Source organism: Mytilus californianus, unplaced genomic scaffold (assembly GCF_021869535.1).
Source record: "Mytilus californianus isolate M0D057914Y unplaced genomic scaffold, xbMytCali1.0.p SCAF_7, whole genome shotgun sequence".
Taxonomy (NCBI): Eukaryota; Metazoa; Mollusca; class Bivalvia; order Mytilida; family Mytilidae; genus Mytilus; species Mytilus californianus.
In genome coordinates this window covers 26,288,284-26,360,372 of record NW_026262723.1, presented here as the reverse complement: position 1 = coordinate 26,360,372, position 72,089 = coordinate 26,288,284, and the positions used below count along the sequence as shown (strand labels likewise).

The window sequence follows — 72,089 nt, the reverse complement described above, 5'->3', positions numbered from 1 at the left end:
TCCTTAGTGAAAGGATATCAACATAATATTTATACATAAAATCTGTTAAAAGAAATGGCGGCATCTTTTATTTCCGCCAATAACATTTCATGTTTCAAATACATGAGACGAGTATCTAACTTTATTTCTAAATTTGCTTTTATCTATTAATTCTGTAGTGTCTACCGCAGATATATATTTTTTTAGAAGCCAAAACATTTACTATAGTATTGAGAATTCATTCTCGCTCATGACATTTGTCCAAAATTTAATACATTGATTAACTTTATGATTTTTCTTTGTTTTAGACAATGGTCTAAACGGTTTCAGTCTCGACCGTACAAACGATCTGTCTATCAGCTATACGTAAGGCTTCAAGTCTAACAGCAATATTCTCTGCTTCATTAATTGAAGTTGGTCCAACCTCTCTCAGTCGGAGGCGTATATCAGTCTCGGGAATTGCATCGATAAAATAATCCAGAGACAAGTTGTCCATAACTAGAGCAGTAGTATCCGGGTAAGCCCTACGTGTAAGTTTCTTTATAGCTTGTGCAAATTCTGGCAGTGTTTCATTTTTCAATCTAACCCTTGTTTGCAACTCAGCCCTAAAAACTTCTGATCTATTTATAGAACCGAATCGACTTTTCATAGCATTTACCAAACACTCAAAATCGTGCCGTTCCCTATCTGTGATTTCATTTAATATAGCCTGAGCACTTCCAGATAAACTACTAGCCAAAAGTAAGGCCTTAGTCTTGAGGTCCCAATCATTTAGTTCTGCCAATAAATTAAATTGGGTCAAATACTCCTCCAAATCATCCGAGCCGTCATATATTTGTGGTTTTATTTTGCAAGAGATTTCAGGTTTTGACCGTCGGATATCTGGAATATGACTGTTATTTTTATCAGTTCTGTCATGCCTGATTATATGTTCCAGACTATTTGCTGGAGTTTCGATTCCCCGACCTAAAATTGGGGTGGACCTACTTTCCATAGCTTGCCCTTCAAATTTGACAAACATCTGATTCATATCCTTTGAAAAATCGGAAAAACATTGGTCCATCCGAAGTTTCATTCCTGCACGTGCCTCTGCCAGCATTCTCTCCGTTGTGCTAAAAATTTCAGAACTTTGTTTCTCTAATAAACTTTCATGCATAATTGCATCTGCTTCATCGCCAATCTCATTGAGATGTGGGCCAAACGTAACAACGTTTGAATCAACCATTTTTATTATTATTCTTGGTTTTATAGTTAATTTGTTTTAGTGTACAAACTCTAACAGACTCTATTAATGAATCCCACCGCTGCCACCAAATATTACGCTGCCTCCCTGGTAATAGAGTCGGCCACCAGAGATCACAGGTTACATAGAAAAGGGATTTCTTAACTGGTATGATTTATTACTGTAAAATGTAGGGCCGACGTCTAATTGGAATACCGTCGAACCAACCCACTTTACAGCTTCGTTTAACCTTTGTTCTACATGTCTATTTATTGTATATATGATTGAGAAATAAAAGAAATAGCATATATAACAGTTTTGATTATTTATTTGACAATTATAAACGCGGATAATCTGGCTGGACAGGCTCTGTCATTGGTCTGGTTGGGTCCCAGGTTATGCTTGGTCTATCTTATTTAATCTATATATATATATTAATCATATATATACAACAATCCAGAGTCACCACTCTGTTAACTACAACTAATTCAGTTCAAAACTACAGAGGTAGCGTATAGCTAGAACAGGCTTCCATAGGTGCTTCAATAAAAGAACACTTGTAAAAGTATGTAGCCTTAAATCAACAACATCTATTTTAAATAACTACTTGAAATATTGGTACAATTTACACCCTAAATTGTCACCAAGTATTTACACCCAAATAAGTCACCGACTATTTACACCTAGAAAATTCACCGACCATTTGCACCTAGCAAAGTCACCCAACCATTTGCACCTAGCGAAGTCACCGACTATTTACACATAAAAAAAATCACCCAACAGTTTGCAACTAGAAAGTCGCCGATTATTTCAAGTTTGGCGCTTCATAACTTTCATTTTCAAACCACAAACAATCACTGCTCTCCGTAGTTGATCATTTCAGTTTTATTTGACTGTCAGTCAATCACGGACGCTTTTACATGTCTTGGGCCAATCAGCAGCCATCTCTCTGTTTAGGGAAATTCCCGAAATGGCAAATCAAAATGTAAACATTGGAAGTTTTATGTAAATAAAGATGTTTTCCAGCTTAATATCAATAAGAACCAACATATTTATTCATCGTGAAAGTTATTACACATACAGGATAACTTAGGAACAAGTGAAACAGGTTAATATCTCAAATAAAACAACAGAAATAAAGGTACCGGCACTCCGGGATCAAACTTGCAAATTTGTCACCGCGAGTAAATTCCAATCATAACATCATTTGAAACACAATAGAATGAAATCTTGATGATCAATATTAGTACAATCAGCATATTAAATAGACTCATTTGCATAGCATATCATCTCACAGACATCTCCGTATTATTATTTGTACCTAATAACAGAGCATATTCAAAAAGAGGGGTGGACGGCATTACAATATCTTATGACAGGTCTTAGGATAGCTTCGTGAAACCGGCCCCTGGTATCTACGATGAATTTATTTACAACCGTTTGTAATGAATACCAAAGTGGTGTATCTGGTTTTAAGGAGAAAAAATACTTTCCGTTCAAATTCATCTCAAATAAAAACAAAGTTATCTTTTACCTCTAAGTACATGAAATAGTGGAAAAGAATCAAAAACATGAAATGTAAAAATATAAGACAAAAGAAACAATTTTAGATTTACCATATCGCAATATCATGTTTTAGATGACGCTGATTAAAATCAAATAAGAGGCACATAAGCACCGGGTTGTAGGACAAGGGAGGCGTCTTTATATATAGACGGCCCAAGTTCAAATAAATATTAATATGTAAAAATTGAGACGTGGTATATGATTGTAAAGAGCCACTGTTTTTTTTTTCAAACTCCTGCATATGATTTAAGGGTGTTTGCTACTCCGTTTTAAAATAACAAGCTTTTTAGAAGACTTTGATGAATTTATAGTATATAAACAAAGGAATTAAAAAAGCAGAAAAAATGAAGGGTTCGTGTGCTTGTTTTCGAGATATAAACCATTTAATAATTGGATTCTGAATATCTGGCAAAAATTCAACAACAAGAGGAGATAACATCTTTAAACACTTCTGTTATATCTAACGACTGAAAAATGCATTTCCAGCTTCATATTAAATAACAGTAATGATACGTATGTTATACATATGACCAATTCACATGTGACCACCAATAGTTACATTTTAATTAATAATATTGAATTGTCGGACTACTTTATAAACGCTTAACTAATTTTATGAAAAACTTTGTTAAACATACTTACCTCTTTCAGTGTTTGAAATATTAAGTTTTGTCATCAGGAATCCATAGTTCTTTTCCATAATCATTTCATAATTATCTGGAATAAATGTTTTGATTCTAGAATTGGTGATTCATTAGAATATCGCTAGACAAAAAGACAGGGGAGAATATACCAAAGAGGAGGGCAAAAACAATAAGCAGAATACAGAAAGACAAAACCCCTATCAATACAGACGTCTCCCTAAATAAGGAAAAAAAAACCAAACAGATTATCTTATTACGAGATAATTACGAGATAATTATCGCGTAATTACGAGAAAACTATCGCGTAATTACGAGATAATCATTTTTTTACTCGTAATTACGAGATAATTATTTTTTAACTCGTAATTACGAAATAATTATCGCGTAATTACGAGAAAACTATCTCGTAATTACGAGATAATCATCGCGTAATTACGAGAAAACTATCGCATAATTACGAGATAAGAAGTTTTTTGATCTCGTAATTACGAGATAATTATCGCGTTATTACAAGATAATTATCGCGTAATTACGAGAAAACTATCGCGTAATTACGAAATAAAATAAACTGCTTCGCTGAGCGCAGCTGGATACGCCCGCAGAGGTCCAACCCTGAACAGTTGGAGCAAAAATGGACACAATATTCAAGCTTGATACAGGTCTGAATTTTGGATTGTAATTAAATGTTTGACATATTATAGGTTTCTGAATAAATGTAGTCAAAGAACATGAAATTGGTTATATGAATTGAATTTATATTCAATTAAAGATTTCTTGCTGTTGTGCAATACACTGTGCTGTTGCGCAATACTTAGTAAATCTGTTGTCAGACTATAAACAAATAAAGTTCAGTTAATTCTCAATGTCATATTAGAAATTTATAAAAATGTAAAGGGAGCTTACATCAATAGGTATAAACTATTCACCAAAGTTTCATGAGAATTGCTGACAGCATTTTTGAGGTATTGTCCGAAAACTGGAAAATGACCCCTTTTTAATGAATAAAACCCAATAACTCAGAAATGATCAATGAAAAATTTATAAAATCCAAACAGAGCTTTTATCAATAGATATAAACAATTCACCAAAGTTTTATAAGAACTGCTGAAAGCATTTTTTATTTTTGTCCGAAAACTGGAAAATCCCCCTCTTTTATGAATAAAACCCCATAACTCGGAAACGTAAAATCTAAAATTTATAAAAAAACGAAAGGAAGCTCACGTCAATAGACATAAACAATTCACCAAATTTTTATGCAAATTAGTTAAAGCGTTTTTGAGTTAATGTCAGACATGTTGACGACGGACGGACAGACGGACAGACGGACAACGGTATACCATAATACGTCCTGTAAACGGGCGTATAAAAATGATTATCTCGTAATTACGAGATAAAAAAATTATTATCTCGTAATTACGCTATAGTTTTCTCGTAATTACGCGATGATTATCTCGTAATTACGAGATAAATAATTTGATTAGCTCGAAATTACGCGATAGTTTTCTCGTAATTACGCGATGATTATCTCGTTATTACGATATAAAAAAATGATTTTCTTGTAATTACGCGATAGTTTTCTCGTAATTACGCGATAGTTATCTCGTAATTACGCGATGATATCTCGTTATTACGCGATAGTTTTCTAGTAATTACGCGATAAATATCTCGTAATTACGAGATAAAAAATGGTTATCTCGTAATTACGAGATAAAAAGGGATTATCTCGTAATTACGCGACAGTTTTCTCGTAATAATGCGATAATTATCTCGTAATTACGCGATAGTTTTCTCGTAATTACGAGATATTTATCTCGTTATTACGCGATAAATATTTTTTTTTGTGACCCTAATAGGCTTTCGTTTGTATATGATTGTCAACGTAAACTGTTTATTTTTTCAAACTCCTGCATATGATTTAACTACTTTTGTAATGTCTTATCTAATTGGCTGAAAAATTAATTTCCGGTTTAATATTGATTTACAGTAACTATACGGAAATATTAGATGTAGACCATTTAACACGAGGCCTTCATAAGTAACATTTGGATTAATTATGTTGAATTGTCGGACTATTTTATAAACGCTTTATCCAATTTTATGAAAAACGTTATAAAGCATACTTACCTCTTTCAGTGTTCGAAATGTTTAGTTTTTCTATCAGGATTGCATATTTGTTTTCCATTACCACTTCAAGTTTAGCTAATTAAAAATGAAAGTTTGATTTTTAAATTGGTTATTCGAATATGCCTAGACAATAAGGAGAGGATATCACTACAAGTATAATGAGGACAATCAAAAATCATAAGCCGAATCAGATAGACAGCACCCCCTTTAAAACAGACCACCACGAAAAAATAAATTAAAACAAAAGACATCATTTCGGCAAGACGCAGTTTTCAACAACAGACACTTCTATAATTTCGCATCTAATGACTGAAAAATGTATTTTCTGTTTCATATTAATTTTACAATAAAAATACGGAAATATTAGATGTAAACCAATGAATACGGGACCAACAATTGTTACATTTTTTGTAATTATGTTTAATTGCCGTACTCATTTATAAACAGGTTATGCTTGGTCTATCTTATTTAATCTATATATATATATTAATCATATATACAACAATCCAGAGTCACCACTCTGTTAACTACAACTAATTCAGTTCAAAACTACAGAGGTAGCGTATAGCTAGAACAGGCTTACAAAGGTGCTTCAATAAAAGAACACTTTTAAAAGTATGTAGCCTTAAATCAACAACATCTATTTTAAATAACTACTTGAAATATTGGTACAATTTACACCCTAAATTGTCACCAAGTATTTACACCCAAATAAGTCACCGACTACTTACACCTAGAAAATTCACCGACCATTTGCACCTAGCAAAGTCACCCAACCATTTGCACCTAGCGAAGTCACCGACTATTTACACATAGAAAAAAAATCACCCAACAGTTTGCAACTAGAAAGTCGCCGATTATTTCAAGTTTGGCGCTTCATAACTTTCATTTTCAAACCACAAACAATCACTGCTCTCCGTAGTTGATCATTTCAGTTTTATTTGACTGTCAGCCAATCACGGACGCTTTTACATGTCTTGGGCCAATCAGCAGCCATCTCTCTGTTTAGGGAAATTCCCGAAATGGCAAATCAAAATGTAAACATTGGAAGTTTTATGTAAATAAAGATGTTTTCCAGCTTAATATCAATAAGAACCAACATATTTATTCATCGTGAAAGTTATTACACATACAGGATAACTTAGGAACAAGTGAAACAGGTTAATATCTCAAATAAAACAACAGAAATAAAGGTACCGGCACTCCGGGATCAAACTTGCAAATTTGTCACCGCGAGTAAATTCCAATCATAACATCATTTGAAACACAATAGAATTAAATCTTGATGATCAATATTAGTACAATCAGCATATTAAATAGACTCATTTGCATAGCATATCATCTCACAGACATCTCCGTATTATTATTTGTACTTAATAACAGAGCATATTCAAAAAGAGGTGTGGACGGCATTACAATATCTTATGACAGGTCTTAGGATAGCTTCGTGAAACCGGCCCCTGGTATCTACGATGAATTTATTTACAGCCGTTTGTAATGAATACCAAAGTGGTGTATCTGGTTTTAAGGAGAAAAAATACTTTCCGTTCAAATTCATCTCAAATAAAAACAAAGTTATCTTTTACCTCTAAGTACATGAAATAGTGGAAAAGAATCAAAAACATGAAATGTAAAAATATAAGACAAAAGAAACAATTTTAGATTTACCATATCGCAATATCATGTTTTAGATGACGCTGATTAAAATCAAATAAAAGGCACATAAGCACCGGGTTGTAGGACAAGGGAGGCGTCTTCATATATAGACGGCCCAAGTTCAAATAAATATTAATATGTAAAAATTGAGACGTGGTATATGATTGTCAAGAGCCACTGTTTTTTTTTCAAACTCCTGCATATGATTTAAGGGTGTTTGCTACTCCGTTTTAAAATAACAAGCTTTTTAGAAGACTTTGATGAATTTATAGTATATAAACAAAGGAATTAAAAAAGCAGAAAAAATGAAGGGTTCGTGTGCTTGTTTTCGAGATATAAACCATTTAATAATTGGATTGAAATGATTCTCTCTCATCTAACGTTCGTACCTTTTTTCTTTCAAAAACTATGAAAAAAAAACAAAGATTTTATTAGATTTTCAAATATGGCATTTTAAACTATATGTAATGAAATTATGAAAAGAAAAGTAAAGGTTAGCGGGCAAAATTTTCTAAAGGCACTACATGGATAAAACCAGAGGATTCCGAATATCTGGCAAAAATTCAACAACAAGAGGAGATAACATCTTTAAACACTTCTGTTATATCTAACGACTGAAAAATGCATTTCCAGCTTCATATTAAATAACAGTAATGATACGTATGTTATACATATGACCAATTCAGATGTGACCACCAATAGTTACATTCTAATTAATAATATTGAATTGTCGGACTACTTTATAAACGCTAAACTAATTTTATGAAAAACTTTGTTAAACATACTTACCTCTTTCAGTGTTTGAAATGTTAAGTTTTGTCATCAGGAATCCATAGTTCTTTTCCATAATCATTTCATAATTATCTGGAATAAATGTTTTGACTCTAGTATTGGTGATTCATTAGAATATCGCTAGACAAAAAGACAGGGGAGAATATACCAAAGAGGAAGGCAAAAACAATAAGCAGAATACAGAAAGACAAAACCCCTATCAATACAGACGTCTCCCTAAATAAGGAAAAAAAAAACCAAACAAATTATCTTATTACGAGATAATTACGAGATAATTATCGCGTAATTACGAGAAAACTATCGCGTAATTACGAGATAATCATTTTTTTACTCGTAATTACGAGATAATTATTTTTTAACTCGTAATTACGAGATAATTATCGCGTAATTACGAGAAAACTATCTCGTAATTACGAGATAATCATCGCGTAATTACGAGAAAACTATCGCATAATTACGAGATAAGAAGTTTTTTGATCTCGTAATTACGAGATAATTATCGCGTTATTACAAGATAATTATCGCGTAATTACGAGAAAACTATCGCGTAATTACGAAATAAAATAAACTGCTTCGCTGAGCGCAGCTGGATACGCCCGCAGAGGTCCAACCCTGAACAGTTGGGGCAAAAATAGACACAATATTCAAGCTTGATACAGGTCTGAATTTTGGATTGTAATTAAATGTTTGACATATTATAGGTTTCTGAATAAATGTAGTCAAAGAACATGAAATTGGTTATATGAATTGAATTTATATTCAATTAAAGATTTCTTGCTGTTGTGCAATACACTGTGCTGTTGCGCAATACTTAGTAAATCTGTTGTCAGACTATAAACAAATAAAGTTCAGTTAATTCTCAATGTCATATTAGAAATTTATAAAAATGTGAAGGGAGCTTACATCAATAGGTATAAACTATTCACCAAAGTTTCATGAGAATTGCTGACAGCAGTTTTGAGTTATTGTCCGAAAACTGGAAAATGACCCCTTTTTAATGAATAAAACCCAATAACTCAGAAATGATCAATGAAAAATTTATAAAATCCAAACAGAGCTTTTATCAATAGATATAAACAATTCACCAAAGTTTTATAAGAACTGCTGAAAGCATTTTTTATTTTTGTCCGAAAACTGGAAAATCCCCCTTTTTTATGAATAAAACCCCATACCTCGGAAACGTAAAATCTAAAATTTATAAAAAAACGAAAGGAAGCTCACGTCAATAGACATAAACAATTCACCAAATTTTTATGCAAATTAGTTAAAGCGTTTTTGAGTTAATGTCCGACATGTTGACGACGGACGGACAGACGGACAGACGGACAACGGTATACCATAATACGTCCTGTAAACGGGCGTATAAAAATGATTATCTCGTAATTACGAGATAAAAAAAAAATTTATCTCGTAATTACGCGATAGTTTTCTCGTAATTACGCGATGATTATCTCGTAATTACGAGGTAAATAATTTGATTAGCTCGAAATTACGCGATAGTTTTTTCGTAATTACGCGATGATTATCTCGTTATTACGATATAAAAAAATGATTTTCTTGTAATTACGCGATAGTTTTCTCGTAATTACGCGATAATTATCTCGTAATTACGAGATAAAAAAACTTCTTATCTCGTAATAATGCGATAGTTATCTCGTAATGACGCGATGATGATCTCGTTATTACGCGATAGTTTTCTAGTAATTACGCGATAAATGTCTCGTAATTACGAGATAAAAAAGGATTATCTCGTAATTACGCGACAGTTTTCTCGTAATAATGCGATAATTATCTCGTAATTACGCGATAGTTTTCTCGTAATTACGAGATATTTATCTCGTTATTACGCGATAAATATTTTTTTTTGTGACCCTAATAGGCTTTCGTATGTATATGATTGTCAACGTAAACTGTTTATTTTTTCAAACTCCTGCATATGATTTAACTACTTTTGTAATGTCTTATCTAATTGGCTGAAAAAATAATTTCCGGTTTAATATTGATTTACAGTAACTATACGGAAATATTAGATGTAGACCATTTAACACGAGGCCTTCATAAGTAACATTTGGATTAATTATGTTGAATTGTCGGACTATTTTATAAACGCTTTATCCAATTTTATGAAAAACGTTATAAAGCATACTTACCTCTTTCAGTGTTCGAAATGTTTAGTTTTTCTATCAGGATTGCATATTTGTTTTCCATTACCACTTCAAGTTTAGCTAATTAAAAATGAAAGTTTGATTTTTAAATTGGTTATTCGAATATGCCTAGACAATAAGGAGAGGATATCACTACAAGTATAATGAGGACAATCAAAAATCATAAGCCGAATCAGATAGACAGCACCCCCTTTAAAACAGACCACCACGAAAAAATAAACTAAAACAAAAAACATCATTTCGGCAAGACGCAGTTTTCAACAACAGACACTTCTATAATTTCGCATCTAATGACTGAAAAATGTATTTTCTGTTTCTTATTAATTTTAAAATAAAAATACGGAAATATTTCTCGTAATAATGCGATAATTATCTCGTAATTACGCGATAGTTTTCTCGTAATTACGAGATATTTATCTCGTTATTACGCGATAAATATTTTTTTTTGTGACCCTAATAGGCTTTCGTATGTATATGATTGTCAACGTAAACTGTTTATTTTTTCAAACTCCTGCATATGATTTAACTACTTTTGTAATGTCTTATCTAATTGGCTGAAAAATGAATTTCCGGTTTAATATTGATTTACAGTAACTATACGGAAATATTAGATGTAGACCATTTAACACGAGGCCTTCATAAGTAACATTTGGATTAATTATGTTGAATTGTCGGACTATTTTATAAACGCTTTATCCAATTTTATGAAAAACGTTATAAAGCATACTTACCTCTTTCAGTGTTCGAAATGTTTAGTTTTTCTATCAGGATTGCATATTTGTTTTCCATTACCACTTCAAGTTTAGCTAATTAAAAATGAAAGTTTGATTTTTGAATTGGTTATTCGAATATGCCTAGACAATAAGGAGAGGATATCACTACAAGTATAATGAGGACAATCAAAAATCATAAGCCGAATCAGATAGACAGCACCCCCTTTAAAACAGACCACCACGAAAAAATAAATTAAAACAAAAGACATCATTTCGGCAAGACGCAGTTTTCAACAACAGACACTTCTATAATTTCGCATCTAATGACTGAAAAATGTATTTTCTGTTTCATATTAATTTTAAAATAAAAATACAGAAATATTAGATGTAAACCAATGAATACGGGACCAACAATTGTTACATTTTTTGTAATTATGTTTAATTGCCGTACTCATTCATAAACGCTATCCCCAATTCTATGCAAATAAATATTAAACATACTAATCTCTTTCAGTGTTCGAAGCATGAATCTGCGAAACGGAAATGTTTTGTTTCGTCATCAGGAATGCATATATTTTATTCCATTATCACTTCAAGTTTAGCTAAAAAAATTGCGTGACTTTAGCATTGGTGATCCAAGTATGTCATTGAAGAAAAGATTCTGGAGGATATACCTAGGGAGAGGGGGGCAACCAAAATTATAAGCCGAAGAAAGACAGCCTTTGTCATTGCTTAAGGAAAGAAAGACGAGGAGACAAACAATAGTACACGAAACTCAACACAGAAAAATAAAGATTCAGCAACAAAAAACCACACCGTTATATCGTTTTTATTTTGAAAAGCGTTTACTGATTTATTAGAATCACAACCATTATATATATTAATCCTCGAAAAAATATATAAAGAAACATCTAAAGAACAACATACGATTTTCAACAATAGGCAAATTCGTTAATATGAAATATTTCTGTTTTTTTAGTACCAAATAACGGTTTCAAAGAAGACATTCCTTATTGTAGGACTCAACTTGATATAGTTACTGTGTCCAGTGTCCTCCCATGCTCACCTGCTTAGAATGTCCATATGAAAATAAAACATTTTAATATTATATTATAAAATGATGAATTTAAATATCTTTTAGGTGAAAATATCTATTACTAGTAAGCTTTTAATGTATTGTTTCATCAGCATGAACATGCACAAAGACAACAACTGCATTTATTTTGACTTACCAAACAACGAGAAATAACAAACAGTTAAGACTGTCAAAGCTGACATTAAAGACACTATAAGTATCAACATAAATATTTTGGTCCATTGTGTCCATGAAATATTAACTTCATGGACAATCTTATTGTCCTTCTGGTCCGTACATTTGTCTTTGTAGTCCCTCGTCATGTCTTCGTAGGTATGCTGGTCTTCAGCTCTATTCAGTTGTTCATACGGTTCTAACTCTATTCGAGAGGAAGCCATCTTCTTTGTTTATGATTTAAATTTAAACGCTTATCTATGATATCTAAACTAATAATTGACAACTGTATCTCCAATTTTCTATGAATAAACAGTACAAACAACATGAAAAAGTGAGTATTATATGTCCACCAATGAACACGTGACCATCAATAGGTACGAATGGATAAATAATGTTAAATTGTTAAAAAGTCACGATAATTTTATCATTTCTGTCTAATTTCAAAATGTTCATGCGATTATACTGTTTTACGTTAAACTAATTAATTAAGAAGTTATTTAATTGATTTTTATATTCATACTATGTCTAACATGTCTAACAAGGCCTTGCGGCATTTTAAGATTTTTTAGGATAAGATTTGTAAGGTACACTTACGCCGATATCTGGATATGTCAGTAACATAATAAAACTGTTCAACATTTGTGTCCATGAGATTATATTTCCATTGATAACTAGTATTTTTATAGTATATTCATACTACCAAACCGAGTGTAGATGCTCGTACTAATGTTTAGGCCAGTTTAGTCGGCATGATTATAACGTTATGCAAAGTATGCTGGTTTTATATATTCCAGTAGACGACATAATTATTTTAGTTGTATTTTTACTTTTACGTCCTAACCTCAGTATTAAGTTTAAGAACTGTAGACGGTTACTGAAAAAAAAATCAAATTAGCCTTAAAGGAGTTTGTTTGGTAAGGGCACTATTTGAACACGAATATTAAGTTCATTGTTTCAAGATAAAAAAGTATCTCATGTTGATAAATAAACATGTATGAAAGTGAAAAATATATTTTTTTGTAGAGCTTTTCTCATAAAGTGTTAAAATTTACACCCTAAATAGACAAAAAATGAGATATTTTGTGAAAGTTTACCATAAAAGCCGGTTTATAAAAACACTAAAACGTTTTTCAATGGTCTTTAAACGCACACAAAACGACTTACACCATAATTTACAATATAACTTGCAAGACTGCTAAGTATGTCTACCTCATTTATATGCGGTAAGCAAAAAAGCTATTTCAAAACGTACGAATGACCATTGGTATAACTTATTACAATGACTGTACGCCAGACCTTTCTCTCAGTCAATATTTGAGATATTCCCTTTACAATAAGGCAAATTTCAGACGACTGACTACCACCTTCATTGCCCTCAATCGGGCTTTTTTAGGAAAAGTAAAGGATAAGACATTTAAATCAACACGATGGCATCAGACGATATGATAAAGTAAATTATAGATCTTTGCATGATTTGAAAGTGCAACTCTCTCAGGCAATGTTGCCCTTAGATGGATTTGGTTTTTTGTGCCCTTTTTGGTCATATAGCTCTTCAATCCTTTCGGGTCTTATACATCTTTGGTTTTCAAATATTCGGCTTTGAGCGTTCCTGATGAAGGTAAATCCAGAAAATCGTATTGAAATTCATAACGTGTTGTTTTTATGTTTTGAGTTTGTGATTGTGTTATCTAGTCCATTGATTTATTTATTTAACATTGAGTGGTTTCTTAAGGATGTTCACTTCTCTTGTTTTTGACTTTTAAAAAGCCATTTTTGAAAATCTAAGAAAACTTTGTTATATTTTCATAGTTTTTGAACGAAAAAAGGTGCCAATGTTAAATGTATGAAAAATCTAGAGAAAATCATTTCCGCCAAATTTTTAATTGATTATATCTCAGAAACAAGGACACGGACCTGTCATTTTTTTCTACTTTTTAAGTTCTGTTATTTATATACAATCAATTTATAACAGTCTTCTAAAAAGCTTGTTATTTTTAAACAGAAGAGCGAAGATCCTTAATTAGATAAAGTTTTCCTCCCACCATTTGTTAATATGGTTAAGGACTGTGGTAGATAAACATTTACCATCAAATATGCAATTTCATTTTAGAAAACCTTTCAATCTGACTTTTTGTAATATAAACTATGTATTTTTCTATGAAAGGTATTATACAGTATATTTTTGTCTTTTTGTACAATGATATGTGCAAAACAATGACCATTTATTAATTTGTTATCCTATATTTTGTTTAAAATTGTTACATTTAGAGTATATGCCCATTGAGGGTCCCTGATATGTCAATAGAAACTTTCATCTAAGAATTTGGATGTTGGTTTTATATTTGTACGATTTTCAAGATTGCATAGGGCATAGGAGTCTTTAGTGATTCTGATCAATTATACGACTAAATATACATACTCATACATACGACAAACGATAGAAATGTCATCGACGCAAACAAATAATGTACATCTAAAATAATAATTCACTATTGATCATTTATGTTTTCCATTAATTATGGTTGATTTTAAAACTTACAACACGAAGAAAAAAGAAAATAGGGTAACACTTTTACCGTCTTTAATAGACATGGCAAGTTACTGATAAAAAGTACAAAACACTTGTCTACAGTGCACACGGAAAAAATAAACAAATCTGAAACTTAAATCGAAAGTAAAATCTATTTATAACAACATGAACAAGTTTACTTAGAAATGTAAGCATTACATTATACAAATTAGTAAATTAGTAAAACTGATTTTCTTCGTTCTGCAAAGTATTTCACACTTCTGTATTAACATCCTAGGAGACGTCAGATTTATTTCACTTGCATTGTTGATATTTCATCCAAGCCCCAGTATTGATTGTAAAACTGCCTATAACGTCTCCAAAAATAACTTTTAACATTCTGTCATTGTATTGAAACTTCCTATGATCAATAAAAAGGATCTATAGTAACTACATGATAATTTCAAAGTTCAATGATTAGTATTTTAACCTCTTTTACAATTATGTGTGTGCAAATACAACTCATTTTAGATAATTTGTTATGATATAGTTATTGTGAAACTGTTATATTTTGAGTATATGGCCATTAAAGGACCTTGATTGTTCAATTAAAATCTTAAATCTTGAGACTATATTTGTATGTCGTTCACGATTGAAGATTGCATCTGTTAGGACAGTAGGCTTCGGCGATTTTTTTATTTTCCTTTCACGTAGCTTGATTTAATCACTTACAACACGAGGAAAAAAGGAAATTTAAACTTACGAACGTTTGATGGTTACAAATGGTTAACGGACTGAGTAAAGAATATATATTACTCATCTACGGACAGCTTACCTGCAATGTTTTGAAAATATATAGTTGATAAATACTAACGCTCCTTTTTCAAACTTCTGAAGCTTAGAGAAAAATTCCATCGTTAATGTCCAACCAATTAATTATTTTCCTATTTTTTCTTCAACAAAACGATGAAAATTCGAAGAAGTCTGCTGTCACCTTTCAGTTTGGTTAAGAGATTGCACATTTGACTCTTTGCTTAACCGTTGACCTTTGTGTAATGCTAAACCGTTTTGCTAGAATACTAAATAATATTTGCTAAAAACAATATGAATACATGACAATTCAAAACTTCTATGAAATTTGCATCCATCTTTTTCATTGAAATTACTCTCAACGGACAAGTAGTCTACTCGATCAACGGTTATTACGTCAATGTATATTCATACAAACATAGATCAACCGAATGATTCCTAGATAAACAGAATGATACCATTGCAAAATCTGATATAAAACTCAATGAAGATAGTCTAGAGTTTGAAGCGTGCTTAAAACGTTCAAACGTGGTCGTTTGATTACTTTTTCTGAGTATGTTAACCGTCTCGGTGATCTCGTAGTAGCGTGCTTGCCTCAAGTGAACGTGGTTGTGGATTCGTTTCTTGATTGGGTCAAACTAAAGACTTGAAAATTGGTATTTGCTCTTTCTCTGCTCAGCACGCGACATTGTGAAGTTAGAGCAAAAACTGGTCAGCTCAGAGTCAGAATAATGTGTCCAGGTAGGGTGACATGTCTTCATGCGGACTGTTACCTTGAGAAAAAAGTAAAATTACAAAAATACCGAACTCCAAGGAAAATTCAAAGTGGAAAGTCCCTTATCAAACGGCAAAATCAAAAGCTCAAACAAATCAAACGAATGGAAAACAACTGTCATATTCATGACTTGTTTCAGACATTTCCTTATGAGAACATGGTGGATTAAACCTGGATTTATAGCTAGCTAAACATCTCACGTGTACGACAATCATATAGAATTCCATTATATTAACAACAATGTGTAAGCAAAACAAACAGACATAATAGGTAAAAATGTCAAAAAGTATGGTACAACAGTCAACATTGTGTTATAATCTTAATCACTATAAAAACAAATAACTATTTAAACATAGAATTACAAAATGGCATATACATTGTAGACACTCTATAGACAAAGTACATAAGCATAAATGAAAGACAAAAATACAAAAAATTACCATAGCACAATAACACAATGGCGGAATGTATAAATACCTAGCCACGCCAAAAGTATCTATCAAAAATGGACTAAACAGTAAAGGTTAAGAATATACAAAGACAAATAAGACCACTATAAAACGTGATTAAGATGATATACACAGCCAGTGCTTAGAATCTATACTTCAAGACCACCGTGTATTATTTGTAAAGTTGATACAGAATATTTATCAACAAGGTCTTGGCATCTTCCGATGAACTTTTTTTAGAAAAAGGACGAGACGTTCTTTGATATATCCTGGTTCATCAACTCTCTGCTCAGACACTGGTGACGTTTTATAAAGTCTAAGCAGCTCTTCAATACCGAATGAGATGGGAAAAATATATCCCATGTGCAGGTCGAGTTGGTATATTGCTACTAAGGTGGGGGAAATTTATAATTTTAAAATTAAAATCGTCTCGTTTGTCATAGATTCTGGTACTGAGATGACCGCTTATGTCAAATTTGAGGAATAAGTCTAAACATGAGATGGCGGAAGCCGTGTCTGTTGTTTCTTAAATTTCTAGTTCTGGAGGATATATCAATGGAACCCAATCAGAAAAGTTTGGATTGTTAATGGAAAGAACATCATCAATATATCTGAATGTGAAAATAATTGATCTGGCTTCTTTAATCATCTTGTTTTTGATAGGTGTCTGAAGGAACTCCGACTCATATGAAAATAAGAAGAGGTCGGCAAGGAGAGGCGCATATTTCGTTCTCACGTTTAAACTCAGATGCAGCGTATCGGTCTAATACAAAGCAGGGTATATATTCAAAATACATTATCATGCTCTTGTCCTGAAAATGCATTTAGTTACGGGACGTTATACAGCCATCCATCAAACTATGTTTTGTTTTGTCATAAAGAATTAAAATGTTTGTTTTAAAGTTTTGTTAACTTATTTTTTTTCCCGATAATCATTAATTTGATAAAATAAAAAAAAATGCTTTTCTACATAAATGAATAAACATAAATTGCCAATATATTTGACATAGGTCCTAATTCAATTGCAATTTCTTTTGGTGTTTAATAAGACATTTGAAAGAAAAAGTATTTGTTATAAAATGGCAAAATTTTAGGACTGTGGACAGCGGCCATTGTATATTGATAACTCCTGTGTTCAAAGATGCATAAACTTGTACCGGTACAGGTTGTAGATAGTCATTTAAACTCAATTTTACAATAAAACGGAAAAAACATCAAATCAGACAGTAATGAGGACATTGCAACCCATTGTGAAATTATAAAAAGCTAGGACAGACTTTTGTTTTGATGATTAATTTCAGATATCATCTTAAATCCTCTGAGATTGTTTGAAAATATACATGAACAAATAGATTTATATCTGATTAATTTTACTGATCGAAGAAATACGGCTTTATAATCTTTACATAGGTGATAGACCTATAGAAAACAGTATTTTTGGTATATATCAAAATGCAGAAAGGAAATCGCCCACTTTAATGGAAGTGAAACACGTGTTATAATTATGTTTTCTTCCTTTCGTATATATGAAATAGAGATGGAAAACTACTGATAAAAAGTGTAAAACACTTGTCTCTACAGCACACGGAAAAAAAACAACTGTCCTTAAACTTAAATCGAAGGCGAACTCTATTTTTTACAACTTTTTCCTTGAAATAAATGAAAAACCTTAATATTTAATTGTTTTGATATAAACAAAAGATGATAGACAAAATTAATGTAATTCTAGGAACTAAATTTTCCAAGTATTAAAAATATATTTTGTTCATCTTAATTTAAAAAAAAATATTCCTTTTGTTTTCAATGTATGTATTAGAACACCGAATATTCGAATAAAAAAATTGTATAAGACACAACGATGTTTTTAAAAAACATTTTTCAGTCTTATACCGGTAACAGTAGATATGGTAAGTAAATGTTGCTTCCTTTTGCTTTTACCTTAGTTTTATATGTGGATACAGCTTTACAGACAAGAACATACAAGTCAAGTACAATTTCTATTGCACTTTGGTCACTACTTTAGAATATTTAAGATATTTGAGATATTTTAAAATTTCTTACCGGTACCTTTTCTTGTTATCTTTTGACATTAAAACCATCTTAAACGTAGCAAGATTTAAAACACTAAATTGGATTGAAAGTTGACCTATAGCCAGTGCATAATAAAGCTCACTTAGATGATCACTAACCTGTTATGTTTTGAAGGTATACGCGACTGCATTGTTTACTTTTATACTGAGTTTCTAAAATAGAAAGATACATTTAGACATCATTATTCACAAGCACTGGGTCGATACATCTGCTTGTGTACTGTAAGACCCCGAGGGTAATACATACTCAATAATCAGTATTTTGGTTCTGACATGATCTATCAATGATATTCTAAAATTCCCTATGATAAATCTAGAAATTATTCAGAAAAATGTTTCAGAACTTGGAATATATTGCCTTACAAGATTTTGTATAACTAATCCGACCTTAAAGTGATAAAAATTACCTTTCATGTTCAAAAATGAGCAGTTGGTCATATATTGATATATTGTTTTCGCTTGGTTTGATATTTTCTGTTATGATACGCTAGTTTTACCTTCAATATATCTCATCAAAGGAGCGCATGATGATACGTAAAATTTTTCACATTTTAAAAGAGGCGCTATTAAAATATATTAGACATTCTCTATCTTATGAAATATTTGTGAAAATCTGTCAAATCTTATCTTGTTAACCTTTTTCTTCATTGATAATAATAAAAAAAAAATGAACTCGCCCAGAAGCCAGTTGATAAGTCTATTACATCACTATACGCTTGTGTGTAAAAAGAACGGAAATGTCCCTGACTGTTTTTAGATGATAAGGTTTTCATAATAAATATATTTTTAGGCTGTGTTTTGTTGATTAGCAGCTTTCAACAAGGTTACATTGTGACATATAAAATTGAAGACCGTTGTTTGAATAATCTTTATATAGTGAATAAATGAGGATTTATTTTTAGATTATTTAGTATATAATCAATACGGATATACTATTCTAAAATATACGTCATTGATAGACGAAAGATAGAAAAAGGAAATCAAATCTATACTTTTTAGTCGAATAACAAAAGTAATTTAATAATTTTTGAAATAAAGTTTTACTTCAGAGTTGCCATTCCTGTTAAGGATCTAATAGTTTATTGTTAGGGCAATGCCCTACAATATGTTAAAGATACAATGACACTAAAGAACACAGAAACGACAATTATACATACTAAGAACGGTAACTCTAGATACATTCAAGATCATAAAAAAAGAAATTATATAAAATATCCAAGCAACTTACTTTGGTATGAAAATAAACATGTGGCATGTTTGCTAGTGTGACAACTATCTGGCAGTGTCCAAAAGCATGGGATTTAAGCAACAGAAAGTGTGTAATAATAAATCAAATTTGTTTCAACACAAATTAAAGTTATCATTATCTGTACCAAAGTCCTTATCCGGTAACTGATCAAAATGCAATAATACAACAATCCGTAACATCTTGGGTAAGCAAATCATTATGTAAAGTAATCAATTCTACACTGTTCGATTGATAGATAATATTGAGCTTAATAATAGCAACTAAACTTAACGGAGTTAACACCGTAAGAACTTCATACTTGATGATCTCTTATATATATTTAGAAAACAATGGAAGATATCAATTATAATGAAACTGAGTTAAATTATAATAAGTACATACCCGAATATATTTTTAAACTTGTGATACTTTATCGTTTTTCAGTTTAATATATGAGTATACGCGTATATCAACAGTTTTTTTTTTATCATAGGCTTGTCACTCACCTTAACCAACTTGAAGAGAACAAACGACTTTTTTCTAAAAATATAATACATCAACAGATCATTGATTTTATCAAATAATCCAGCAGAATGACCGATCAAACATTTATTATTATTTTGATAACAAAGAACCACCTATTATGTCGTATACGTATATATCAGAAACCAAGTAGAGGTTCAATTTGTATGTGTACATCAGTTACAAGGTATAAAAAACAACGCTTCTTCAACATGATACTGTGAAATATCAAAGTTTAAATATGATCTCTTTGGCATAATATTTTAGGAAATCTCAAAATCGTTTAGGACCAAGATGATAAAGACTTTCTGGAAAATGACAAATATATATCGTCTTGCGTCTAAATACCTTAAAAAATATATATCGCTAAGTGTTGAAAGATAATCCTCTATCCTTTATTGTAAAATAACCAATGTTTAAACAGGAATAATCTGACAAAACATACCTTGATTCCTATTGGAATAAATGTCTGACTATTGTGGATAATCACATATTACATTTAGAAAAGTATTAAGATTAAACAGAATGGTTGGTTATACACACATTTAGAGGAATTTTTGTTTGCACCGGTCATAAAAGTAACACAATATATTGTAGTGATATGCCGTTAATACTACATGGAAGTTGTTAACATAAACTTATAATTACTTCTACAGTCAAGGCCGGGCTCTTTACACAGATTCATATAGTTAACAATCATACAATTGCTGATCAAACAGATATGTTGTTATTCAATTAAATGGTACTTGGACAGATGATTGTAGACTTATTTGCTGCAACTCATATAAAATGTTCTTCTGCAATGACAAAGGGTAATTATCTCGATACAATTTCATAAACTATGGTGAGATGATTACATTTGTATTCTTCTTGATAACAACTATGTACGTATCGGCAATAAAATTTCATGGGATGTTGGTTGCATGAATATGATCACCATGTGTGCCTCTTTAATAGCAGACTTGTTCTTGTATTTCCATCTATAACTTGTATGGCCTAACTAAGAAAAGATCCGCCTTACTTACATCTATAATGACTGATAAATTCAACACTTACCGCTACATCGATTTTGTTTACTTAGCCAATGAAGATTTCTATAATTAAACAACTGCACAATTTAAGCAAGCACAACTAAGACATGAATAGAAATAAAAGTCATATAAACAAAAATATTTTTTTCCAGATTAAGATATTAAAGTCTCACACTAGAAACTAAAACAAGAGCAAAACAATACGGCAAAAAGAACGATTTGACAATTGTTTTTCATTCGCTTGAGCTTTTGATTTTGCCATTTGAATTGATAAGGAATTTCCGTTTTGAGTTTTCCTTGGAGTTCGGTATTTTTATTATTTTACTTTTCCCTATTGTTACTTCATCTTTTTGGACAGTGATGTTCCTTTAGCCCGTAGTTTTAGTTCACAATGCCCGTGTCTGTAGTAACAGTTTTCAATGATGGACAAAAATGTGTGTGATGTATGTAAAAAAGTATTATCTGCGATGCTTTCAGTAGTACCCTTTTCCTTGAAACTGAAACGTTTTTCTAATATTCTATGGAAAATGCTTCTTTTTTACGTTTGTAAATACCTTAGAGTTTACGGTTTTAATGAACAGTCCTGAATTAGTCTTACAGCTGTAACCCGCAAGTTTACTTTCAATGTCAGCACTTTTATTTCGGAGATATTTTATTACGGAAAAGTAGATATTGCATGTTGGTTAGATGTTATTTATAGAACAGACACATACATATCCTCTATGAAGTAGAACCATATAAATGATGGCACGTAGAAAGAACCCTTCAAAGTCAGTGGATAGCTCCGTACGTTCTGCTTTGATATAGTGTGGCTAAAATGTAAAACTAAATACGAAGTTCTCAAAGGTACTAGTGCGGTGCGAACTTTTGATAAATGCCGAGGACTTCAATAGGACCTTTAGATTTGTAGAAACAAATATTAAATCACATGTTTTTTGAGTAGTGATTTTATGTTTTGTCAGACATGGCGATATCTTAAAGTGAGAAACATATCCATGTATTTACTAACATTCAAACTTTTATTTATAAAATGAATCTCGACAAAGCTTTCAAATGCAACAGACAGGTATGACAAATACTCTGACGCACGGATCGATAGCGGTAAACCATTTATTTTTCTCATGAAACAAAAATATTACAATCTGATTGATCAATTACCTGGCTGTGAATAGCACATCTCCCCAGCTAAACCAATAACATGCGGGGATATAAAACAACCGTATTTTTAAAGAGCTCACAAATGACCATGCAGCTGCGTGATGAGTAAAAACGTCATTTACGGCAACGAGGTTACAAAAAGCAACACTATTGTGCATTTACATCGGCAATGTCAAAATGTATTTTATTTTTAATTGTAAACCTCAATATGTAAAAAATAGACCGTAGAAGTTTTTAAGTAAGATTTTTTCAATTTTACACAACGGTATACAAATGAGTTATAGACCATTTTATCAATAACTATGTCCCATTTTCAAACACTGTTGACAATTCCGTACACTCTGGACTACAGACATATTACAGATAGTATTTGTTGTAAACCAAATAAGGTGAAACAAGTTATTTTTATTATCTTTAACAGAAGAGAGTCCAACGATGAAAATAGAAAAAAGGGTTAAATCCAGAGCAGAATATAAAAAACAAAAGAAGAACAAAAACTAACCCACACACCTTTTTACAAGAGACTACAATTATCAGCCAAGCGATTCTAACTTAAAAAAAGGAATACAAAGAGATGCTGCCGGAAACTTATGATAATCTACAATTCCTTTCACCTGCATACGGGATATACATTTCTCAACTCATTCGGTATTCAAGAGTTTGCAGTTGCTACTCAGACTTTATAAAACATCACCAGTGTCTGAGCAGAAAGTTGATGAATCAGGGTTATGTCAAAGAACATCTCATTCTTCTTCTAAAAAAGGTTCATCAGAAGATACCAAGACATTGTTGATAAATATTCCGTATCAACTTCACAAATAATACATGTTGATCTTGAAGTATAGATTTCTAGGTACTGATGTTGTTTATCATCTTACTTCCGTATTATAGTGTACTTTTTTATTTGTCTTTGTAAATTATTACCTTAACTGTTTAGTCCATTTTTGGTAATATCCCTTTGGCGTGGCTCGGTACTTATACATCCCGTTATTAGGTTATTGTGATATGGTAAACTGTTGTACTCTTGTATTTCATTTGTTCTTATGTGCTTTGTCTGTACGCATTTTTGTATTTCTTTGTTGATATATTTGTTTCTTTTAATAATGATTAAGATTATAACACAATGTTGACTGCTGTACCCCTATTTTTGACATTTTGACCTAATTTGTCTGTTTGTTTTGTTCACACAATGTTGTCAATATAATGGAATTGTATGCGACTGTCATACAAATGAGAGGTTTAACCAGCTATAAAAGCAGGTTTGATCCACCATTTTCTACAAGGAAATGCCTGTACCAAGTCAGAATTGACAGTTGTTTTCCATTCATTTGATGTGTTTGAGCTTTTGATTTTGCCATTTATTAAGGAACTTTCCGTTTTGAATTTTCCTTGGAGTTCGGTATTTTTGTTATAATATTTTTTAGAGAGTTGTTAAAATGGTTCTGTATGTACAGACAGTGAAGGATAAGACTTCGGATATTTTCTCCTCATTTCTTCTCATTTTCCCTTCAAATTTAGATGACTCCCAGGGTTGACCGAGGTAAAGTGATATGGTAATACTGAACTTTCGCGTACCCGTAATAAAACCATTAGAAATTGGAATGTCCGTTTGATTGTGCATAATGTATAAATTTGCAGCCATTTCTGATCGGAATGGAGACTTCAAATTAAGACCAGGCCCTCATGTGAACTATCCTTTACTCTCTTTATCAGTTAAACATGTTGTTGTCCTGTTTTAATTCTTATCAACCGTTCTGTTCGAACGCTTAGTTTCTCTGTAGACTTTCATATTGATCACGTGATTTTGGTGTTTTTACTTTCCATAACTAGATGTACAATTGGTCAGTTTTTGTACAAGTTCATCAGAATTTAATATAATTTTTTAATTAAATATACTCTACATGCACGACAAATGCTTTTTGAGTGTCTCGGTCCGCTCCTTTCTACGCTCTACGATTCATGAGCTACCTATAAGGTTACAATAATCCTAATCGGAGGTGTTAGTCAATTTCCGCAAATATATAATATATTTCTGACATATATAGATACTATACTTACTATGTAATTGAAAAACGTAATAACTGTAAGATGTGCTAATATATTTATACAAAAAAGAATGAATATGATTGAATATAAAGTTTTTAAATTACCCATAAAAGTATTACCTAATGTTTCTCAAATTTGGTTTACAATAAAAATGTTGTAAATTGTCTAGATCTGTTTATTAAGATCAAATTGTTAAGTTCGCAGGTTCACCTACTCTGGATTTTACTTTTTCTATTTTTAACTTAGGATTGTCTACTTGTAAAGATAATAAAACAACGTGTTTCACCTTGATGGTGAAATACACATCACTTTTATATGGAGGTATGTTCACACTTTATCAAACAATTCAGTGTATTCGATGGATAACAATCTTTCGGTAAGTAAGTTAAGAAATAAAATTGATTTCATCTATAGTTGGCAAGCATCTACGGAATGTTGGTGGGATTATACAAGTTTTGGGCATATTAAACAAAGAACAGTTGAAAGGGTTAATTTAAAAATTGTCGTCCAGTGGAAACATTGAAAACTGAGGAGAAATATCTTGTGTGATATATCATACTCAGTCTGTCTTTTAATCATTCAACAATTAAAATTATTATCTTCAAAATTGTTTTTTTAATCAAACTATTATGGACACAATTAAATTGTAGGTTCTCATTGGCGTAAGAGTTAAGTGGGATTTAGGCGCAAACGTTTGAACGAGGCTAGATGAAACAAGGGATAAAAATTATTTCGTCTAATACATGTAATAGTCTAGTAGTTAATCAGTGTCCTTTATTATTTTCATTATTTATTTGCCATTATTTTCTTTCAACCAAAACGTGATGGGAGATGACAACTTTTGAACGTCATTTCGGACACTATCTTGGTAAAAGGATGTCGAAACACGAAGTCTTGTTGATGTTTCTATTTCTGCTCTTATTTTTGTTATTGCTGTGTAGGTGGTTATGGGAAGCTACATTTATTGTTGTGTAAAACCGACAATTAGAGTCTAAAATAAATGAAACGCACGTCTGGCGTGCCCAATTAGACGCCTGGTATATTTGATAATGTCCACACACAAAGCCAAAAGCATCTGACTTAAACGGAAACAAACCGGTCATGTTTCTTATTTCTTAATTTTTATTCTTAATTACGAATAAGCCTTTAAAACATTTCTATTAATACGGGGATAAAAAAGGGTCCAGTTACAAGAGACGCAAACCGCAAATAAAAGTGTCTCACTTTACCATTTTGAAATGTATTTTTCAAATATTCCAATGACCTTTATCTAACTATTTTTCTAATTACTTGTACTTTGCAGAATGAGTTTTAAATAACGAAATGTTACTAATATTATTTCAGCATCGGTAATTATACAAATTATTTAGTTGTATATATTTGTTATTACCATAAATACTCGTGGCACTAATCATGAAGGTTGGTAATGTATGCTCTATGGGTATTTAATTGGACAACTAAATAACCCTTAAAATAACGATGATAAAAATTGCCAACGGCCGAGGGTTCATATTTTATCAAATACAGACATAAACTAGACCAATATTTGTTGAAATACTCAGAAAATGTATTCAACCATTGGATTCAATAATCACAGATTACTGCTATATTACATCTTGGTGACGTATTTAATAATTTAAGAATAAACTCTTAGTAGTTGCCATGTTGTAACATGAAGATCATTGATGTCTTGTAATTTATTTACATTTCTTTTTGTTTTGTTTTACTTAAGTAATACAACTTTTATAAACTTATAAAATATACTTGGGGAGGGTTGGCGACTTCAAACATGTTTAACCCGCCCCCTTTTTATCTGCCTGACGCAAGTCAGGAGCCTGTAGTTCAGTGGTTGTCGATGGTTCATGTCTGTCATATTTGTTTTTTTAGTTGTTTTTTATATTAATTAGGCCATTAATATTCTCAATTAAATTATTATATATGTTTCATGTCGGGGCCTTTTATAGCCGAATATACGGTATGGAAGGTCATATGCAAATTTCCTATAATTGCTTACATCCACTTCATGTGCACTTTGGTGGATAGTTGTCACATTGGCAATCATAAATCATCTTCTTGTTTTTAGAGGCTTTTCGATTTTCAATTCAATAATAATATAGTACGTTCAAGTATCTTCGTTATACTTCCGTCTGAACACTACTCATAAGTACTTATATGATATGTCTAAGTGTTTGGGTACTTAAATGTAAAACAACACACCGTCTTGATATTATTCATAACTCAGCTAATGTATTTAATAATTTCATAACAATTATCCAATTTACGGGGTTTTTTTCTTTCATGGAAAAGTACAATACCACAAATCGAATAATTAAACAATACCAGAACAGTTTTTTTTTAATGTCAAGTGTATTAAACAGTAGACGTTTTCGTTTCCAGTTTGAATCGCACAAATACTTACAACAGATGCCATCAAATGTATCCTATGTTTTTTTCTGATTTTTACCCGATTTATACATTTGTAAGACAGTTGATTATTTGCTTATCAACATGTTGTTCATTCAAATGATTTCAAATTAACGTGTTTTCCTCTGAATTTGTTTTTGGGACGTTACAAAAAGACCTTAAAAATAACGTCACCTAATTTATGATTGACACAGCTTTTCGCAGATCATTGAACAAGGAAGATACAGGTTGTTTACATGTAGTCATAAATAATTAGAGAAACAGATTCCACATAAGAAACTCATGCAACACGATGTTTCTCCACTTTCAACAGTTACATTTTTACCCCAAGTTTTTGGTAGGGGTTTGGTTTGCTCAAGCTTTGGTTTTCTATGTTGTGTTTTGTGTACTATTGTTTATCTGTTTGTCTTTTTCTTCTTTAGCCATGGCGTTATCAGTTTATTTTTTCGACTTATGAGTTTGAATGTTCCTCTGGTATCTTTCGCCTCTCTTTTATAATTTCTGTATCTATCATGTTTTACATTAGGAAGAAACAACTTAGTTTTAATAGCGCATTGATACCGAAATCTACTCTTAATGTTACATGTATTTATAATGCATAAAATAGTACATAGTAATCTGAAATATTGCGAAGGTTTGTAATAGTTTCTATTGTTGTTTGTCTAGGTGTGTAATACACAGTTAAGTGTACAAGATTCGGTCACATTAATAGAGGGATCATATTTAGCACAATGGACACCTGTGTTGTTTGTTTTAGCGGCACCTTTCCACTTTTTATATTTCAAACGAAATTTTCAAGCATCTGTTGCCCAGTACAAATTCGTAAGTATGAGTTAATTTAGAATATACGTATATTCAGAGAACTATTCGTAGAGTTACATATTGTTTAGTCTATTATGGAAGATCGTATAAACACGTATTCTCTTAAATAATTTGGATTTGTGTTGCTTTACTTAATATTGTTTTATTCTTAGATGAAATGAATATTAAGGCAGAACAATCGTACAATGTTTCGTATCAATATAGTTAATAGTTAATAATGTCTGAACAGTATCTTCCGATTAACCCACATTTTAGAATTACAGGTATAAGAGTATTTACAACATGTTAGATACTCGGGAAGATGATTGTTCGACATTTAGGATTTGTCTACGCCAGACGTTTCGTCAACCAAAGCATCAAGAGTGACGCTCGAATGAAAATTTTACATGTAATTTACCTATATAAATTATAAAATTCGAAACTGAAAAAAAAAGATGGAATAAAAAAAAAAATATTTTGACACATTACCAAACACAATTAAATGCACATGAAATATTTCTATAATATTGACATTAAGCCATCAACAGCAAGTCTAACCGCAATAGAGCACATATTTCGGAAACAAACTAAATGTAAATCGCATCAGCAAGTAGTAACAACACATACTGTGAAACATTGTGAAAGTATTTTTATTGGTGGGTTTCAGTCTTCGTGGTTTGAGAAAAGTTTACATGACCGTGGGTTCTTATTCGTGGATTTTAGTTTTCTTAATAAAAATTAAGAACTTAAAGTCATAGAAACAAAGTTTCTTGAAAAAAATCGTAAGTTGTTTTTATAATGATTTCTGGGATATTGCAAAATATGGTGTTCATTTTCACTTTTCACTTACTTGTTCGTCTTTCATTACTGACAACATTCATCAAAATTTGTTAGTAAAACAATTGCTTTCAGACATAAGCTGATTCGTCTATGCTACAAATTATCTCGATTTGTGGGAAATTGCAAAGTAGACATTTAAATTGTTGAAAACGAGTGATTACACTTATTAACCTTAGATAAAATTATCACCAGATTAACGATATACAGAGGTGTAAATTGAGACATAAACATGTCACTTAAAGGAAACAGTAACATAAAAATAATGCTACAAATGTACTATGAATTGTAGAATTATTTCTTATGAAGTATAAAAGCATGCCTAATATGAATGTTTTTTTTCGTATGAAAATTATGAGGAGATAAAATGAACACTTCATTATCGCATATAATCACCGGAAGTCTGACTTTCATCTCTCAACACTTCTTTTTCATGACAATTAAAAGGTTAAAAGTCATACAGTTTATACGTTTAAAGAATAACTGGGTAATGTCTTGTCTGAAGTGGTATATATATAGTTCATAGTGCTTTTGTTGATATTTGATGTATTCCCTAGACTTTATGTCCGTATCTATGTAATCAAACCTACACGAGGATCTTTCCATGTCTTGATTTGGACAACAGTTGTTTTATTTCGTTGGACACTTAAATTCTTGGATGCATCAACGAAAACTACGAAAATTGATACCCAACGAATAAAAGTTCTTTCACAGTAGCACACATAATGCATAAGATACACCAATATATCATACATGATACATACTAGAAAAATATTATAGCACGCTTGCCACATAACATTATCATGACATCACATACAGGCAGCATATACAGGCAGCATATAATTCAAAGTGTAACAAATGTAGGGATGTGTCAGAATATTGGATCACAATTACGTTATCATTCCGTCTGCGTACTCTGAGTTGCTACAGTCTTTATTTGAGGTACGTTAACTTTCTTCACTTTGTCGTTCGTTGTCCTACGGCTTGGTACTGGATGTTGTTCATTTCGTTTGCTTTCCTCAGCAACTTAAGGAAAGGGTAAATATGTCGGTGTAGTATCTGAATCATTTTCTTTATTCTTATGTACCATCCTTCGAGTTGGTTCGTCGTCCTTGTTCCATCCGTTTAGTAGTGAATTCATATTTGCCTGTAGATTTCAACAAGTTATGGTGTGACTAAGTCAATAAACGGTGTGGTGTTAGTTGTTGAGTTGATATTTTCAAATGCTTGCATTATACGTCTTCTCATTCAACCCGTGGTTAAGTTAAAGCAATCTTGTGAAGTGTGAATAATCCAGTGCGCTGGTCACTTTCTAGTCTTCTATTTAAATAAGAAACGTTATTTTATTGCATGCATTCAAGGTGCATTGTGCTGATTATTTATTCAACAACTCATATTTACATTATATACAAAATTATAACAAAGGCATATGATGTTCATGTTATTACAACAAGATATTGTCACAGAAAACAACCCGTTACATGTTTACGTAAGCAATTTTACAACATACAATAATGTGGAACAGTGATAACTTGTGATGTAGAGCGATAAGAAATTTTAAAAAGTCGAACACTCTTGAATTAACCGTCTGAACCATACACAGTAAATTGGACAACTGTCTACACTTATCGACTTCTTGTGACACTAAGAGCTTACACTAAATATTACGTTCAGTCCATTGACTGTTTTCCCCTATTATATTGTGTTTATAGTTTTACGGAGACGAAAAAAACATCAACACAAAAGATACGCCAAAAGTGTTTTTATGCCCCCGCTGCAGCGGATGGAGCATTAAGTTTAAACCTTATCCGTCTGTACGTTCGTCCGTCCGACCGTCCGTACGTCCCAAAATTGGTTTGTTTCCGTCCTCTAACTTTAGTTAGCCTCAACCAAATGTTATGAAACTTATACATAATGCTTATTACCACAAAACACAGATCAAATTTGAATTTGGGTGGTGTCACTTTTACCTTTCTAGAGTTATGTCCCTTTACAAATGGAAAAATTGCTGATTTTTTCATTTCCATTCTATAATATAAGTTTGCCTCAACCAAATATAATAAAGCTTATACACAATCCTTATTTCCACAATACTCAGATCAAGTATGAATTTGGGTAGCGTCACTTTCGCCTTTCTTGGGTTACGTCCCTGTATAACATTATACACAAGCGGGGGCATTATCTGTGTCCCATGGACACATTCCCCATTTATTTTGTCTTATATCATTTTGTTTATGATTTGACAGTAACGAAATAAAATTAAAACAAATCACTCAAATTGTGTATTTCTTTTATTTTAGATTTTAGCAGTATTCATCACACTGATAGGGATACTAAGTATATCTATTGGATTGAGAGATATTCATGACATTTTGTTTGGAGAAAAGTCTCCTGATGGTTTTATTTTATCAATAAGTATAATTTTGACAACGGTATGAATTCTTTTTATTACCTTTATTCAATGTACATAAATAAAAAGGAATGATAGGCAAACGTCAATAAAACAACAAGAGGCCAAACAATGCAAAACCATTTACAAAATGACACAGAGACAAAAAAAAATAAAAAAATATACCAAAAACGTTTAGGCAGAATAACAAAAAATGATAAAAACGTACTCTTTCAATATTTGGCATTCAAATAGGGTAAACACATTCTGATGTATTAGCGTAATCATTCGTGTTGCTCCGTGTTAAAATCTGTTGGTGAATCGTTTATAATATCTTCACACAATAGCGACCTTGTGAATACAACGGATATCTAATTTACTTTTGTGCCTTACAAAATTAGAGTGTCGTTTAGTTAGTGAAATGTCTAGCAAGCTATAAAACCAGATGGAATCCACCATTTTCCACATTGGGAAAAGCCTGTACCTAGTCAGGAATATGACAGTTGTTCTCAATTCGTTTGATGTGTTTGAGCATTTGATGTTGCCATTTGTTTAGGGACTTTTCGTTTTCAATTTTCCTTACAGTTTTGGTTTTTGTTTTTCCACTCCTTATTATCGATTTGAAAATCAATGCCAATCAATAATTTTTAAAAGAGTTATGCCCCTTGGAAATATTAATTATATGGGAAATTGCCTTATGAGCGCTCTAATGTGTACAGTTCTTGCCTGATGTTTATAAAATTTATATTAAAGGTTTTTATCATGAATGTTTTTAAAGAGTTCAAAAATCAGTGCCGATTGATTATTTTTAAAAGAGTTATTCCCCTTGAAAATATTGATTATACGGAAAATTGCAATGTTATCGCTCTCATGTGTTCAATTCTTGCCAGATTTTATGAAACTTATATAATAGGTTTATTTCAGCAATGTCTTTGACACGTTTTGAAAATAAGTTTTGATCAAATATTTTTAACGAGTTATGCCCCTTGGAAATATAAATCATAATGGAAATCACATTGCATTTCCTCTGACATTGTCTGAAGCCTTCATTTCTCTTAAGATATTAATAAAAAGTTTCAAAAAACAAACACAGTGCTTTTTTTAGTTATTGCCCTTAAACCTTGGATAGATGAAATATGTGCAACGCGGGGGACATTTTTATTCCAGTTTAAAGTACAAACTTATCATGCTGCATTCAACCTTATTTTAATTCACAAGTTATTGCGAAATTTGTATAATGCGAAAAATTTGATTGAGTCCGTATCGCAATAATAAGAACTGGCATTCTGATTTTTTTATATCTGTATGAGGATTATCCATAAATCGCAATAACTAATCACACATTTTTTTAAATTCCAAAAAAAATCGATAATATATGCACGCAATCATTTCTTAATTAACAGTTTTTACTCATGAATAAAATGAAATTCATTATTCTTTTCAGATAATAATACAAGATGAATCTCATAAAACACAGATGAAGAAAAAGAGAAAGTACAGATTTTTCCGAATATTTGGACTTTTCTGCAGTTTCGGAATTTCGTCTACATATATTATTCATAAAAGAACAGATACCACTGTTGATGTAGGGCTTTATGGATTGTCAATTCTAAACGATTTGTTTTTCTTAAATTCCCCACAAGTTTGAATAAATCCCATATATCATGTATATTAAAATAGATTTAAAAGTATATATTCATTCATAAAAGTGCGGAATATTTTAAAAATTATAGTCCTGAATAATTGTTTTAGTTGATGAAATTAAATGTTCTTTTTAATAACGCACATAAAAAGTTATAATTCCAAAAATAAAGTCTTTGTAATGGGGGTAAGTTTCCAATCTTAAATAAATATTTTGAAGTTATTCTTAAAAAAAGGAAAATATTTGCAAAAAAGGTTAATCGAGCTTGATGTTCTTGTTTCTTGTTGTTTATTACAAAAGTTGTTGACATCAAACTATTTTTTATTTTCACTCTACCAATGTTGCCAGCTGCATTTGTATTAGCAATCTGATATTCAAGTACTTCTTATAATTTCAGAACAAATGGGAACTACAACTTACAGAGTGGACAACGCAACTGTATTGCGTGTTGATTAGTATCTACTTGATAGAATCTGTAATACTGGTTTTAAAACAGATTCTGGGAACAGACCAGTCTTTTCAAAAGGTTTGTCTGAAGTCTTATCTTTAATCTTATATGGTGCAAAGAAATTATGCTAGCAAAGAATATGGATGCTAGGAAATATACATGTAACAATTGTTTGGTTGTATGCAAACTGATAATAACCTATACGCCAATATTGAAAACTGGGAAATTAAATAAACCTATATATTTTGTTTATCTTAATACTATAATCAGTAAATGAATGAAAATCAATATTTTTATATCATTAAGTAAAATAGTATGTGTGTACATGTGATATGTACAATATACAGCTGATTTCAGGATAACTTCCCTGGAAACAAGTTTAGGGTAACGGCTAGTCACTGCCTTAATTGCTAGCTTAACATTTGTTTACAGGTTGTTTTGTTTCTCTCTTCTAGGGTAATGCAGACAAAGACGTTTCTCCAGAAATTAAAGCATCTTATTTGTCTCAGCTCACATGGAGTTGGGTAACACCGTTAGTATTAGGAAAACAAAGGGATTTGAGATGAATTCATCTGAAATTAAGATTTGAGTCTTTGACGAATGTAAAGATTTTTTTAATAGAAGTACAAACAAATAATGTAACAGTAACGGGATAATTGATATTGCTAAATATTTAATAAGAGTATGGAAAACTGGGACAAACAAGAAATGTAGACAAGACAGACATTATATTTAAGGCAAATGTATTTATACTAAAATATATATATATTTTTTTCATTTTTAAGATAAGCCTACATTGCTTGTTTGTTGACAGTATTATTGGTAATTTGTAGTATTACTAAGTTTACTTGAGGACTTTTGCTCCTGCTGAAACCCAGATTAATCATTCTGTTGTTGAGATTTTATTTGATTGTTGTTTATATAGGGTTCAATTGAAAATAATCAATAAAATTGATTCGGACTTTGGAATGTTAACTAAAAAGAGGAAGATGTTATTTTGACAGAATATTTGCCTTTAAATAATCCACCTCTTAGTAGCTCAAAGAGCAATTGTAAAGAGCCGCTAACGTTTTGCATTCATAGTTCATAGCACCATGTGTACGCTTGCAAATTCAATTTTTTTTTTGCATTTTGTTTTCACATTTTAGATACTACCATCAACATCATGAGTATAGATTTTGATTAATTTTCAACAGATTGGTCCTGCATGGATACAAGCATAATCTAGAACAATCAGATGTATGGCCCTTAACACCTGGAAATGTATCTACAAATATCATTCCTATTTTTGAAAAGTACTGGGAAGAGGAGGTTGAAAAAGCTACAAGGTTAAATAGAACTATATATTTAAAAAAATATATACAGGATATATACTGGTCACTAGAAAATTATTGTTTTTATAAACATGAATTGCTTTCATTTAGAGGCCTCGACGTGGCCTAGTGCTCCGAGTAGTTTATCTACTGTATTGCTAGCCTTCAAACAGTGCACGTGGCAGGTGCGTTCGAATCAAATCTAAGTTGAAAAGGATTGTCAGTTTTCTTGCAGAAGGTCGGGTTTTCCCTGCGGCTTCCTCGACCAATAGAACAACTGACCGCAACAATTTATCCAATAGTACTGAAAGTGGCGTTTAACAACAAAACTTAACCAACTAATTAATCTACTTTAATTTATGTACAAAGTTAAAGATTAAGTAATATAACTTTAAAACAAATTTAATCAGTGAAATGAATCTAAATATGAAAAATTCACATTGATGATTAATGGAGCCATACGCTTTGACAATAATAAAAGATCAGGTCCAATATCTAAAAGAATGAAAGGGAAAATACAAACTAATTTGTTTACCGGCACAAAGCAACATTTCCAACATTTTGACGATCAATAAAAAATTGAGGTGTGTGTGTTGAAAACCTTTTCAAATAACTTAAAATGGATGCATAAGCACATTCACCACAACTAGAAACTAAAGTATACGTCGACATAGAAGTCAACGAAACCGGAAGCAATATATAATCTGAAACAGCATGTGTAGTCGATTGATCTGTTGGTTATTGCTTTGTTTTCATAGGCAGTAATTAAAAAAAAAATTAGAAAATGTTGAGTATATATGGAAATAATTCTTGATTTAATTCATGAAAAAACAATGGGATAATTTTTTTTTAACATTTTCTTTTCTAGGGAGAGACAATCCCAGGAAAAGCGAAAGATTCAGACAACAACAAACAATGTTGAGAAACAAATTAAGGCAAATCTCCTTAATTGTATTATTAAAGCATCTGGACCTGCTTTGTTGCTGTCAGCTTTTTACAAACTATTGTATCATTTTGCCGAATTCGCCTTTCCATATATTCTAAGGTAAGGTTTGACTTCATGTATGTGGATTGGTGTGTTTATTGTGTTTGACACATTTTTTCCCCATCATTAAAATTAGGATACATAATGCATTCCTGGGTATATACCATGCTGGGAACAACTTCAGTACATTGAGGAACTTATCTATCTAAACCATAAAAACTGAATACACCTTTGAATAACCTTATCATCTTGAGACCAAACAAAAATATCAGGTTTTCCTCAAATAAAAATAAAAATCCCTTTCAGGAAAATAGCGAATTTGGCCGATGTTTGCCGATTAGGAGATCACATATTTTTTTGTTGCTCATAACATTTAAATGATCTATCAGCTTATGTTATTCAGCGTCGCCTTCAATGAGCGATTCCCATACTGTATAGACAAAACAAGAAAATATATATAACAGACAACAACCAATGATAATCCCTGATGTTCAGGCCCATGAAGTGGTTCAAGGTTGTATGGTAACCTATATTTGTGTTAATCCACGTCACTTAAAATCAGGTGAATAGTTGTCTACCAGAAAATCATACCACATCTTCTTATTTTCTATTCATGTTTGTATTATATATCTTTATTTGAGTCGAACATTTATTATATTCTTGCAGATAATAGCATAAACTGTTGTATTTTCCTCAGACACTACGATTCAGAACTTTCTAAAGTTTGATATCTTGTTTTACTATATGATTCATTTTCTCATCCACCATTGGTCCATTTCCTGTTTATCAAAAACCTAGAGCAGGATATTACTAGTAAGCAATATGACACAGTTCGCATTGTTTTATCTGCATTTTATTTGTTCTTTTTAAAGCAATACAAATTGTCAAAGGTTTTATCAAATTTGTATTCCATTTTTTTATCATTATAGACTTCTAATAGGCATAACAAAAGATAGAAAGGAAGAGATCTGGAAAGGTTACATACTCGCTATCCTTATGTTTTCTGTTACAATATTCAAATCAGTAGTTTTGAATCTTCATATTAAGGAAACACAAGAAGCAGGAAGGAGTAACTGGGTAGCTCTTACTGCTGTTATCTATAAAAAGGTTTGTAAAGGATTCGACATAAATAAGTATTGCGTATAAGGTGTTAAATAGATAACAGGACACAAACAAAATTACGACTGAAATGATAGACCAAACCATGGTTAATAGAGAGAAAAATGCAAAAAAGTTCTAGAAATACTACCCATAAAACTATAAGTTAAACAATATGAGCTTATCAAAAGCGGGTGAAACGAAGATGCTCTGGGAAGAGTTGGGATTTGCTTCTTTGTGCTGAGGACCATCACGTTACGTTTGTTATGTTAATAGGTGAAAATGTACATGTTCAATTCATAATAAAACTATTTACAATCAGCACAAGTAAATTATCAAATCATAATAGTGAACGCAGGTGCACGATTTAAAGAGAGTTCGTATCTTTAATATCAGACGTGAAAAAAAGAAACATGAAGAATTTGATAAAGGACATTCAGTTTTGAATTTTCATTGGAGTATTTTTGTTAGTTTACTTTTTATAAAAACAACCATTTCACTTCAATATTCTTATTTTATAGATTTTTCCCGATGTTTAAAAAAAAATATTGGGGTATTCGAATGTTTACATTGATTACAATGTACCATATACTTTTTAGATATTTCTTTGCTACAATCACATATTTAAATGTTTTTTCGATGTTAGACTAAGAAGAAGAAGAGAGGCGAAGGATACCAAAGGGACATGCAAACGCATAAGTCGAAAATGAACGAAAAACGTCATGGCTAAAAAAAGAAGAAGAGAAACAGACAAACAACAGTACACAAAACACAACATAGAAAACCAAAGACTGGGTAAAACGAACTCCATCAAAAACTGGGGGTAATCTAAGGTGCTCCGGAAGGGTAAGCAGATCATGCCGCACATGTTGGACCCGTCGTATTGTTCATGTTAGTACAAATCCGGTGTAACTGGGTGAGTGAATATTTTATGGTTTAAGAAATATGTATGAATTAACCATATCGGATTTGTTTTATTATTTAGACTCTGAGACTTACCAATGCAGCTAAACAAGATTCTACTGTTGGCGAGATCATCAACTTGATGTCAGTTGATGCTGAAAAGATAGGAAACTGTATGTGGAGTTTAAATGAAGTATGGGCCGTTCCTCTGTTATTTTCTATGTCTTTCTACTTCCTGTGGCAGACCTTAGGTAATTTTAATAAAAAAAAGTGTCAACCACCCATGTGTTGAAAAAAAGCATTACATAAACTCCAGTAATAGACAATATATATCAAATGTGTAATTGCCGAAATACAGTACAATTTATATATATATATAAACTCATGTTTAATTTACGTAAAAGATCTTATTTACAGAATGTTAATGTATATTGTTTCTGATGCGTTGTTATTGAAAAACGGTAGTACGTCACAGTGATAAATGCAGTGATGACGTGGTATTATCTCTATTTTATATATTCATATTCATATATTTCAGGATCTTCCGTCTTTGTTGGACTTATAATTGTACTGTTATTGGTACCAGTTAATTTTGTGTTGATGAGGAAGTCAAAGCATTTGCAAGTAAGTTTCAGAATACTTATAAATTATTAATAACTAAGGCTCCAACTCTCTCAGACAAGGTGACGTTATGTGGACTTAGCCGTTCCTAATGAGTTCCTGTTTGTCATATACCTTTTGAGTTTTTCAAGTTGTTAGATGTTTGTTCCTGGAATCATTCCTCATTGAAAACTCCATTACTGTTTAGTCCATTTTTGGTTATATCTTTTTGGTGTGGCTCCGTATTCATATATCCCGCCATTGTGCTACAGTTATTTTCTGTATTTTTGGTTTTCATTTTTGCTTATGTGCTTTGTCTATAGAGTGTCTATATGCCATGCATATACCCACGACGTACGCGACGGGGGCATTAAATGTTACTCTTGACCGTTCGTCCGTCTTTCTGTCTTCTTATCTTTCCATCATTCCGTCTTTCCGTCTTTCTGCCCGTCTTATTTTCGTTGCAAAGCTTGAGCAGGGCATTCGTGTCCTCAGACACATTCGTTTTTCATGTGTTTCTTTGTTGACATAGTTGTTTTATTTTACAGTGCTTAAGATTATAACATACTGTGGATTCATTTATTTTCGTGAATACCAATTTTAGTGGTTTGAGAAAATAATGTGTGTTGGTGGATATTTGATTTTGTGGTTTTGCCAAGGTCTGCATACAAGCCTATGGAAATTGTGTAATTCGTTGAACATTTAAATTCCCGGTTCAACTTTACCCACGAAATCCACAAAAATTGGTATCCCACCAATAATAATGAATCCACAGTAATCTTGACTGCTGTGCCCCAATTTTTGACATTTTATCTATTATGTCTGTTTGTTTTGTTCACTCATTGTTGTCAATATTACGGAATTCTATGCGAATGTCATATAAGTGAGAGGTCTAGCTAGCTACCAAACCAGGTTTAATCCACAATAAGGAAATGATAATAATATTACATGTAATTAATAAGAAAACGCCTTAACGAAGTAATTTGACAGTTGGTTTCCATCTGTTTAGCGTATTTGAGCTTCTGATTTTGACATTTCATAAGAGAGTTTCCGTTTTGAATGTTCCTTGGAGATCTGTATTTTTGATATATGACTTTTTTCTATAGTTTCAAAAAATAGTCTGAATAGCGATCACACAATAATTTACGCGATTTTGCATACGGATGGTATTAACAGTGCCCCTGGATAGGTTTGATTTCTTTTATCTTTATAGTTAGAGAGCATGGATTTAAAAGACGCAAGAATCAAAAAGATGAATGAAGTTTTGAATGGGATTAAAGTACGTATAACAGACAGCATAGATACTTGTTATTTTCGTTTAAATGTTTCCGTTTCCATGAGTTACAGTTTCATGTTTATCTGTGTTCAAAGATTTATTTATGTATTAGATTGTGTTTGCAGATCAGCAATTGGCGAATAATTCATGAGTATTGCGAACATACAAAAACAAAAACAAAAACAAATCTACTTCAACGATTCGACAATAAGATGGTATTCCTATGTTCAAATTTGTTAAATCGATTGTAGAAAAAAAAACAGATAAAAAAATAGAAATAAAACAAAATCAAAATGTACCGAAACTGAGTTTTTGGTAGAGTAAACTTCTGTTGCTATGCATGATCAATCAATTATCAAAGTGAATAGACGAGAGGAAGGACCTGTATGTTAGCTATCACTAGAAAATTAGATAATGAAGGATAGGGACGGACAATTATCTTGCAAGAGGCCATCAACGGATCAAAACTCTCATTTAGTTGTTGAATTGGTTATGTAATATTCTTTTATACATAAATGGAAAAAGATTAGTACATAGCTTTATGCCTATGCTAATTCAAACATGGTTAAAATCAAGACAAGTTTACAGTACGTCGCAAAAGATTAATTGATTGATTGTTGTTTAAAGCCATTTTCAGCCCTACTCTGCTATGTCATGGCGGTCAGTTTTTATTGGAGGAGGAAGCCGGAGTGCCGGAGAAAACCACCGACCTTTGATAGGAAAACTGACAATCCTAATCAATTAAGATTGGAGTCGAACATACCGTATGTGCGGGATTCGATCTCACAAGCTCAGTGTTGACTAACTAGTGATACTGCAGTTCGACTACTTGGACAACGAGGCCCCTTATAATGGGTAATTTAAGCAATGCTTTCTATTAAATTATAATAAAATAACCCTTTACCTTAAAAGAACAAAAAAGATCATTACTGCGACAGACCATAATGAAAACGATAGTGTCTTTTGACCTATTAATTTAAAAAAAAAAATGGGTTGCAGTTTCGGTGACTTATATACATCAAAATCTGTATTTAATCCTCTGTAAAAAAGTACAAAACAAAACAGGAATGTACAGAATGGTTTTATTTTATTACAGACGCGTTTGGCCTTCTTATTGATAAGCCCTTTTGTGTCATTTCTCAGACTATATGAGATAGGAGAAAAATTGTGTGTACGTTATAAACAGTATAGCCTATCATCAATAAAAGTCATACCAGAAGACAATCTTTATTAAGTTTAACACTTGTTTTTAGGTTTTAAAGATGTATGCATGGGAGGAATGTTTTGAGAAGTGCATTCTAGAAATTCGAGACCAGGAACTACATATACTGGCAAAACGAGAAGGAATTCAAAATTGGATGCATGTGATATGGGCAACGACACCTTTTACGGTATTCAAATATTAAAAAGTATTTTGTTCACTCTATGTCTTATATACATCAGAAAAGTAGGGTCATCACAAATCGGAAACAACTGTTATAACATTATCGGTACCAATTATTTTGCACTAGATTCGCATTTTGACAATAAATGTCTCTTCAGTGATACTGGATGCCAAAATAATTGAAAATCCAAAACTTATTAAATTAATGATGAGCTTATAAACCAAAAATGACAAAAAGTATAGCCAAGATCGGGCAAGGAATCAGAACTTTGTATGAGCGAGATATAGTCCTTAATTTTAAAATAATTTCCAAAATTTTGTAACAGCAAATTTTGAAAACACAATATACGTATTTTCATACCAGTACCGAAGTAACAGCTACATGCTGGTGATGGAATGATTAAATAGCATTTGCTATTGTTAAATTAAAGATCCATAACAATCAATTGAATAAATTACGTAATTGATTTAAAAGCTTCAGTAAAACAATTGGAATCATGTTACATAAATGTATAAAACGTATTTTGATTACATGGTAAATAATTTAAAAAAGAGGCGAAGGATGCTCAAGGAACATTAAAAACTCATAAATTGAAGAAAAACACCATATCAAAATATGAACAACGAAGAAAAGACAAATAAGTCCACAGACACAACATATAAAATTAACGAAGCAGCTTAACAAACCCAAACCAAAAACTGTGGTTGATCCCAGGTAGTCTGGAAGGGTAGGCAGATCCTGCTCAAGTAGTGCATCACGGCAAGCACAAACTCGGTGACAATTACCATTCGGTAATTTAAAAGATCACGGGATTGTGGTTACGGTAGTTGGAATATGTCAGTGGTGATCTGTAAACTGATATTCTATAACGGTAAACCAACACAGAATGGCGTCCGTAAAACTTTCGAAAACCATTAAACATGTAACATGTATTCATGTTTAAATAATCAGTTGGTTTTCGTTAGTGGTTCAAATGTGTACATCACATTTTGCATAAAGTAGCTTAATTTCAAACATATCATGTTTGACTGGTCCCGGAATTTAAAATGCAATCGTGACGATCTGATAAGTCAAGCCCTTTCCAACCGATATTTACAGTCTGTTCTTACAATTTTTTTGGTTCACCTATCTCAAAGATTAGGGGAAGCGTTGGATGTTAACAAACATGTTAAATCCGGTACATTCATTATGTACCTATCCCAGCTAAAGAGTCTCCCATTCAATGGCTGTCGTTCGTTTCTGTCTGTAATATATGTTTTTCGTCGTTTGTTTAGGCAGAAAGCCGGCCGTTAATTTTTGTTTTTGTTTGAATCATTTCAAATTTTATCATTTCGGGCTTTTAATAGTTAACCAAATAGTATGGGATTGCTACTTACGCAGAAACTGCTCCAACAGAGTTATGAGGAGGAAAGATTAAGAATGACACTCCGAAAATTTTATGGACAACATCACGAATTGGTTGATCTATTCGATGTGTCTGTGTCTAAACTAGCTAACGACATTTTTACCACGTCTTAGATTGTGGTTTACCATCTACGTTGTCTGGCCTGCTAAGTACCAAACGAAACCTATTAAAGAATATGACTGTTTTACCGAGTGTGAATTCGCATTGCCATTAGACGTGTCTCGGTATTTATACATCCAACATTCATTTATTTAGTTATGATGTGTCTTTTATAAGTCTAGTTGGATATTGTGTTATGTGTTATCGTTTGTGGTATGAATTCTATTCTTATTTTTATTTTCTATGTGTATGTAAAAGCTAAAATAATTAATCAGCTAGTTCATTTATATGATTTTTGGTTTAAAGCAACTATATGCACAGGATTTATTTGTTTTACACCGTTTTGATTTAGAAGAAAAACCGACATGGTTCGAAAATACATATATTTACACCATTACTAACACAAGTATGTATTAATATTCTTGGAATGGTTAGAAAATACATAAAATAACACCATTACAAAATTAATCTATTTTTAGAAATTTACCTGTGATGTCACTGTTTGTGGCGTTGAGACTTTCATGTGACGCAAATTACATAATTATATTGTGGTATCTGTGTACTGTCGTAAATTAATGGAAGGTGTCCGTTGGTATTCATATTGTAATGTACTATTATATTATTTGTTTATGTATTTCTCTGTCCTGAGTGTTCTTTCGTTTATTTCTCTGTCCTGAGTGTTCTTTCGGTTATTTGTACTGTATTCCTGTCACGTAATATTGTCATTTTAGCGGTATGTTCAACATTGCCATATAAGCGGGAGGATTGGCTAGCCATAAAACCAGGTTCAACCCAACATTTTTTCTTAAAATGTCCTGTACCAAGTCAGGAATATGGCAGCTGTTATTAAATAGTCCGTTTCTATGTTTTTTTTTGGCGTTTGTTTTTGTAGCAGTTCAGTGTTTCTGTTGTTCCGTTGTTTTCTTCTTATAGTTGATGTGTTTCCCTCGGTTTTGGTTTGTGACCCGGATTTGTTTTCGCTTAATCGATTTATGACTGTTGAACAGCGGTTTACTACTGTTGCCTTTATTTTGCATATAATTTAAGGCTGTATGGTGACCTATAGTTTATTTTGAATACACGTTATTTGGTAACTTGTGAATAGTTGTATCATTGGGGAAAAACCAACTATTTTAATAAGCTGCACTGCAAAACAACTGTTATATTATAATAACTCGCATTTTTACTCATTGATATATTACCCACATTGCCTCCTAAAATTTTGCAGAACTTAATTATATAGTTCTTATGCATGTTAAAATAACGCTTTATAAATGTGGGCGTACTTTTCTGAAATTACCCTTCAGCAGGAAGGTTGAAATAAAAAAAAGGTAAGGATTTAAAGGTACTGAAATATAGCTAAGTCTGTGTATAACCAACCAACATGGACTTAAAGTTCACTTTGAATTTAGGAGTTGAAACCTAAGTTTCTTGATAACTTTATCAAAATTATATATAATACGTTTTTGACATGTTGGGGATTGACCAGCCACCACATTTTTCCAATCTTAAGATGCTTAATGCAAATCTACACCACTGCATTTTGCATAAATGTTTGGTTTTATTGCAGATATCATTGTGTACCTTTGGAACTTACGTTTTTATGGATGTGAATAATGTCATGTCAGCAGAAAAGGTGTTTGTATCTCTATCACTGTTCAATATACTTCAATATTCACTACATCTTATACCACACGTCATAAACTATTTTATCCAGGTAAGAAATCATTATTTAACATAAAGATACAGATTCGTGCAAGTTTAACATTATTTCCTTTTACCTTGGTGTTGTCTGTTTTTTTATCAATTCATAGTTTTGGAACGCTCTTGTATATTTTCCCTTCTTTTTTTGGAAATACTAAAAAATATGTTGAAATCAGCTTAATTTTTGACAATGTGACATCCAAAATATCAATAATACAAATTAAAGCATTATAATGCAAAATTATTACATTGAATGATTTTGTTTCAGACAGCTGTTTCATTAAAAAGAATACAAAACTTTCTGAATAACGAAGAACTGGATACAAGTATAATTACAAGAAACACTGATTCAGGTTGGTCAAACTATTGGTAGTTACATTCAATATATCAGCCTTTTACAAAAACTGTCAAAAGCGTTCCAGGTCACCTTTGATTGAGGTTATTAGAGCTATGTTAATATATCAACTGGAAATATATGTTTATTTACATGATTAATAAATTATAAAGTTTTAACCTGTTATAGAAAGTTCAACAGATGCGATATATAACCGATTTTCTTCTACATTACACGATTAATAACATAAAAGGTAGCAATTTTAGTGCACCAGATGCACTTTCGACAATGAATGTCTCTTTAGTTATGCTCGAGGCCAAAGTATTTGAATATCCAAAGTCTGTCACACGACGTTAGTCATGACTGAAACAGAAATTGCTAACCAGTTCTATCATCTAAGTAAACGACCTATTTTCGTCGGGCCAGGTTGCTCCTTTTTACTTTGATTGACGTTCTTCTATTCTTTTTGGAATTCATGTATATCTTTTTTTGCAATAAATGGTGGCCTTGGTGGAATAACGGCTAACGTTAAAAATTATCATTATAGGGAAATGCTTATCTCAGCCGTATTATCGATCACATTATAATAAATAAGTCTCCAAGATTTTATATTTGCTTCGTTATAACTGTTTTCTGAGCGTATTACTCCACATGAGTCAATAACCTTCTAACACATGTAACTTTTTTTCTAGAATATGGAATAACAGTCGAAGACGGAACATTTATTTGGGACACAGCCATGGAACCAACTTTAAAAAAGTAAGTTTAATTGGGGATTGAATGTTATGAAATTCTTGACAATTTACAATTTTAACGAAATTGATTTACATTTTTAACATTTTTGACTATAAAATAATGTGCTCACCCCAGTGGTATAATGTATTAAAGAATGTTTATTGTTGCTCGTTTAGTTCATTCCTCCTTTATCGCGCTGTTATGAAGCTTATCGTTTTAAGTGTAGTGTTTTTTAAACTTGTCTTTCGTTCTTATCCCTTTTTTGGCTGTGTAATGGCGTTTTGATTTGGTTATTGTATTGCTCCCTCGATATATTCTCCATCTTGTTGCATCATTAACCAATGTTTCAAAACAAATGTTAATCTATGAAACACTAATGTTAAACCAATATTCCTTTTTATTAATATTAATTTCTTACTATATTCTTTTCTAGCATTAGGTTCAAAATACCAGAAGGATCACTTGTAGCAGTAGTCGGTTCTGTGGGAGCAGGAAAATCTTCGTTGTTGTCTGCCATTCTTGGAGAAATGGAATCAGAAACAGCGAAAGTTAATCTCAAGGTAAACTATTATTATCTTTACAACATATTCAAGACATCTTTTTCGGTTTCTATGTAGCGTGTATGAACTAGAAACTAGAAGGTCTGCTACTTATATTTTAACTAGAATCTATGACAAACGTGATGAATTCAACTTTCCAATCATTAACTGCCCATTTCTCAGCTGTCACATGCCTTCTTCCCCATCGTAAGGGGTTTACATATCTAAATTGATACGTCATTATCCTGCATGTTCACACTATACACACTTAAATGGCAGAGATGTGGTCTTAATATAAACAAATGCACCAACAGAGTTACGAGAAAGAACGACAAAAACCGACACTACATACGTTTTACGGTTACAATCACAAATTGGTTGACCGATACGATATTTCTTTGTCTCACTAGCGACATGTTTGCGCAGTCTTAGATCTTTTATTTTCGTCTAATTTGTTATTTTACCGATTTTGTCCTTTTCCTTAACAAGTAGTGAACTACTGTATCACTACCCAGTCAATACTGAGGTTTCGAGTTTCGATTCCAATCTAATTTGACTATAGGATTGCCAGTTTCCCTACCAAAGGTCGATAGTTCTCTCCGGGTCCTCCACCAATAAAAATTGACCACCACCAAGTAGCCAATAGTGCTCAAAGTGGCTTTAAACATCAATCAAGCATCATCATTATCATCCTATCCCGATTTTGATATTTTTACTAACAGTATATTTGCATGGCGGGTGATGATGGCATATCAAGATCGAGACGCTTACTTTGATTTAAACATCTACATACTATTGTCTGAACATATAGAAAAAATTAAGAAATGTGTAAAACATGATACCGTTTACCACAAGCACGTGAAAAATATCCCTATTTTCCCCCATTGGTAAGCTTATGTATATATAAGAGAGGCGAACGATACAAAAAGGATATTCAAACTCATCAGTCTAAAATAAACTTACAACGCCATGACAAAAAAAAAACAACAAAAAGACAAACAACAGAATGCAAAACACAGCATAGAAAACTATAGACAGAGCAACACGAACCCAACCAAAATCCGGGGGTGATCTCAGGAGCTCCAAAAGGGTAAGCAGATCCTGTTCAACATGAGGCACCCGTCACTAAGATAGTAAATACACAATAAATCACATGCTGGTTTTATTTTCTATCTATATATTTCAGATTATAAGTGGTTGCAAGCATATTCGTCTGACTGCGCGTTAACAAAGCAATACGTATTCCTTTATAATCAATATGATGTCAATGTCAGTGAAATATATCAAAATTGCTGTAAAACATACAATCCAAGAAAGTGCACATTCTGTCACTTATCGGAGAGATGCAATAATTCTCCACAAAGCTACATATGCGTAGTTGATGCAAGTAATAATTTGAAGAAAAAAAATTATTACCAAGAAACTTAATCATGAAATATCCCCGCAACTTAACTGGATAATATTGTTAATTCAGGGTTCAATTGCATATGTTGCTCAACAGCCATGGATAATGAATACAAGTTTACAACAAAACATTCTTTTCGGACAAGACCTGGACAAGAAGAAGTACGAATATATTTTAGATGCATCTGCTCTTCGAAAAGACTTAGAAGTGTTACCTGGAGGGGATCAGACAGAAATTGGTGAAAAGGTAATTTTATTTCATTTATTACTAAAACGGTAGAAATCTATTAGGATAAGTTAAAATTATGCTAAAGGTCATTTTGAATTGCTACATCTTGTACATGGTAGACAAGAATAAATAGCATTCTATTTTATATACCCTGTATCGGAACTGAATCATGTGAAGGATTTATATGAAAACCATTGAAATAGTTACTTTAATGGTTAAATTATTCAAACTTTAGGAAATTTTTTTGTACCCAAGAAAATACAAAGCAAAATTTAAAAATATATATAACAGGGATGGAAACAAACAGACAAAAGCTGGAAGAACCGAAAATAATAGCCGTAACTTTACTCCGATTAAAATATACTTCAATGCTCATACAATGATAGCACTTTAACGTCATATGTTTAATTTAATTGTTGACGATGTCTGTGGCTACACAAAACGTTTTGAGAATCTAATATATAATGCATTAGATTATTGAAACGGTGATTTGTTATTATAAACATTTCCGATTGGCTATCATATACATGACGTTGTGCAGAAAATGAAGAGTGTGGTAGGTCAAATCAATGGCCGTTAAAGTCCTTCTAATATGACTCGCATACTAATTTTTTTAACCACCGCTGAACGCGTTGTGAATGACATAGAAATACATGGCGTCCGTCCGCCCGAACTTCAATCCGTCCGTCTGTCCGTCCGTCCGGTCTTGTTAGCGCTCTCACGTTTACAATTCTTGACAGATATATATGAAACTTAAATCATAGGTTTATATCAGCAATGTCTTGGACGAGTTAAAAAATCAGTGCCGATCAATTATTGTTAAAAGAGTTATTTTCCTTGCAAACATTAGTTTCATTAAAAATTGCATCGTTAGCACTTTCATGTGTACAATTCTTGCCAGAAAAATTATGAAACTTATGTCGTAGGTTTATATCAGCAATGTCTTGGACGAGTTCGAAAATCAGTGCCGATCAATTATTTTTAATAGAATTATGCCCCTTGGAAATGATAATTATATGTTATAATATTGGCGCTCTCATGTGTGTAATTCTTGCTAGAATTTGATAAAACGTATATCATAAATTTATATCAGCAGTATCATCTTAATTACGTGTTATAGTGCTCTTTTATTTGTCTTTGAAATTTATTTACATTACTGTTTAGTCCATTTTTGCTAATATCCTCTGGACGTGGCACGGTATTTATACATTCTGCCATTGTGTTATTGTGCTATCATCATTTTTTGTATTCCTTTCTTTCATTTTTGCATATATGCTTTGTTTTCATTTTTTGATTATATGCTTTGTCTATATGCTATTTTATTTTTCTTTGTTGACATATTTGTTTGTTTTTATAGTGATTAAGATTATAACACAATGTTGACTGTTGCATCCCTATTTTTGACATGTCACCCTATTATGTCCTTTTGTTTTTGTTTACATATTGTTGTCAATATAATGGAAATTGATGCGACTGTCTTATAAGTGAGATATTTAGCTAGCTATAAAACCAGGTTTAATCCACCATTTTCTCCAAAGGATATACCTGTACCAAGTAAGGAATATGACAGTTGTGATTTATTCGTTTGATTTGTTTGAGCTTTTAATTTTGCCATTTGATAAGGGACTTTCCGTATTGAATTTTCCTTGGAGTTCGATATTTTTGTTATTTTACTTTTGACTGTTTCTAAAGTAGGTATGATCAAATATTGTTACCGAGTTTTGCTCCTAGTAAATAATAATTATAACGGAAATTGCATTGCATTTGCTCTGAAGCCTTCATTTCTTTAAGATATTTATTAAAAGTTTGAAGGAAAAGAAAAAAAATGTTTTTTTTTAATTATTGCCCTTTTATCTTGGATGGATAACATATGTGCAACGCGGGGGACATTGTAACTCTTTTATTGGTTTTGTTTTTGTTTTCGATTTTTCTGTTCTAACTCTGTTTACATACGATACATGTCGTTTTGAACTATTATATCAAACAGATATAATGCGTCTGCTTTTTACATTTCATTTTATATATAGGGCATAAATTTAAGTGGTGGACAAAAGCAAAGAGTCAGTTTGGCACGTGCTGTGTATCAGAATGCTGACATATATTTACTTGACGATTCTTTAAGTGCTGTTGACGCACATGTTGGCAAACACATTTTTGATAAAATCATAGGCTCAAATGGGCTTTTAAAAGAAAAGGTATTTATTTATCTTAAGTTATACGTTTATTAAGCATTTATCGAATGTCTGATTCCTAATGAGTCGCACGTCTTCTACAAAGTTGCAGATGATACAAAATTATTAAACATAAGTTGAACAAAACTGGACAACACCTTGAAAGAAACGAAAAATGGAGAAAGAAAAACAAGTTTTCAAAAATCTACAAAGCAAACAAACATCGGGCAACATAAACCCAACTTAATAACGGAGATGGTCCCCTGTGCTCTAGAGGGACTAAACATACACAATTGTATTATGTATTTGATATATTTTTGGTTATTTCACGATGATTATTTTCTAAATTACATATTTAATGCATTTATTGGTAATGCTATGATTTTTTAAATAATTGTAAAGTAAATATCGCTTAAATAACTTTTGAATTGTCTTTCATATAAGCAAATACCTTCTGAAATTCTTTATGATAGTCCAACCAACGTGCCTAAATGAGAATTGTTTCAGACTTTAAACGTCTAATGAATTATTTGAGAAACGGGAACAAAGCATACCGTAGTTATGAGAGCATTTTTCGAATACCTTTACAATCGTTTGCTCTATTTTACATTTACAATTTACATAATGATTCCAATTATAATTACAATTACTATCATTTTGCTATGCGAGGAGATATGGTAGACAATTCAATTAAACCACTATCTAGTTAATTCAAGTCGGATGAAGTTATTCTGTACTAAATATGACCTGGACATGGAAACGTTAGGTTGTGGTGATTTTATTTATTTTTCAGATTACCTACATGTATTTATGATTACGTTAGGTTTAAACATTTTCATTCCAGTCAATTCATAGAAGTTAGATGTTCTCTTCAAGAGAATATTTTACTTTATGATGAACAGAAAAACTGTGACTTTTATGATATTCCGTAAAAACTATGCTAATTCAATAAGTGATTTCTCATTAATTTAGACAAGAATACTTGTTACGCATGGCCTTAATTTCATACGGAAAGTCGACATTATCATAACAATGGTAGATGGACAAATTGGAGAAATAGGATCATTTGATGAACTCACTGGGCACGATGGACCTTTTGCAGGATTCATGAAAACATATATGGCGGAGGAACTGAGCACTAAGGATGAACAAAACAAAGGTTATTTAAGTCAAAAGTAGTTTATGAATGATCAAATCTAGTAAAACGATTAAAAAGAGACAAATCAAGGTTACGATTAGGAGTCGATTTCAGTCGTTCTTCTTTTTAAACTTTGTGGATACGGTTTTAGTGGAAGTAGAACAGCCTTGTATATAAATAGATTTAAGAAGATGTGGTATGAGTGCCAATGAGACAACCCTCCATCTAAGTAACAATAAGAATAAAGGAAACCATTATAGGTCAAAGTACGGCCTTCAACACGGAGCCTTTGCTCACACCGAACAGCAAGCTATAAAACAGGAAAACCAACGGTCTCTTCTATATAAAACAACGAGAAACACTTATGAACCACATCAACACACGACAATCACTAAACAACAGGTTCCTGACTTATTAGGTCCGTCAAGTGTTAGCATGCACGAGCGTATACGTATTACATCAGATATATAAAAAGTAAAATAACAAAAATACCGAACTCCAAGGGAAATTCAAAACGGAAAGTCTTTTATAAAATGGCGAAATCAAAAGCTCAAATACATAAAACAAATAGAGAACAACTGTCATATTCCTTACGTGGCACAGGCATATCCTTATGAAAGAAATGGTGGATTAATCTTGGTTTTAAAGCTAGCTAAACCTCTCACTTGTATGACAGTCGCATAGAATTCCATTATACTTAGTATTGACAACAATATGTGAGCAAAACAAACAGACATAATATAAAAGCGTCAAAAATTGATGTACAGCAGTCAACATTGTAATATAATCTTAATCACTATAAAAACTATTTCAACAAAAAAACACAAAAAGAAAACAAAAACGCCATTCACGCCATTCACTATGACAGAGTGTATGTTACTCTTTAGAAAGAAAAAGTTGACAATTAGAAAGTTGACAAGTAGAAAGTTGAAATCGTTTGTCATAGATTTAAATAAACACACAAAACAAAGATATAGTTCTGAAAAATTATTAAATTGTTCTTGGAATGGAACCTAGCATCTATAAATAGTTTGATCAATTATGGCAACTTAATTTAGACATGGATATCTGAAGTAATTACTAAATATTCAGAAATTGTTCGATGTTTTTACCTATTGCGAAAATCGCTGTAGCAAAAACTACTCGCAATTTATTTAATTTCCAGAAATTGTAATAATTATTCTGGCATTTGGGTCCATCATTGTTCAAGAATCCCTAATATAAAAAGCCTCAAGTAACCAATAATGGAACATCTGTCGAACAAGTCATGGCAAATATGTCCCAATTGTATTGACCACAATGTCGTTCTCTTTTTTTCGAAGGTGACATATCGCCGATTTTTCTCTAATATGAGCAACACTATAGGTGCAAACATGTGAAGAAGACTATGCTTACCCTTCTGGAGCTCCTCATATCATCCTCAGGTTTTCGTGCTACTCATTCATTGGTTTTTGGTGTTTTCTGTGTTGGCTGTTGTTTGTCCTTTGGTCGATTTTCGTTTTTTTTTCTCTGGCGTTGTCAGTGATAGACTTTTGTATCGTCTGTCTCTCGTTTTCAATTTTGCATTACAAAGAATAATTCTATTCCTAGACGTAAATTGTTCGAATGTCCAAATTTTAAAAATACTTGTGAATAGAAAATTCCTATTATAATAATATTAATTCATTCTGTATTTAAAGTTCAATATCAATAAGCATGCAACGTTTGTCACTATAGTTAAAAAAGATACATTAAAAGGAAAACAAACTTTCATTGTCTTTTTTTTTTCATAGTTTCGTACAGAACATTAGAAGGAATACCAACAACTGACGAGACAATGATCCATAGGTAAGTAGACAGACGGTGCCAGCGTACGAATGTAAGTCTATGCACCACATGTGCGCTTCTAATGGTTATGCGGTTGGTGATGCTAGTATTAAACAAGCGATAACAATTAAGAAAAAAAACACATCAATATCAAAACAATTATAGAATTACTAATCCAATACTTAAAATATCAAAAATTCTACCGACCATGCAACACATTAATGCATTCATGTATAAACTGTATTGCTGACGAGTATCAAAGACAATACTCTATGAACAAATATAATACAGCTTAGGTCATTGCACAAATACATTCTGAATTGGCCTTGCTGATATATATATTTCATTTTACCAGAAATTCGTATTCTAAATTCAAAATGAATGGATTTCTAATTGTAACTCTTAATCATTCCAGTACACATTCAGATATTGTACACAGTATAAGTGATAACTCAAATATACCAATAGCCAGACAGATGTCACGACAGACGTCATGTGAGAGTGAGTCGTCAGAAGTTTTGTTACATAATAACTTGGTACAGGAGGAGAATAAAGAGTCAGTATCGGTATGGAGAACTTGTACTAATTACGTTATTGCTATATACATCATATTTCAATAAAAACCATGCGTTGAAAAAGAAAGGTAGATATCACCATGGCCACATGATAACAAAGCAAAAGGTTAAAAATGGAGGGGTAACCATATCATGTCCCGTGTGCGTTACTTAATTGAACAAAAGAAAATGCAAGAAATGTATGTCAGGAATTGTTTTAGTATGTCTTTTTTACGCATTACGCTTTCAGTCATTCTGATTTGATATATGTTAATCAAGTTGGGACGTGTGATATTTTTATGCTAAATGTAATACCTTCAATCAGAAAATAACACTCTATTAGTTGTTTGCCTCGGAATCAAAGCGCCTTTCTGATTTAGGAACTTTCAAATCCAAATAGTTTACAGCCAATGAAAAAAAGGAACTGAAACACGCACAGAGCTATCTGACAAAAAAGTGACCTAACAAATAATAGCACAATCCATGTAGGATCTACTTTGCCTGAGGGATTTATAGTAATGAATAAAGGCAAATAATCAATTTACAGTCAACTTAGATATATTATGATGACCATCGGGAAAAAAAACATTGGCAAGTAGATTACGGATTATAGATTGGAGCTCTGTTGAAGATAGTATATTTGTCAAAATTAGTGATAAGGATGATAATGTTACTTAATAGTTGATTCGTACAGTATTCTTTCATCCGTTACATTAATTCTCAACAGTTGTAGTAGGTAAAGGGTTTATTAAAAAAACCGTATTTGTATTCATTCCAGGTAAAATTAAGTGTGATTATGACCTATGCAAGAGCTGTTGGCTTTAAGGTTGCATTGGTAATATTAACAATTAATATGGTTCATGAAGTAGCGGAGATGTATTTGGATGTATGGCTAAGTAAATGGACACAAGATCATACAAACGGAACAGTTAATGAAACTCAAAGAAACATGAGACTGGGAATATATGGAGCCATAGGACTTTTTAGAGGTAATTCAAATAACAGAAAAGATGTTGGTTCTGATCAGTGGTTCTATATTTACTATTTTATGCGTTACTAAGAAGCTTAGAACCTATCTATGGGAATGGTTAATACAAGTACCATATGATGTAAAAGTAAAGTATTGATTTTGAAGGGTTATGTCCTTTTATTCGGACCACCTTTGCTAAAAACGAGTATTCAGTGTTAACTTGACATGAGCGTAATTGCTACCTTTTATCTATCTTTTTAACTCTTTTTGATTCGTATGTCACTAAAATGTGTCTTTTACAGACAAAACGAGTGTCTAATGTACAAATGTTTAAGGATGTTTGCTACTCTGTTTCAAAATAACAAGATTTTCAAAAGACTGTTATAAATTGTAATTATATGAATAAAGGAACTAATAAAGCAGAAAAAACGAAGGGTCCCTGGGCTTGTTTTCAAGATATAAACCTTTAAAAATTTGGCAGGAAGTAATGATCGCTAGATTTTTCATTAAATTAACATTGGCTCCTTTTTCTTTAAAAAACTATGAAAAATAACAAGAATTTTATAAGATTTTCAAAAATGGCTTTATAAACTATATGAAATAAAAATTTGAAAAGAAAAGAAGGGTTTTGCGGGCAAAAATTTTAATGGCACTGTATGGATAAAACCAGAGGATTCCGAATATCTGGCAAAAATTCAAAAACAAGAGGAGCGAACACCCTTAATCTTGGTACATGTATCTATGATGAGTTTATGTATTAAACATGTAATTGTTTGTAAAGAAATAAGGAATGAATGGCTAGCACTATCAATTGAAAGATGTTCTACACTTCAAAACTATAAAACAATAATTAAGTTTTGAATTTACAAATATTTTGGGCTCGGGCATCACTGAGGAGACATTTATCGTCGAAATGCGCATCAATGGTGCAGAAATATTGGAACCGTTAATGTTATTATTGCTTCTCTCTGTTGCATTATGCTAACACTTAATAATGTATAGATAAGACACTTATCAAGACAAACTAGGCAAAATTGGCCTTGGTGCAATATTTATTTGGCGTGCGTCCTCTTGTGATTTTGAAACTGAGTAATACACTTGCCTTCTTTTATGTAGGTGTATCAATCTTTGTTACGGAAACCTTTGTTACTTATGGATTGATAAAGGCAACAAGAAAGCTCCATAGAGACTTGTTACGTAACATTCTAAGGTCTCCAATGAGTTTCTTCGATACCACACCAGTAGGCAGGATTGTTAATCGATTCTCGAAGGATATAGAAACTATAGACGACCAACTGATCTACCAGTTTAAAGACGTGGTCATATGTCTGTTTTTAGTTGTGTGTAATACAGTTGTAATTAGTACTGGAACGCCTCATTTCTTATTTATAATGCTTCCAGTCACGGTTGTGTATTTCGCCTTACAGGTAAATTGTTGTTTCTGATAAAGCTTAAATTCAACTACTTGGGTCAAACGTAACGGTTTATATACTTAATTTTTTCTTAAATTGTTTTCTTTTTCTCTTAGTTATTTGGTTTTGACGTATGTGCTAAATAATGGTCCTTATTCATGTAAATCGTTATTTACAAACGATATATCATCCTTCGAACTGATTCGTTTGATATAGAAAATAAACGTAATGTGTAGCGTAAACGTAAAAATATTTGCAATAGTAATCATAACATCCTCTGCATTTTGTTTTATAAACTATGTACTTTTCAGAATTCATACTAAATGCTTTCAGTGCTTTCCTATCACAACGACTTTATGATATATTTTCAGCGCTTGTACGTTTCAACTTCTCGACAATTAAGGATGATGGCATCAGCAGCTCGATCCCCTATATTTTCACATTTTGGGGAAACCATTTCTGGATGTTCCACAATCCGGGCCTTTCAACAGGAGGAACGATTTATGATTGAATCAGCACGTCGATTTGATGTACTCAACACACGTCGTTCTCTTGCACGATCAGTTGAAAAGTAGGTAGTTTCTGTCTCTCCGTTAGACATTGTGACCGTATAATATATATGTTTTGGTCATACAACATTGTACAATGTGGCTGGTTTTTTTCGTCACGGCTGATTGTTTTTGGTCATATCTGTTTGTTACATAGCGTTATTTACGACAGGGTGTGTACCAAATAAGATTGATATCAAGGCGAGTCGAGATTTGTTTATTGGCAGAACTCTTTCTTGTAGACTTCTCAATGTCATTTCTGCTTTAAATTGCATAAAATATATCCATTATAAAGCAACAAAAGCAATATTAGATCAAACCACTACAAACAAATTGCAGAAGAAATTTTTTTAGCAACGTATATCCAATGAAGCACTTTTACTAACAAATAAAACATTGTAGCTTATTGACAGTATTATAATATGAATTTTCCTAGTTCGTAGTAGTATCATAACACAGAAATAATAATGTACATGATGTCATTTTACACACAACATCTTAATATCAATAAATGGTTAAACTTTTCGTTTCTTCCTAAACAGATGGTTACACATCCGACTAGACTGGTTAGGAAGCATTATAGTATTGTGTGTTTGCTTGCTAGTTGTAGTAAATAAGGACGATATCTCACCAGGGATAGTTGGTTTAGCCATTACGTATGCTTTGAATGTAAGTAAAAAGTACAATTTACAAAAGAGCCAATTAAATATTAATTGGAAGAAAAGACATAAATTTCCGTTGCCAAAGAAACAGTTTTCAAACTACAATACAGATCGTAGGATGGAGTAACACAAAAATACCAGAATCATATTTTTTGTAACTTTTCTAATGTGGCTTGCGATTAAAAAAGTGCCAGTGGGGTCGGTAGCGCAGAAGTGAAAATTGAGATATAGCTTAGTATAATAAATTTTAGAGATAATATGAAAAAGATATGCGCCAACTTATGAAAGGGTCTTTGGCTGGCCATATTTTGCATAATGATCATTTAACGAGTATTTCCCATCATTATTTGTGTTGGAATATGTTTCGGAAAATACTATAAATACATATTTAGCATTCCGTTTTGATTACTGTGTAATTCTTTATAGCAAAAATTAACATGTAATGCAGTATGATCGTATTTTTTCTCTTCTCAATACAACATAGGTGACTAATTGCATCGAATGGTTGGTAAAGTTAACCACGAATGCAGAAACGAATATTATATCTCTAGAGAGAATTAAAGAATACTCAGAAACACCTACAGAGGTACGATCTTAACAGTGATTTGTTTTACGATTGTGTACTATATAAACTCATCATCAATACCAGGATAAAAATTGTGTACGCCGGACGCGCATTTCGTCTACAAAAGACTCACCAGTGTCTCTCGAATCAAAACAAGTTAAAAAAAAAGGCCAAATAAAGTACGAAGTTGACGAGCATTGAGAACCTAAAATTCCGTAAAGTTTTGCCAAATACAGCTAAGGTATTCTACTCCTTGGGTAGATTATTAACATCGTTATCTTTTCATTAGAGTAATTTCTTCAACACAGCTGGAAGATAAGCATATAGTATACGTAAATTAACTTAGATCACATTCATGTTATTAAAGAGTTTATCACAACTATACGATTACGTTGTTCATTAATATACGATATAACTTATCAATTATTTATATAAAAGTACAACTAAGGCTGTCACATTTGGTGCAGGATCTCTTAACCCTCCCGGAGCACTTGAATATCATCCAAATTTTTGGGTTCGTGTTGCTCAGTCTTTAGATTTTTCTTTTTTGTGTTTTGTAAACTGTTGTTTGTCTTTTGGTCGTTTTTCGTTTGTTGCTATGGCGTTGTCAGTTTATCTCTGACTTATGAGTTTGAAAATTTCTTGGGATCTTCCACCTCTCATTGACAAGGGAAATTATTACAGTATGAAAATAATTCAGTTATTCAAGTTTATATTCGATCTAATGGGGGAAGTAACATGCACGGATTGTTTATAAATAAGCATATGTACATGCACATAACACTTTACCAATTTCTTGCGTTCAAAGCAATTTCCAGATTAAGCTTCATCAAGAACGGTAAACATTTGAAAGCCAGGACTAAACACGTGAAGAGTAATATGCCCTAAAGCTACCTTGAATATCTAAAATCATTTAAGGTCAACCTTGCCATTAAAGAATATCTATACTCATTGTAAATACGATTATTTGTTTTCTTTTCTTTTCCTTTTTCAAACAGGCTGATTGGATAGTGGAAAATAAAAGACCAGAACATGATTGGCCAAACGAAGGAAAAGTTGAAATGGATAATTATGGTGTTCGCTATAGGGAAGGTCTTGAATTAGTTTTGAAAAGCATTTCATGTAAAATAGCTCCATGTGAAAAGGTTAGTAATACATTGTCTTGAATTAAATTGTTTTGGATTTTCCTCGGAGTTCTATATTTTTGTTATTTTACTTTTAATAATTATAATAATTCTGCTAAATTCTGGAATGCTATTCTAATATAATTATGAATAACAATAGCGTTTGTAACACATTGGGATTAGTTAGCAAAACACAAATACAGTAGCTCAACTAGAGACCCAGTATTATACATGGCTGTCTGATAATACCATTTAACAGATACAATATTACATAAACATATTATGTAGTAACATTCTAAAATTGTACAGACGCCAACACGACTTTGATGACTGTTATGAAATATCTGTTTCACAAATTTCCAACCGTCGTTACCACGATCCTGTCTTTTTTTCCTCGAATGTGAAATCACATAATGGACTTATCTCTGAGTTGATACTTACATGAATTACAAGAAGGGTGCCACATGTGCTTTACCCTTCCTGAACACCCGAGTTCACAGTGGTTTTGGTTCGTGTTACTTAGTCGTGAATTTTTGTATGTTGTACTTTGTATACTGTTGTTTGTCATTTTTGTCATACTGTAAACCAACTAATTTTCGCAAGCGATTTATTTTCGCGACTTTCTCGAGTAAAAAAATAACGCGAATATAAATCGTCGTGAATATGTAAAACTTGGATTTTTCCTTATTTATCTTCATCAAGTAAATTTGAGAATCGCGAAATCAAATCGCCGAGAAATGAACTAGAAAGGGCTAAACGCGAAACAAAGTATCCGCGAAAATAAGTTGGTTTACAGTATTTCGTTTCTTTTTGCCATGGCGTTGTTAGTTTGGTATCGACTTATGAGTTCGGATATCCCTTTGGTATCTCTTGCCTCTCTTTTACTGTATTAAAGTTATACTTTAGCAGTTACGAAAAGCACACTTCTTCAGATTTCAGAGAAACGGACACAGTATGAGGAGTTACATCTTGTCTTACTCGGTTTGAAATATATGCATTTCCGATTGATTATGAATCCGTATGTATCAGATTACATGTACATTTGTAATACCTCTGATTATGAGTTTTAAAGTTAAGAACGAATGGTGAAACGAACATTATATTAATAGAGAGAATTAGCCAAAGGATAACACCAGTCTATATATAGCTAGTAGCATGTACCTCAGTAGCGGCAGGAAAATATGCATGTTTTATTTTAATGATATTTGATGTAAAACATGGTAATTATTCTAAATTAAGGAATATGTCTCCGCCCAGTATACACATGTAGTGATAAGTTATATCCGAATTCTAATACACGCTAGGTCATTTCAGTTTAATCAACTCTTCAATATTTGTTATAAGATTTTCAAATAGTTTGTGCTCAATCATCACTGAAGGGGCATATAGTATCGAAATACGCATCAAGTGTAGTACAATTTGCACCGTGTACATTATTGAAAAATACACAGAAACACCTACAAAGTATTAAAGTTTTTTTAGAATTACTTGGTCTTAGCCTTATTAGTTTTGTTATCATTCGTCTTTTGTATGAGATGCTCACTGAATATCATAATGTGTTACTATTGCATTGCTTTTTAATAACAACCTTTTACATAAATGTAAAAGCTAAACATTTTCACTGCAACATAAATTTGTATTGAATAATCAAATAAACAAATTTATAGAACATCAAACGACAATGAGAAGTAAAATAACAAAAATACCGAACTCCAAAGAAAATTCAAAACGGAAAGTCTCTAATAAAAAGCTCAAACACATCAAACGAATGGAAAACAACTGTCATATTCCTAACTTGGTACAGGCATTTCCTTATGTAGAAAATGGTGGATTAAACCTAGTTTTATAGCTAGCTAAACCTCTCACTTGTATGACAGTCGCGTGACTAACTCTCGAACGTTTATGCTTGTCATACTAAAAATTTATAAAGTTTTAAAATAATCACTCATTATTTATTCACATGGGAATGCATGACATTTAAAAAACGGCGCAAACGATACAAAGGTAACATTTAAAACTCACCAGTCCAGGGAAATTGCCACTCCGTAGCACAAAACAAAAAGACGACGAAACGACAATGCTTAACGCGTTTATCCTGTACCAAGTCAGGAAATTGGCCATTGTTATATTATAGTTCGTTTCTGTGTGTGTTGCATTTTAGTGTTGAGTTTCTGTTGTGTCGTTGTTCTCCTCTTATATTTGATGTGTTTCCCTCAGTTTTAGTTTGTAACCCGGATTTGGTTTTTCTCAATCGATTTATGAATTTCGAATAGCGGTATACTACTGTTGCCTTTATTTATAAAACACTACATACAATCTGATAACAGAGCAACCCTATAACCCCACCAAAAATAGAGTTGATCTCGGATGGTCTGGAAGGGTAAGCATATCCTGCGCCACATGTGGCATACGTCGTGTAGCCTAAGTTTAACTATATGTTACTCCGGTATCTCATTTTTACCGAATGTTTATGCTAGCATGAATTTTCATTGTACAGTATACTTTGTAGATCGGTATTGTTGGACGAACAGGAGCTGGAAAGTCCTCATTAACCATGGGCCTTTTCAGAATCTTAGAGAAAGCTCAAGGGTGTATCGTTATAGATGGTATCGATATTTCTACGATAGGACTTCATGATCTGAGGTCAAAGATAACTATTATACCACAGGTATATATATGTATATAACAATGCACTTATATGCACAAATGTAAAAACTAAGATTTAATATATAGGATGTCGTGCTGACTTGGTACAGGCATTTTCCGAAGATATTGGTGATACATGTATAAACCTGTTTTAAAGACTCGTTGAATCCCACGCTAGTATGACACGAGTTCCGTTATATTGACCAAAATGATTTGAGACATAATTCGGTTAACGTGACAATAATTGGGTTCATATAAAAACATTGCATACAGATAAGTCCGAGATGCCAACAAAAACGTTTTTGTATTTGAAAATGAAATATAATATAGTAAACTATATATACTGAAAGGTTTTACTCATTGTTGAAGGCCGTACAGTGACCTCTAGTTGTTAATTTCTTTGTCATTTGTTCTCTTGTAGAGAGTTGTCTCATTTGCAATCATACCACATCTTCGAAGTCGAAGGGGACTTTTGGATTGCAATCCGTCTGTCCGTCTGTCTGTCTGTCCATCCGTCAGTCCGGCAAATCAGTTTTCCACACTTTTTTCTTCGTGCTTGAAGATATTGACTTGATATTTTTGTATATTGTTTTTTTTTTTCATGACAAATTATAAATCAAGTTCGAAATTGTTCCGGTCTGACGATTTTGTGCAGAGTTATGGTCCTTGAACTTAGAAAATTCACTCAAATAATCAGTTTTCCGCAGTTTTTTTTGGTTATGCTCGAAGATATTGATTTGATGGCTAATATGTAGTTTTATCATGACAAAATACAGACCAAGTTCGAATTTTGTTCTGGTCAGATGATTTTGTGAAGAGTTACGATCCTTAAATAATAAATTTTCCACATTTTTTTTACGTCATGCTTGAAGATATTGACTTGATATTTGTTATATAGTTTACACTATGACAAGTTATTGATCAAGTTAGCATTTTGTTCTTGTACAGTGAATTTTATAAACCGGTAGGGGACTATGTATTGCCAGTAATACTCACAGAATGCTTGTTATTGTATAGCAAAATACATTTCCTAGTTATTTTTTAACTTGACAGGACCCAGTTCTTTTTTCTGGAACAATGAGAATGAATCTGGATCCGTTTGATGAATACTCTAACGAAGATATTTGGACAGCCCTCAACCATGCGCATCTGAAAGCCTTTGTGATAGGTTTAAAAGACGGACTGGATCATCAGTGTTCTGAAGGAGGAGATAACCTAAGGTTTACATTAGTCATTGAACAGTTGAAATTGGTCACAGTTTCTTTTCTGAACCAAAATGTTAAAATTATAATGTTTGATCAAACACAAAATTATACTACTTTTATAATGCTATGCAGAAAAACGACGAAAACAATATTACACCACTTATATTGACATCCTTCTGTTGACTCATGTCTGACAATGTCATTTTGAATATCCCCACTATATGAGTCCATTGATGTAGAAGAAATAAGTAATGATTTTACGAACATTCGGGTCATTCTAGTGTGTCTTATACTAACGCCGTTTTGATATGCTTCATTGACTCTCTGCATTTTTTTAGTATTAAGGTTTATAAGTACATTTATATTATCCTTACTCGCTTTGACTCGAGATAACTATATGTTGAATTCCAGTTAACATTTAAGCCAACAATGAATGTACTATTTATTAAATGGTAAAAAAGAAAAAGAAACAAGAAAAGAGACTAAGACAGGAATAATTGTGGATATTCCGGCTTATTATTCTCATATAGAAAACAATGACAACTAGATTTATAATTGCGAGCAATAACGGATGGCACCCTCGTTCTCCCATTGCCAGGGTAACGGCAGCCATTTTAAAAATTCCAAAGTCAAAGAGCGCATCTACACATGCCAATTAACATTGTTGTAAAGTTTCATTAAGTTTGGAGCAGTTTGAAATTTTGGACATTTTTGCTGTTTCCATGGTAACGTCGGCCATCTTGAAAATGCCATACCCCGATTGCAAATCTGCACATGCTGCTTAACATTTCTGTATAGTTCCATTAACATTGGTTCATAAAATTCCGAGATATAAGCTGGACAAAAAAAGTGGAAGAAAAACAATAAGAAAAAAAAAAGAAACGTAGAATAACAGTATGTCACCCCAACTCCGTTGAGGGTGCCATAAAAAGAAACGTAGAATAACAATATGTCACCCCAACTCCGTTGAGGGTGCCATACTTACAACGTATTTATGTTGTTCTTTCCATTTCAATTAAAGCATTATCATCGGTATTATTAAGTATTAATTTTGTGGTCATCAATCACGAAATAATTTGAATGTGCATCTCAATATTCTTATCCAACTTTATTTTAGTGTCGGTCAAAGACAATTAATCTGTCTTGCAAGAGCCTTACTAAGAAAGACTAGAATTTTAGTTCTCGATGAAGCAACCGCTGCCGTAGATTTAGAAACAGATGACCTCATACAGACCACGATCAGAACAGAATTTGCAGACTGCACTATACTGACTATAGCTCATAGGCTCAATACAATAATGGACTATACTAGGTAAATGTAACAGTACACTATGTGTAGTAATTACATGTATAGAATTAAAAACATATAGTGTCAGGTAAAAAAACATAAAAGAACGCAGCTGATTACAGACATTGTACACATGTCCGTGTGTTGATTGTAAAAAAAGAATCAATTGTGACATAACATCATGCGACTTATCAACGTTTTTGTTTACTTACAATGACTAGTGCCACCAGAGGAGCATGAACTGTGTAACTTTCCGGAAGACCTTAGTTCAATCTCATTGATGGATTTGTGTTGCTCAATCTATTTATTTATTAATGTATCTATTTTCTATGTAATGATTGTGTTGCTTGTCTTTTCGGCATGCATGTTTAGCCACGATGGGTTTTTTAATGAGGTTATGATTTTTTATTATCCCATTGGTAGCTTCTCTGTTCTTCTTATGATACAATTTTAATCAGATGTTACTTGGCCGTATATTAAAATTAAGACACATAATGGACCGACTAAAAAAAACTCTTTCTATTTAAAGTTCATTTTTTGAGTTATATGAAAAAGGAATATGAGTCATCAATAAGCTTTAAATGACCTGTTATTGGCAGAATTACGTCCCCTGAACTTTTTATACCTATCTATGGTTTGAGTTATATAAAAAAAAACATAATGGACTGAATAAAAAAGCGCATTCTATTCAAAGGTCATTGTTTGAATTATATGAAAAACGAATATGTCATCAGTAAGCTTTATGTGACCTCTTATTGACAGAGTTACGTCCTTTGAACTTTGAATATAAAGTGATATTGTAGTAACGAGTCCTGTCTATGTATGAAGTTAATTACATACGGAATACATGGTGGGGTGAAATTTGTCTTTAAGTTAGGTTGATATAGAATGTACCCTTTGTTGGTGTGGTGCACATCTAAGTTTTTCTTTTGATTTATTATTTTTTTTCTCCCGAAAATTACACTGAAGCCTTCACAGTGACTGATTTTCAGCTAACACAACACATGTATACTATAATATACTTTTGATCAAATCATTTTATACGTGGCTTAATATAAAAATTAGAAGATGTGGTATGATTGCCAATGAGACAACTCTTCACAAGATAACTCTCTATCATCAATATCTTTGTTTGAGTACAGTTTATATGATGTTTTTTTCGTAGCCTTTTCCACCCTTTTTTGACAAAAATTTCAAACATTTTGTAAACAATTTGTGTTTCATCAAAGATATGCCTTGTGACAACTCTTGTCTTGTTGTAATTGTATCGTGCAGTGCTCGTCGTGCTTTTAATTTTCTAATACAAATCTATATACATGTGATATAAAAAATTGCTAACATATTTTCTATTGTAGAATTATGGTGTTAGATTGTGGACAAATCAGGGAATTCGACTCACCAACCAATTTACTATTAGATAAGAATAGTATATTTTATGGTATGGCAAAAGATGCCGGCTTGGTGTCTTGATGATGATGATATTAAACTCTTTAATATATGATTTTAATATGTCAAATGAAATTACATTTACATTTTTCAATAAATTCTTTTGACTAATAATTGATAGCTTATCCTTGTTCTCATAAATCCTTATAAATGTTTGTAAGTGTCATTGGCGATGGTGGACGGGAATCGCAGTGTTTGCCTCGTGGTAGCGTGCTCGCCTCGGTTGCAGGAGAACTTGGGGTTCGATTACCGGTTGGGTCCATCCAAAGACTTTACAAATGATATTTGCTGCTTCTCTGCTTAGCATGTGGTATAAAGGAATAAGATCAAAGACATGTCCGCTCGGAGTCAAAATAATTGATTTACCACTGGACGATAAACCATCCATCCATCTATCCATAGTGGATGATTTTCTATCTATAAATGAACAAACAAACAAAAAACATAATAGAACTCGCAGGGTACAACTAGTGGAGTAGAAATTGCTTACTCTCCGGAACACCTCTATTCAAACCGATTAATTTGAGTGGTACAAACTATCGCATAAAAAAAAAATATTACAAGTGAATATTCTTGTTCGAGCTATATACATTTTGTACGAAGACATTCGCCGTTTCAGAATCTAATGCATTCTGGGTAATGATTTTCAAATGAGTACATCAAAACGCCGTGATTTGCTAACAACACCCCAAACAATTGATCATTAACCAATGACGTGACGATGTTTTCCATTTGGGATACGATCAATGAAATTACCCACAGTCCTTTAGATTCAGAAACGGCGAATTTAACCTATCTGATTTACAGTACCGGGTACCCAACTTCATTTTTTACCCCTTAGTTCATTTGTATAAAAAATATAACTTGAAATTGATAGACATTTACATTAAATAAAACTTGAAGATAAAACAATTAGAAAAAACCTTGATGCGAACGAGTTAGATGCTGAATTACAATTATAAATCTTTGTAAGTTATAACATATTCGTGATATTGACTACTTGTTCACGTTCATGAAAAAAAAAACGGTAGGGGATGGTACAATATAAATATGGGAGCCGTTATAAATTGCATACATCCAAAATTGAATGAGTAATTGGTTGGTATTTAACGGCACTTTTGGCTATTTCGTATGGTCAGTTTTTATTGTAAGTGGGAGCCACAGTGCCGGGAGGGTACCACCGATCGTCGGCAAGAAAACTGACAAACCTAGTCATTTAAGATTGGCGTCGAGCGTACCTGTCACGTGCGGGATTCCAACTCACAACCTCTGTGTTGACACGGTAGTGATATAGTAGTTTGACTACATAGGCCACTCGGCCACCCAGACCCATATATGCATCCAAAATTATTACTACAAAAAAATAATGGATCATTAGTTACACAGTGTGCTAGTAACCTAGCTAATACTATATATATACTGGGTCAATAAATTTCATATGGGGTGAGATCGAAGCTCGAACCCTATATATGGAATTACTGACTGTGTATTTATCGTATTAGGTCACCAGTCTATTGTAAATATACAGACACTCCATGAGGAAAAATATGTTTTTTGCTGTAAAAAATAATTTAATTTTAAAATATATAAATACGTTCAGCCCGAAATGAATTCACGCGGCAAACAGAAGAGTTTAATGTATTACCATTAATCAAAAGAGCGTGAAAAAAGTCAAATAGACCAGTTAAACGAGCAACACGCTAAGATTTCTGTATGGACATATAAACTTTAACCTATCGTTTACACGGCTGTCATTCGGTATATCGAGAAAAATAATCGTGAAAGAATAAGTAACGGTGGTCAAGTATTGCGATTGGATCGTGAATGAAATATTATCGAGAAGACACATGCAACGTCAGTAAATAATCTAATTTTATCAATAATAATGACAAATATTGGAAAAATATAACTGTCTGCCAAATGGTTCAACATTATGATCAGTATGAAGAAAAAATTAAGACTTAAAAGTAAACCATTTTTACAAAACTACAAAAGGCAGATTGCTCTTCGAAATTTCAGAGAAATAAAAATGTAAACAAACATGTTTTTTTTTCAAATTTTAAATGCAAAAACTGCTTTTCTCTTAGAAATATCGTTCACTATTACTGTTTAAAATAGTTCTTTAAGTTATTTTGATTTAGTTTATTCAGAAACTTTGCAAAAACGGTATTATTTGTAAAAATTTGAAATTTCGGATCGTGAAAGATCGGGTACCGTATTTTGATGATCGTGAAAAGGGTTGTGAAAGATCTGTTGTCGCTTATTCGTTATTGCCAAAAAAATCCACGAAAACGATCAAATCTTTCTTTAAACAAGTGATAATTTATATTAAAAAATTATATATCAAAAGATTGCATTTGCATAACTTAATCCGCTTCACTTTTGCATGTGAATAGGTCTATGATGGTTCAATGCAATTGGATCTGATTATTTGATAATACTACATAATCGGTTAACGTGGCCATTTTTGGGATCCAGCAGCATACATCACAGACATACAACACAACTTAATTTAACGTTCAAACACACTTACAATTAAATCAAACAAAGACGCCAATAAAAAAGTTTGTGTAGTTGATAATACAGTCAGTATAGTAAAGCATAATTACGTGGCCCCTTAAGTGTGATGTATATATAAATATTTTCGTTTGCCGGAGATTTAATCTGGTATGCACCAGTTTGAAAACTCGAGCGCACGACTTTCGAACTTGTGCGCATGACTTTCAAACTGGTGCGCATGACTTTCAAACTGGCGCGCACGACTTTCAAAATGCACGAGTTTGAAAGTCGTGGGCACCAGTTTTTGAAAGTTGTGCGCACCAGTTGTTGAAAGTTATGCGCACTAGTTTTCATATATCGTGCGCCCGAGATTAAAGGTCGTGTGCATGAGATTTAAAGTCGTGCGCACGATTTTTCAAACTAGTGCGCACCAGATTAAATCCGGCAAACGAAAATATTTCTATTTACTTGGTACTTAAGGGGCTCCGTAAGGGTAAGACTGTCAAGTAGATGAAATGCTACACAGAGTCAGCACCTAAAACCCTGGCTCATTAATTGTTTGCTCAGGCACTGGTAACGTTTTACAAACTCAGATTATCAGCTGCAAGCTCCTGCATTATATATACAATTATATTTACTTTTCGACAATTTACGCTTCTGAAGGTCTTATTATCTTGGATGCCTAGTTACATGTAGCATTGCCTCTTAAATGAAAACAGGTTTAAATATGGGTAAATATATATATATATATATATATAGAAGTCTATAAAAAGGACCAACCAGCAAATTTACTATGTACCGGATCGTCTAGAATAGACGATACTGTGCAGATAAGGAAAAAATTATATAAGTCTAGAGATTTGCACAACGATACTAATATAAGATGGTATTATACGAAGATGTTGTTAATAAATCGTGTTGACAAATATTTCGGCTTAACAAATAGCCTTCTTCGGTGTCAATTATTTTAACAAATATATACAGTATATTGTTAAAATAATTGACACCGAAGAAGGCTATTTGTTAAGCCGAAATATTTGTCAACACGATTTATTAACAACATCTTCGTATAATACCATCTTATATTAGTATCGTTGTGCAAATCTCTAGACTTATATATATATATATATATCACCAACAAAAATTAAAGCATTAATTTACGTTCTTAGAAAGTAACTACACGCTTTGACCAATTACAAGTATACCAATTGGTAAAAGAAATGCTGTTTTCTGATCATTAAGTCTGGTCACGCCATGTCTTTCACGATCAAAATAATGCGTTGAATGATCTTTCACGATAATTTTTTATTAAAAATCAACAAAAGTATACTTTTTCAAAAATAATATGAACTTTTTTCAATTATAACATATATATATTTTACTGGACTATCTGACACAATAAAGATTAAGTTTCAAATCCATCATGGTATATTGAGTTGTGACCATCATGGATACAAAACGTGATTTTTTCGTAATGATTCTCATTGGATTGTGTGTCGCCTTTTGTGTTTTCTTAAAAAGTACTGCATTTTTTCATTAACTAAGTGCACAGTTTTATTAAGGAAGTTGAATCATTTTGACGGACATAATTTGATTTTCTAATTTGAAAATACAGCAGATTTTTTCACAGATTTTGAAGTAGAACTACTTTTAATTGCATTCACGATCCGATAATCATTGTAAAAATTGTACTGCTACGTTTTTCTTTGATAAAGAAATAATTAAATGCTATTTATTAAATTATAGATGCGATATTTTTTTAATGCAGTTACGGTATGTTTTTATTGTAACAAACGTTTCATGTTATACATGTACGAGGTAGCAGTTTTAGCCCACTGCTTACTGTCAAAATAAACTGTTTTTTCATTGCTGAAGGCCGTACGGTTGCCTATAGTTGCTTACATCCACTTTATTTGAAGTTTGGTGGATAGTTGGCTCATTGGCAATCTTACCACATCTCCTTATTTTTAGTTTGAGACATCTTTCGAAATTCTTAATAGTTCTTCAAACATATTTGTATTAGATAGAAGTTATATTGCAGATGTTTTTCACTTGTTCTGTTTATTGATAGCGTTTGATTTGTCAGTTTTATGGACGTCCCTTTTGTAAAGGAGTAGGTCCGGTAAGGGCCGATTTTGGCCTCAAAATTCATGTTCATCTGATGAAAGATTTTGGAAACTTTTTAAACAGTTAAGTGTCTACTTCAGTCGATTCAATTAGTTTCTGTGAAAGATTTAAACTGATTTAGTCATTAAAGACTCTCAAATTCAAGCTTAAATATGAAAAATCTATCAAATATACCATAATATGTCACTTTTCAGATGGCTTTTGTCAAAAATGAAAGTGGCCGCATCCGTGTTCATTCTCAACCTTTATATATGTTGATATGTATTATCATCAAATACAACTTACATTTAAATATTAAGAATGAACACAAATGCAGCCACTTCCATTTCAGACGGAAACCGTCTAAAAATTAACCAAAATGCAAAAATTTCGAAGATTTCAGTAATTTAGCATGACTTAATGATGCTAGTACCCGATACATGTGCAATGTATTGTCAAAAACAGCCCATATTTATGTAACAGAAGTATTCTTCTTTCCAATAAATAGCTAAAAATTTACATTTTAACAATTTTGTAAAACTGCTATATTTTGGGGCCAAAAAAGGGTCTTACTGGGCCTACTCCTTTGCCTTGGAGTTCGGTATTTGTGTTATACGTTTTTATATGTGAAGAATAAAATCAAGTTATGTTGTATAGACCGACCTAAATTTTTGTTCAAATTGGTGGCATCGGTATAACATCAATCAAATTTCTATAAGAATAAGAATATTTTATTGAATCCAATTAAAGGGCCCGTTTCCGAGCATATACATATATATATAGTATTAATTATACAGTAAATTTTTAAGGTATATTACATTGAAAATAAATAAATGAATAAATAACTATACTCCATACCAGATGGTGTTTGAAAATAAATAAAATAAAATATCAACCCTCTCTAATACATCAAACATAAACTACATCACTACTACGTGTATATTTAGTTTCTGGATTGCAAATTTTCTCTTATTTCAAAACAAGTACAAATAAATCCTGACACTGACGTATTAACATTTTCAGACTCACTGGACATCAACCAAATAAACTGTTCGTACATGTACTTTGAAATATAAGGGAAGTTTTAATATTGAAAACATGCTTCATTAAGAATAATATTCCTTTCTATTTCGTATGTAGTGCATTCCATTAAAATATGAAACTGTTCTTCAACCTGCTTATTTTTACACTGCCCACAAAATCTTGTAATTCGCCGGTTCATTGACTTCGAAAATTTGCTTACAGTTAGTTTTCGATTAGGTCAGTTTAAGGAGAACCATTTACAATAGGTCAATGCTATTTGGTATGCAGTTGTAACAGCATTATCATATCTCATTCACAGGGAGATTATTTGGCCCTGCAACTTCAGTCATGTTTCATTGACTTTGAATGTGTTGCATAATAAATGCATGATAAGTATTTTCATTCTAATTTCAACAATTGCATTTAACTATTAAAATTATATATAGACAAAATGATTATGGTGTAGAGTGTAATGGAATACGTTCAATAGCCATTCCACTGTCTTTGGTACATCATTGTCAAAGTATTTGGAAACCTCAAAATCATAGATCGTGCAAATAGGTGTTATTCAATGCAAATGCATATTTACTCGTATAAAAACAACATACTTGTAATGTGATAAAATGTTCAAAATACATGGCAAGTTGTAAATACGTTTGTCCTGTTAAATACGTCTATGTTTTAAAAAGAATAAACGAGTATTTTACGATGAATTTTCTTTTATTTCTACAAATGTCAACATTCGTCTTAGATTTACATTTCCAAAGAAAATATCGCTACTCCACATAAGAAACGGATTTCTCGATTCGCACTTTCCATAGACTGGTCACTAGCACACTGTGTAACGAATTTATCTTCCTGACTATCTTAACATTTAAAATTTAGACTGTTGGTCTATTAAAATGATCAATATAGAAATAAGAAGATGTGGTATGATTGCCAATTATAAGACAACTCTCCACAAGAGACCAAATGACAGAAATTAACAACTTTAGGTCACAGTGCGGCCTATAGAGTACAGCTAGTTCAATACCATAAACAGCTTACAAAAAAAATCATGCAGCTAAGACTAAATTATCAATCAGTATACATCCAACATCAAATGGATTTAGTGTACAAACGTCGTTAACAGTCAGAGAAAAACATGATCTTGTGCAATGCCAAGATACAGGTATAGCTCAGATGTAAGGTATGACAAATTATTCAAATTGTGTTTCCTTGTGTTAAACACTACCCGTCAGTTAGCCATTATATGCGAATTAGCTGCGAAAATAAATAATTTTGTCACATTGATCGACCTTGAACAAAACATCCAGTTTACGTAGAACACCAATTATTTCCTCGTGTCAAAGTTTACTATTATTTGATACATCATGTGCATGTATTGTTTTGTTATTAATAATTATTTCTGTGCCTCATACAAAAATGTGCGAGCGGGGTCCTTCATGACATGTTAGTTTTCTATAAAAAAAAAATAAGAAGATGTGATATGATTGCCAGTGAGAGAACTCTCCATCATGCAGAGACCAAATGACGTAGGAGTTAACGACTATAGGTCACCATACGGCCTGCAACAATGAGCAAAACCAATACCCATACTAGTTGGCTTAAAATTAAGTTGCGTTTTTTGACATTTCTTTCTTTC

The 72,089-nt window shown here is 32.1% G+C and overlaps 2 protein-coding genes across 3 annotated transcripts in view; one reads left to right on the top strand and one right to left on the bottom strand.

The window, feature by feature from the left end:
• The window catches only part of LOC127708308 (ryncolin-1-like), a 15,054-nt gene extending 11,581 nt beyond the window's left edge, over window positions 1–3,473 (bottom strand). Inside the window, exon 1 of the mRNA XM_052213158.1 lies at window positions 3,410–3,473. Coding sequence (XP_052069118.1) covers window positions 3,410–3,473 — 64 coding nt within the window. The remainder of the gene's footprint in view (window positions 1–3,409) is intronic.
• A 21,508-nt stretch (window positions 3,474–24,981) lies between these two features.
• LOC127708902 (multidrug resistance-associated protein 1-like) lies at window positions 24,982–64,930 on the top strand. Of its 2 annotated transcripts, XM_052214058.1 has the most exons (32): window positions 24,982–25,107; window positions 27,822–27,977; window positions 31,094–31,225; window positions 32,627–32,767; window positions 33,222–33,350; window positions 33,728–33,804; window positions 34,469–34,600; window positions 35,454–35,630; window positions 36,500–36,677; window positions 37,654–37,822; window positions 38,110–38,195; window positions 39,385–39,450; window positions 40,701–40,838; window positions 43,907–44,053; window positions 44,309–44,393; window positions 45,067–45,133; window positions 45,543–45,669; window positions 47,123–47,299; window positions 49,309–49,476; window positions 50,425–50,611; window positions 52,363–52,417; window positions 52,812–52,962; window positions 53,729–53,939; window positions 55,037–55,347; window positions 55,704–55,903; window positions 56,423–56,549; window positions 57,027–57,128; window positions 58,106–58,252; window positions 60,741–60,899; window positions 61,931–62,097; window positions 63,200–63,394; window positions 64,726–64,930. In XM_052214058.1, exons 1-32 carry the CDS (start codon window positions 25,090–25,092, stop codon window positions 64,838–64,840), a joined length of 4,497 nt encoding a protein of 1,498 aa, XP_052070018.1. In that variant the 5' UTR covers window positions 24,982–25,089; the 3' UTR covers window positions 64,841–64,930. The 2 variants fall into 2 exon arrangements, with proteins under 2 accessions (XP_052070018.1, XP_052070019.1); XM_052214059.1 differs by lacking the exons at window positions 61,931–62,097; window positions 64,726–64,930 and having other exon boundaries at window positions 63,200–63,388.
• The last annotated feature ends 7,159 nt before the right edge of the window (window positions 64,931–72,089 follow it).

Excerpts from the sequence above, each read along its gene's own strand:
- LOC127708902 (XM_052214058.1), top strand. Across the intron at positions 36,678-37,653 it reads CTGCTGTTATCTATAAAAAG|ACTCTGAGACTTACCAATGC; the intron begins GTTTGTAAAGGA and ends TTTATTATTTAG. Across the intron at positions 37,823-38,109 it reads CTTCCTGTGGCAGACCTTAG|GATCTTCCGTCTTTGTTGGA; the intron begins GTAATTTTAATA and ends CATATATTTCAG.